The sequence below is a fragment of the Giraffa tippelskirchi genome, chromosome 13 (assembly GCF_054371585.1).
Source record: "Giraffa tippelskirchi isolate mGirTip1 chromosome 13, T2T-mGirTip1v1.2.pri, whole genome shotgun sequence".
NCBI lineage: Eukaryota > Metazoa > Chordata > Mammalia > Artiodactyla > Giraffidae > Giraffa > Giraffa tippelskirchi.
Window position 1 is genome coordinate 124,057,640 of NC_137287.1, and position 72,089 is coordinate 124,129,728.

Consider the following 72,089-nt stretch of genomic DNA (forward strand, 5'->3'; position numbering starts at 1 on the left):
AGCTTCCCTCTCATTCCCCTCTCTACATCTCCCAGAGGGCTCCTTTTCCACAACGCTTTGGTGAATAATTGAGAACCTTCCCCATGGTTTTCTAAAGCAGAGAGAGACGGTTAATGGTTCCTCCCTCCTTCGGCGCAGTGCCTCTTCAGGTGCTTTTCCCCGCCAGCAAGCGGCTCCACTCCCTCCCTGCACTGTGTGACCCCGAACAATTCCACTCGGTACCCACACGCGTCCCCTAGCCTTTATCAAAACCAAAGTCACCGACAGAAGCAAGGACCCAAAGGGAGTTTACGAGCCACGGCTGCCTGGAGTTTAATCCCCAGCGCTAATGGCTGATCAAAGTATTTCTTTCAAACATTCCAAGTTCTGTCACTGAGTGAGGTTCTGGTAAATTAAATGAAGTTATCAATTGGAAACTTCTAAGTTTTAATGTTCAAACTCAGCATCCCCAAAAAGTAAGGATGCCTTTGTTGCCCTGAGTCTCAGACCTGGTTAACCCTCAGGACCACTTTTTGTTTCGGGCTGTGCAGGGTCTTAGTTGCAGCAGGTGGGACTTAGTTCCCTCAACAGGTATCGAACCTGGGCACCCAGCAGTAGGGGTGTGGAGTCTTAGCCGCTGGACCACCAGGGAATTTCCTTGAGGACCACTTTTATTAGGCCAGTTACCACCATGAATTCATCAGAATTCTTTTCTGATGGTTCACCTTGAATGTTGAGTTTCCTAAAATCTGTTTCTATTATTTTTTCATGAATCAATTTTTTAATTTATTAATATCCTCCAATAATCCCCACCTACAGGTATTCTCTTGTGTAACCCCATTCATTGAGGACAGGCTGAATCTCTGGATCTGGTTCTTAATTAGTTGTTGTTCAGTCGCTAAGTCACACCTGACTCTTTTTCCACGCCCTGGACTGCAGACTGCCAGGCTTCTCTGTCAATGGGTTTTCCCAGGCTAGTATACCGGAGTGGGTTGCCATTTCCTTCTCCAGGGGATCTTCCCGACCCAGGGATGGCACTCGAGTCTCCTGCATTGGCAGGAGGATTCTTTAATAACACCGAGCCCCCAGGGAAGCCCTCTCACTAAGTAGGATGTGGCAAAAAAGATGGGCTGTCATTTCAGGCTGTAAAAGCCTGTGACTCTCATCCCGCCGGCCTGCGTCTCCACTGCCATCTCAGCAGCTTCGTGAAGCTGCCTTGTTGGCCAGGCCTTTCCCTCAAGGAAACGAATCCTTCCAACCACCACATAAGTGGGCTTCGAAGTGGGTTCTTCTCCAGTGGAGCCTTCACACGAGACATCGGACTCAGCTGACACCTCGACTGCCCCCTTGAGAGACTCTGGGCTGGAGACCCCAAGCTAGGCTGAGCAGATTCCTAATCTGCTCGTGTTGGGACTTTGGACTTCCCTGGGGGTCAACCGGTTGAGGTGTAGCCTTCCAAGGCAGGAGGTGCCGGGTGGATCCCTGACGGGGGAGATAAAGATCCCACCTGCCTCGCGGCCATGAGAACAAGACACAAAGCAGAAGCAGCATTGGAACAATATTGGAACAAACCTAATAAAGACTTTAAAAATGGTCCACGTGGAAAAAAAATCTTTAAAAAAATGTGTTATTTTAGCCACTAAGTTTGGGGCCATTTGTTATGTGCCAACAGGTGACTGAGACGACCAGAAGCTAAGATCCTTGTGAAGTGTTCATCACCTGTGTTGTTTGGTGTGTGGCCTAAGGGGAGGTGCTGAGCAATTCTGAACAGACACACGGACGCTGAACTGCACAAAATGAATCCCTGGTCACCACTCACCAGGCCTGCCATCTTACCGAAGTTTAAGAAAACTCCAGGAAACCAGGATCGATAGTCTCTGAATTACCCATGGGTGAAGATCTTACGTACAGCCTCACTTCTCTGGATTTTGTTTAAGCCCCTAGCCTTTCCTAGCTAACATGCTACGGCCACAATGCTGGCCCCTGCCTCTTCGGCCGGGGTAAGCCCCTGGGAGGGGGTATGGGTGTCTCATTCCCCGAGGGATCTGCCTGCCTGGATTTCTCTACTTATTACCATTAAATGGGAGCCTTCATCCCCCCAAAGTCTACACGACTGAGGAGTCGCATCTTGTGGGAAAATCCCACTTTGGAAATTGATTGATCCATGGCTCTAGTCACCAGCTCTGAGAAGCCACACAAAACTACGCACTAGATAGTTGGGTTTCTAATCACGGGAGCAGAGTTCTGCCCCAGCTCTCCCAACACCAACGTGGTAGACTCAGAAAGGCAGCACCCAGACCCCACCTCCCGAAAGCACGCGGCCGCACGGAGGCAGCGGCCCCAGACTCCAGATGCGGTGCCTCTGGGGTCCGCCCGCCTCGGAGCTGGGCACAGCGTGGTGGGTGTGCAGACGCCTGCTCACTGGGCCCAGTGCTGGACACCCGGTCAGTAACGTTAGCTCTTCACTGGGGTAAACCGAGCTCTGCTGACCTGCATCTCTGTCCTTTCCTTCTGCCCTTCCTGCTTCCTCTCCCTCCCTTCCCACATGCTGGTCTCTCATAAATACTTTACACCTCAGATCGTCCCAGCATCTGCTTCCTGGGGAGCCCAAGCTGTGATGTCGCCATTAAGGAGGCCCTACTTAAAATGTGACTCCTAGGACAGTGTGCAAAAATGCCTAAGACTGTGTTTACTTCCATTACTGTTTCCACGTATGTGGTTCTATCTCCAATCTTGTGGCTCTTCATCTCCTCAAGATGCTGGCATCCATCCGACCAGGGACTAGTCCTCTGTTTTGCTTTGGTTTTTTTTGTTTGTTTTCTTCTCCTTTTTTTTTGGTTGCACCACGTGGCTTTCAGGATCCTAGTTCCCCAAGCAGGGATTGAACCCGGGCCCTCTGCAGTGAAAGCAGAGTCCTAACCACTGGAGCACCAGGGAATTTCCTCCTCTGAACTGTTATACTCAGAGTGCAGTCCAAGAATCAGCAACATCAGAACCAGTTAGCGGACCGCAGTGGTGATGTGGAATCTTAGGTCCCGCCCTAGACTGACGGGGCAGGCATCTGAACCCTAACAAGACCGCCTCACAGTCGAGAAGCAGGGCCTTGCTGTTTGGCGTCTACCTTCAGCCTTCGTGCATGCCTGAGCCTGGGGAAAGGGCGAAGACCCAGCCTTGCTGACTGAGGCTGCATGTGACGCTGGAGGAAAGAGCAAAAGGAAGAGAACGGAGCCTACTGATTAGAAAACGGGAATTTTTCATCTCAGGGAAAAGGGTGATATTCAGAGACAGAACATAGCAGTGCTGCCAGCCTGCCCAGGGCACTGCCCAGGGCGGCCTCCCGTCCAGCCTCTGCTTTCCCGCCCCAGCCCGCTGAGCTTAGCTGCTCAGTCATGCCCGACTCTTTGCACCCCCATGGGCTGTAGCCCGCCAGGCTCCTCCGTCTGTGGGATTTTCCAGCAAGAACACTGGAGCAGGTTGCCACCCCTCTAATCAGACAGGCCTTGTCATGTCCATCTACCCCTCATAGGCCCTTTAAATGTCCAGCACATGAAAATCAAGTGCACTAAAGAACTCGGAGAAGATGAGATTCAAAATCAGTGAAAGTAGTGAAAGTGACATTCGCTCAGTCATGTCCAGCTCTTTGCAACCCCGTGGACTGTAACCCACCAGGCTCCCTGGGATTCTCCAGGCAACAATACTGGAGTGGGTTGCCATTCCTTTCTCCAGGGGATCTTCCCAACCCAGGGATCGAACCCAGGTCTCCAGCACTGCAGGCAGATTCTTTACCGCCTGAGTCACCAGAGGGCGGGCCAAAGAAGGCAACAGTATGAGATGCGACCAGCTCGCCTCTGGGCCAGGCCTCACGAAGGATGCTACAGGCATTTATCACTTAGACACAGACGGAGACACAGACATGCAAGGAGCCTCGGGTCAGCCTTCAAAGAGAGATTTTAATGAACTGGCCGTACTTCATCATTTTGATAATCACGGAAATTAGAGGAGGAAATGAGAGGCCTGGCAGGCTGTCCAGTTCATCAGTGGCCTGCACTGCACGGGTCTCTAGTGGGTATATTTTGTAGGGTTTCATGACATTCCTGGCTGAAATGATTCTTGTGCAGAAAATTGGGGGTCAGTTCCCACTTGCTCCTTTGCTTCTCTTGCATAAAAGGTCCTTGTCCAAATTCTGCTCTTTTCATCTGCAAGCTGCTTCTTGCAAACAGAAGTGAAGTGTTAGCACTAAGATGCCATAATCTATTTTATTCTATTTAAGCAATGTTTCATCAGGATAGTCTGGACAATGCAACAGCAACAACAAAATATAAATCTCGAAACTTATCAGATGTTTATTTTGTGTTCACGCTACATGCCCAGCACAAGTCAGTAGGGAGACTTGTTCATATGACTGAGATCTTATTACCAATGAAGACATTTCCGTCTGTTCTTCTACATTCACCACAGGAAGAGCCGAGAAGAAAGTAGGCTGCACGTGGGCCTTGAGAGCGTCTTCATGGAAGTGGCCCACAGCACCTCCGCTCTTGCTTTACTGGCACGTGGTTTAACCAGACTCCCCATAGGGCCCACGCACGTGCCTGGAAGGGAGGAGAGCCAGAAATATTTTGGGGGCAGCAAGAATGACTGCCACAGGAAGGAAGTCTACTACAAGTGCTAAATGGTCAACCTCAATCTCTATGGCCACTTGATGGGAAGAACGAGATTCTGTGGAGTTTGGCAAATGGCTTTCATGTACGTCAGTCATATTTATTGAGTCCCGAACTGCAGTGACAAGAGAAAGTCACTCAATGATAATAGTTACGTTTCAAAAAAGAAAGGCAAAAAAAAATGTAAGTCAGTAGATAAATAAACCATGCAATGAAAATGTTATGAAGCAACAACCTAAACGCCCATTAACAGAGGAATGGATAAAAAAGATGTGGCTTATACACACACACACACACACACACACACACAGGGAGTATTCCTCAGTCATAAGAAGGAACGAAACTGGGTCATTTGTAGTGATGTGGATGGACCCACAGTCTGTCATACAGAGTGAAGTCAGAAAGAAAAAAACAAACATTGTATATTAACACGCTCATTCACAGAATCTAGAAAGATGGCACTGCTGAACCTATTTGTGGGCACGAATAGACATTCAGACGTGTAGGATGGACATGTGGACACAGGGCAGGGAGGAAGGGTGGGGTGAATCAGGAGATTAGGATTGACATATATACACTATCACATGTAAAACAGATTAGCTAGTGGGAAGCTGCTGTGTACACAGGAGCTCAGCTCGCTGCTCTGTGATGACCTGCAGGGGTGGGGTGAGGGTATGGGACGGGGTGGAGGGGGCTCAAGAGAGAGCGTGTATATACACAGACACACACAGACACACACACACGTAGCTAACTCACTTCATTGTACAGTAGAAACCAACACAAGATTGTACAGCAATTATAGAAAAGAAACTGCCTAAATGCAGCAAAGATAGCTCCAAGATCTTGGCTCCTATGGACCGATATCCACAACAAGAAATGAGAGATTCAGAGAAAGGGCTGCTTCCTGTGCTGGGGAAGAAAAAGTACAAGACCCTGGAACATCTTTTTGTGTAAGAATGTGCTCGAAAAAAGATAGAAGCATGTTTTCAAAAAACTGAAACCGAACTGAGAGGGCTCCCTGAGGCCACACATGTGCATGCGAAGTCATGTCCAATCTTTGCAACCCCTTGGCCTGTAGCCCACCAGGCTGCCCTGTCCATGGGATTCTCCAGGAAAGAATACTGAGTGGGTGGCCGTTTACTACTCCCAGGGATCATCTCGACCCAGAGATTGAACCCGTGTCTCTTGGGTCTCCAGCACTACAGATGGATTCTTTACCAGCTGCAATACCACACCAAAGACAATTTGAGTATTTAAATAAATAATGACAGTAATGGATTATAATCCAATGAATAAAGTAGGAAACCAGGAGTCCATACAGACAGGCAGGCAGGCAAATAGTCCAGTGATAAATGGGATCTTTACACAGTCTCAAAACTCCTATGAAATGTGTCTTAATTCCAATGAGGGAAAGAGTAACTACAGAGGACAAGACTGGTAGACCCCACCATAATCTAGCAATCAGAGGGAACATCACCAGTGATGGGACAGAGTTAAATATCAAGGCAGCTTCACTTCTGGGATCTCCCTGGTGAAGACGGTCAACCTGGATCCGATCATGGGGAGACATCAGACAAACCCAAAGTGAGGGACATGGTACAAACTAAAACACTCACCTGTCATTCTCAGAAGTGTGCAGGCCACAGGAGTCGGTCACAGACTAAGGCCACATCCTGAACTAAAGGCGTCTGAAGGGACATGACCACAAAAAGCAACGTATGATCTTGACCTGGAAGCTTTCACTATAAAAGACATTGTTGGGCCAACTGGTGCGACTTGAATAGAATCTGAGAATTATAAACGGGCTTCCCAGGTGGCATAAGTGGTAAAGAACCTGCCTGCCAATGCAGGAGACATAAGAGACGCAGATTCGATCCCTGGGTTGGGAAGATCCCCTGGGGGAGGGAATGGCAACCCACTCTAGTATTCTTGCCTGGAGAATTCCAAAGACAGAGGAGCCTGCTGGGCTACAGGCCATGGGGTTGAAAATAGTTGAACATGACTAAAGCAACTTAGCACCAAACGTGGTTGTATGATGATTATGTAGAATTGCTTCCTTGTTTGTAAGAAATACATACCATAGTATCTGGAGGGGGTGAGCAGGCACACTTATCCTCAAATGGTTCCAGAAAAAAGACTTCAGTCCTGTATGTGTAAATGTTATAAGATTTTATTGTCTCAAAATGACCCCCAAAATGCAGAGTTACACTAAAAGGAATGAAAATATATTAATACACTAAGAACAAGAAAGTTACAGACATGAATGCTTCAACTCCAATTTTTTAAAGTTTATTTTTATTGAGTTTCTAACATTGATCGCTAACGTTATGTAAGTTTCACGTGTACATTATATTCTTACATCTGTGTATTCTGTAGCACGTCCACCACCAAAAACTTAGTTTCCATCACCATGGAGCGGATCTCCTTTATCCATCTTACATGCCTCCATTCCTCCGTGCCACTATTCTCTGTCCAGGTGGCACTAATGGTAAGGAATCTGCCTGTCAATGCAGGAGATATGGGTTGGATCCCTGGGCCAGGAAGATCCCCTGGAAAAGGAAATGGCACCCACTCCAGTATTCTTGTCTGGAAAATGCCATGGACAGAGGAACCAGATGGGCTACAGTCCATGGGATCGCAAAGAGTCGGACGCGACTGAGCGGCTGAGCATAAATATACACAATTCCTTCCTCTTTGGTAACCACCACTCTGTTCTCTTTACCTCCCCATCTTTTTTATTATTAATATTTACTTTTTAAAAATTTTTTGGCTGCATCCAGCCTCAGTTGGCAGCACACAGGCTCTTCTGCTGGGCTTGTAGACTTCTTTCTAGCTGGGATTCGAGGGCTTAGTTGCCCCGCAGCATGTGGGATCTTGCTTCCCAGGCAGAGGTTGAACTGGTGCCCCCGGCATTGGAAGGCAGATTCGCAATCACTGGATCACCAGGCAACTGCCTACCCACTTGTTTTTGAATGCTTTTGTATGTTCATTTGTTCATTCATTTTTTATATTCCATATATGAGCGAAGTCATACAGTATTTAGAAGATATTTGCAAATCACATATCTGATAAGGGGTTGGTTAATGTCCCAAATACATAAAGAACGTGTACAACTCAACAACAACAAGAAAAACAAACAACTCAATGAAAAACTGGGCAAAGGAGATGAAGATATTTTTCCCAAAGAAGACAATGACCAATTTTGTTTTTTTAAAAAAGGAATGAAGCGTAAATCAACTATTTGTTACTGTTCATTAAGTCATGTCCGACTCTTTGCAACCCCATGGACTGCAGCATACCAGACTTCCCTGTCCTACTATACTTTAATTTAAAATAAAATTTAAAAAAATGCAAGCACACACACAAGTCTATAATATTAATGGTGACCATCTGCAGGTGGGAAGATTGAGTCTTGAATTTTTGTTGCTATTGCTTCTTCAAATCATCTGAAATTCACTATCAGGAGAACATATTCCTTTTGTGCTGAGGAGGTGTTGAAAAAAAGAGTTGATTGGCTTGACCGTTCCCAGCGCTCTTTTGGGTTCTCCCAGTATCTTGATTCTTCAGCCCCAGCTTTGCAGCGCTCAAGGCTTCACACAGGCAGCAAAGTAGGACACAGCAACCAAGAGACAGCAGGACTCCACACGTCCAGAGGTTTGTCTAATTTGTCTGTTGCGTAGAACCTCTCTCCAGAATCTCACCAGGAGAAGCCCCTTTGAGGCTCATCTGCACAACCAGCGGTGCTGTACACCACCAGCGTTAATCACTGGTTTCCCAGGACAGCCCTCTTGGTGACTCTCAGAGCAATTTAAGACCTGTACATATTCAACACGGATCTCCAGTGCATAGGAAGTCAGGAGGGGTGCTCAGTCTGTTCCCCGGGGCTGAAGGCCAGGACTGTTAACAAGCTGCCCCTCTCTCCCATCACTCACACCCCGAGGGGCGCTGGGGAGAGAGGCGTCCGGCTGCTCCCCCAAAGCTGCAGAGTGAAGCTTCCCTCCCTGGTCCCCACACATCAGGAGCTCCATCAGCACCAAGCGGCCTCCACCGACAGCACTGTGACAAGATTTAATGAGTCCTATCGGATCTGGGGCAGATATTTTCATGAATTTTAAATAGAAAGATGGGTTAAAGTCAACTTCTTGTTTGGGACTGAATGATGAAAATATTTGAAAAGTCACTTCAGAGCATTTCTAATATCTAGCTGATTATTGCCGTCACCTGGGGAACCTGAAAAATGAAACAGATTTCTGGGCTCTAAAGCCCATCACATGGGCCCCAGTTAGTCAGAGCTGCTAGAGGAATTGGCAGGAGAGTGAAATGATCCTTCTTTTTTCACCATACACACGGCAGTATCCTTTGCAATTTTTTTAAGCAAACATGCATTCACTTGGTAATTCAGAAAACATAAGGAAGAAAAAATAAACCATCATGAAAATTATTCCAACAGATTTGACTTTTCAGGTGGGGAATTTAAAGAGCAATCTCACACTCTGAAACTCATCTATTTGGCTGCCTTGAAAAGACAGTGGACAATGCAAGGTTAGTAATTCCTAATTTTAGTACCAGGAACAATCTTCTTCACATGAGCAAGGCACTTTATTGTTGACAATGGCTCAAGTGGTAAAGAATCTGCCTGCAATGCAGGAGACACAGGAGATGTGAGTCCCATCCCTGGGTAGAGAAGATCCCCTGGAGGAGGAAATGGCAACCCACTGCAGTATTCTTGCCTGGGAAATCCCAGGGACAGAGGAGCCTGATGGGCTACAGTCCATGGGGTCACCAAGATTCAGACATGACTGAGCATGTGATGAATGGTGCATTTTTATTTAAATAATAATGCTCAACAGGTAGTACAGAAACAACTGGCATCAGAATTCCCAGTGACACCTATCAAAAATCCAGATTTCCTGGGCCCCACCTCCAGGCTTACGGAACCGGAAATTCTGGGGATGGGGGACAATGTTAGAACATTCCACACATGCATCCCAAGGGATTCTTGTGCAGAAGGAGATTCAAGAACAACTGGAGAGCATACTGACCCTTCACAGGCAAGGCAAATAGGACCGCTTACTTGCCCAAGGTCACACGGGGTGAACTGGGACATCCTTGACGTTACCCCACTTTTCAAGAACCTGCAAAACCGCAGGGTGGCACAACTGCCCATGAGTTTGCTGGAATCAGGTCCTGTAAAGTTTCCCTAGCTCACCAGAAGCTTCTGCCAAGTGACAGAGGCCAAGCATCTGATGAAGAAGACAAACAATAAGGAAACTCTTTCCCCCAACACAGCATGAACCAGATTTACACTCCCCTTGGACTATGAGGAAGTCTTTTCAGATGCACCATGGGGAATGTTTTCTGGAAGGTGGGTTCTCCAAGGTGACTTAACCCCTCATGAGGTCAGTTCTGGGAGTCCAGACGCAACAGGAAGAGGAGATGTGCGTGCCGTTGGCAGGAAGCCCGGTGGCAAGTCTCACAGCTTAGGAATGGGTCAGGACAGCAGGAACACAGGCGCCCAGTCACCTGAACCGCGGCCAGGACCGCCTGCACCAGGCACGCGTCTGCCCGGGTGGTCACGAGCCAGTGCAGCGGAAGAATATTTGGACAAACTAAAATGCTCCAGCTTCCCTCCCTCAATTACACTCCAATTAAAAATAAATAAAAAGAAGAAGAAAAGAAATCACCTGTCAACCTTGCAGGACCTCAGCCACCACCGACTCGAAGCTGTGACGGAGCGGCTCTCCCCACCCACAGTTTATCAGCCCTCAGAACTACTGTCCTGATGGGCGGAGGGAGACAGTTTCCAGCAGCCAGCCCGGTTTGGGGGTGGGGGTGGGGGTGGGGGTGGGGGTGGGGGTGGGGGTGGGGGTGGGGGTGGGGGTGGGGGTGGGGTCGGGGTCTTAGAGGCAGAGACACACTGGAGCTATAGAAGATTTTTGAGGAACAGTTTTCCTCGAAAACCGACATGTATAGATTCATGGCTAACCTGCTAAGCTTTTCAGGAAGCTGTGCGCTAGTTCACAAGAAGTGGGCTGACTCTCATGGCGAAAGTTTCCTCCCCCTTCCAACTCGAGAGTCACTGAGGACTTTTCACAAACTGGATCGGACCAGACACCTGCGCTCCGAACGGGTGAGTTCTGAAGGGCGCTGAATCATCTGACACTGACCCAGGGGTACACAGGCCTCAGGCCCCAACTCCCCATAACCAAAGACATTCTCTACTTTGGGGGGGCATTTATTTTAAAAACATATTTTATATTGGAGTATAACAGAATAACAATGTTGAGACAGTTTCAGGTACACAGCAGAGTGATATGCATGTATCCATCCGCCCCCAAACCCCCCAGCCAGGCGGCCATGTAACACTGAGCCGTTTCCTGTGCTATATGGTCGGTCCTTGTTGGCTATCCATTTAAAATACAGCAGTTAAATTCACATTTTGAGGAAAAATAGAGTTTGGAGGAACTGCTGCTACTGTAATAAATAATTACAATAATCAGTTTATCATTAAACCACTGAAATCTCTTTATAACAAGATATCTAAGCCTCAACAGATGACCTGCTTATATTTTAACCAAAATAAAGTTCCATAAGAAATACAAACCTTTTCTATGTCTTTCCTTAAAACAAACAATTTAAGATGTTTACTTTTGGGGCAAAAAGAAAGTTTAGGAATGGCTCCTCTTTGTGATGACTTTGTTGTTGTTCAGTCGTGTCCAACTCTTTGCCATCCTAAGGACTGCAGCATGCCAGGCTTCTGTCCTTTGCTATCTCCCAGAGTTTGCTCAAATTCTGTCCATTGAGTTGGTGATGCTATCTAGCCATCCCATCCTCTGCCACCCCTTCTTTTGCCTTCAATCTTTCCCAGCAATGAGACAAAACATTCTTTAGAAATAAGAAATGACAGAGAGGATTTAGGAAAGGAAGTCTCTCTCTTCTACCACTAACCTGTGAGGCACTTTTCCACAAAGTAGGCAAAGGAATTTTTTTATCTTGCTTCTTTTTTGTTGATATCTATTTTTATTCCCATTTTTTAAAAATCAAACAAAAATTTTAAATTGGACTATTGTTGACTTACAATGTTGTGTTAGGTTCAGGTATGCAGCAAAGTGATTCAGCTATACACATACATGAATCTTTTCTTTTTCAGATTCTTAACCCTAACAAGTTAACACAAAATACTGAATATAGTTCCTTGTGCTATACATTCGGCCCTTGTTGGTCTTCTGTTTTATACATAGCATTGTATATATGTTAATTTCAAGCTCCTAAATTATTTCTGCCCATATCTATTTTTAAAGGAAAGGGAATTTTTTTTTAACCAAAGATACTTCCATCAGAAGGTTGTCATAATATGCTTGTTAGAATATGACAGTTGACTGTCTTCTGCTAGAAAACTATGGAAATATAAAAGTAATCCTATGATGTCTATGACAGATGTGGCACACTCCTGGAACAGTGCAGTGTACAACCCTCACAACTGTACATGGGCAGCCCTGTATCATTCTTCATCATTTTAACAGCACTTGACCTCGAAAGAATACTATAGTGAAAGCAATGAGGAGGCCATGTACAGCAGGTTGCTGTTTCAAAGCTCTCCGATTGTTGGGCTCAGCAAACACTAACCCCACACTCTGCTTTTCAGACTGCAGGATTTCCACCTGGAAAGTGAAGCAGCATTCACAAAGAGGTCTGCAACTTGTAGCAATAATGAAGGGCATATTCAGCATTTATAGAATATGGGGCATGAAGCAGGTGCACAAGAAGGTGTGATTGTTTTTTCAGTAGAAAATGGATGTGCCCAACCCCCAAAAGATGGCTCCTACCTTATTTCCTAACAAACACGGCCTTTCTCAGAAAATCATGGGTGACTTTTGTGATTCTCGCCAACGTCAACACGGGGCATTGTGCCAACTTCTAGTAGTAAGGGAGGATCTGGTATTTTTCCATTTTTAAAAACCAGTTCAATCAAAGAAAAGTCAATTTTGCAAACTAGGACTTTTTAATGGCTCTTACAGATTCCATAACCTGAAGCTCCAATACTTTCGCCACCTGATGCGAAGAGTCAACTCACTGGAAAAGATCCTGGTGCTGGGAAAGACTGAGGGCAGGAGAAGGGGGCAACAGAGGATGAGATGGTTGGATGGCATCACCAACTCAATGGACATGAATTTGAGCAAGCTCCAGGAGATGGTGAAGGACAGGGAGGCCTGGCGTGCTGCAGTCCATGGGGTCACAAACGAGTCGGACACGGCAGAGCAACTGAACAGCAAATGGATCCCATAGTTCCCTTTATGGATGTTCATAAAATACTGTCTCATCTTCTCACAAGTGGGTAAAAGGACAAAGTCCCAGCTCCCCAGAGATGAGCCCCGGGTGCTTCTGAAGTTGCTCCTAAAGGCTGAAGCCCCCCAGGGCCTCCGGTTCTGAGGCTTAATCGTTGGGCAGAGGGAGCTGGACGTGGCTTCCTTCCAAGTCTGGACACAGCGCCCGTGAATCACTGAAATGCGGGCTTCTCCCTTCCCCGGAGAGAGGGCAGCAGACTATCCAGCAGCATCTCCCTCCCCATCAAGCTAACGGAGACGCAGGAGGGCAGAGCCCAGTGCACGCTCTGACGCCGCCCCTGGTTCAGAAAGTCACGCTGATGTAAAGGGGCTGGGATCTTCACAACAGAATCCTTTTACCTGCACAGAACTGGCCTCAACACCCAGAGAGGAGGAGGGAAAACACAACACTTGAACAGAAACCAGGATCATTTCCCTCCTTCCCACCTGATTGTCGTGTCAGACAGCAAAGAGATTCTACCATTTGCTTTTTCTCAGGTTTGGGTTGGATTTGCTTTTATCCTCGTGCATTACTTCTTTGACCAAATGCTTGTTATGCCTGGAGGTGCTGTTTTTTACCATGGCGGGGGGGGGCGTGAGAGAAAAAACATGATACCTTTTCACTGCGGTGTTAAAAAACGGTCACACTCAAAGTGAAAGCCAAGCTATTTTTAAATGAAACACTCATGACCGCATGTGTTTCTAAATAGCGAAGGAACTGAGAAGAAAAGAGTCGTACACAACTCACCAAGGAAGCTGGGTGCATTCGTGTAAACTCAGAACATGATCAAAGCCCCCTGACCCCAGCCCGAGAGCGGAATCACACAGACTGGCCACTGCTGTTGAAAACAGCATAACTGTCCAGTCAAACAGCGGGCTGCAGAGTACAAAATGAAGAAAACTTTGTTGTATCACTTGGCGTCTAAAGCTACCTCCTGACCTGAGGATTTAGTGGAGATGCAGTCCTTAAATTCCGTGGCCAAAGGTAACAGCCCTCTTTTCTGTGTGGTGACACCCTAGCCCAGATGATAAAGCCATATCCTTGCCAGGGGATGGCCATTTCCACACACACACACACACACCAGAATCCGTTTCCAGCTTCAGGAGCTGCAGCCTCACTGGACGCACAGGTCAGTGGACTCCCCTGACTTCCAGAAACGGGCAGCAGGCCTGCTCTTGCTTCACTCCCTTCCCTCTGGAAGGCTAGCAAAGAAACCCACTCAACAGATCATTTTAAGCCATGTTTTCCTCTTGTCCTGAAGGAAATGAAAGTAACGCAAAAATAGAGGCCGTCTGCATTCATCACCCTGCATTTTCTTCCCCTTATTGATTGTAGCGTGACATCCAAGCTGAAACACGACAACACAATAAATGAAAGCAGAAAAAGAAACTAACCAGAGAGACACAGCCCTCAGCTCTCAGGCACGACGGCTGCTTGTCAGAGCCCCTCATCCTCCCAGGGACCAGCAGACCGAAACCCTTGGAGGTTTCCTCAAAAACCCCAGCCCCTGGAAAGTCAGAGGGTCAAAATTTATGTTCTCAAGGTAACCCCGTGGGAAATAAAAGACTTCCTTAGCTCAGTGCCTATGATGATACATTTCCTCCATTAAGTAACTATCAACAATTGGACTAAAAATTTCTTGAGAAAGCCTCTGCCCTTGGATGAATTTTAAACGTACTTTCCAGCCTCCTGGAAATTGCTGGCATCTTTGATCCTTCTGAATATATTCCCCCATTCTCTCTCTCTCTCTCACACACACACACATACACACACACACACACACACACACACACACACACACACACACACACTTGATTAAGCTGAACACTGTCTTCTGAAGCCAAATGCCAAGTGCAGTTAGACACAGGCCCTATAATCGCTGGAGAAGGATCACTTCAGCCATAAAGAAAAGCAAGCTGTGACTATACCTTTATTTCAGGAGAAATGCTGATGAAATGGGGCCTGTCACCGAGGCTTTTCCTTCCCCACAAGGCGCGCGTTCGTGGTGACTCACCTCTGTCTCAGGCCGGGTCTCCCCCGGCTCCTCGAGGCGTGGTCTTCCCGCAGCCCTTCCACGGCCCGGCCCGCAGCGCTGCCCCGGCCTGCTCGGCGCGGAGCGGAGTCTCGGGCTGCCTGCGCGCAGGCCTCGTGCTCGCTGCCCCGGGCTCCCCGCGTTAGAACAGGGAGCATCATGAAAGCGCTTGGACGCAAGGGTCACTGCAGAGAAAACACCCGCCCCTGAGTGGGGTGAGGCTGAAAGGATCGCCTGGGGATCTGGTTCACCTGTCTGAAGCCCGGACGCTATCCTGGTGCAGGTGGTCTTTGGGTTTTCTTTGAAGATACAGCCTCGTAAACTTTACTGTGTCCGTGAACCATGGGGGTGGGAGGGGCAGAAGACCTTGTTAGAGATGCAGATGCTGATTCAGCAGGTCTGGGGGAGCCTAAACCCTCCCTGGGTTTCTAAGAAGCCTCTGTGATAAGGGCCATATTGGTCCATAGAAATACACTTTTATTTTAGCTTTTTATTTTGTATTGGGATATAGCTGATTAACAAACAATGTTGTGATAGTTTCAAGTGAACAGAGAAGGGACTCAACCACGCATATACATGTATCCCTTCTCCTCCAAACTCCTCTCCCTCCAGGCTGCCGCATAGCACTGAGGAGCGTTCCCTGCAGCCTGGAGACAGATGGTCTAAGCAGTAAGGGTGGACTGGTAAAGCCCAGGACCCTCAGTCAGAAGACGAAGTGGAACAACACTTTTAGACCTCTGTTGCTCCTTGTGAGGTTTCTAGCTGTGTTTACTGTCTAGGGAACTCTACAAAGAGCAGCTGTGACCACTTCTATAAACTCAGTACCTAGCAAAGCATGTAACACATATAAGGATAGTTTAAACAATGCTGGCTGAAGATATTTATTCCAAGAGGAAAAGCAGTAACTTGCTAAAGAAAAAGACACTCAGCTCTCCAGGTATCTAGAAACCAAAAAGAATGGGGAAAACAGCTGTAAATCCAAAAATGGGAAAAAAGAATTAAAACAAAATTTTAACAAGATAATCAGGCTCTAACAGAATCCAAGACCACAAGGAGCCCCCCAAAAGCATGTGGAATCAAGAAGATCCTATGCACAAGCTTCTTTCCTTCAGCTTCATTTTCTTGGGATTCTATCTTGGGAAAATGCTTGCTACAGAAAACTGCTTGCTTTTGCTGATCAATAGATCAAGGAACAGTCAGAGGAGATAAGGAACATCTAGGAAGGGAGTGCACTGGCATTAATGAAGGCAGACAGGCCAACGTGAGCACTGGGCTCAATTACCGTTTCTGTGGACCGAGCGATTTCTGAAAAGTATTTTCAAGTCATAGAACAGGTAAGGAGCGTCTGGCTTCATTTCTGGAAATACTCTGACACCACTGCCTCCTGATTTTCACCTGGCCCACTCAGACTCAATCCTCTTCCTTTTATCGTTCCAACCTTGATACCCTCCCTACTGCCCCGCTTGCCCTGTGTGCCTGCTTGCAAGCTAAATCACTTCAGCGTGTCTGACTCTTTGCGACCCCATGGACTGTAGCCCTCCAGGCTCCTCTGTCCATGGGATTCTCCAGGCAAGAATATTGGAGTGAGTTGCCATGCCCTCCTCCAAGGGATCTTCCCGACCCAGAGATCAAACCCGGGTCTCCTGCATTGCAGGTGGATTCTTAACCATCTGAGCCACCAGGGGGCCCTGAGGGATTAAAGTCAAGCCCTTTGCTAGTGTGCTGCTGCTGCTAAGTCGCTTCAGTCGTGTCCGACCCTGTGCGACCCCATAGACGGCAGCCCACCAGGCTCCTCCATCCATGGGATTTTCCAGGCAAGAGTACGGGAGTGGGGTGCCATTGCCTTCTCCGAGTGTTCTTCTATGTTCAGAAAAATAAGGGCAAGCCCCAAAGCTTGGCCACAAGTCTGCTTATAATAGATACTCTACATCAGTCTACTTTGATAAGCACCAAACTTTCTCTGTTTTATCATAGGTATCTCTTGGAAATTCCAATACTCTTAAGCCATTTTGCCGAAACAGTGACTAATAGCGTATTTATTCAAGCACAGTTCACTCTTTTGCAACGTAGAGACACAGACGCTGCACACAGAGCTGTGGCGAAGGTCCCGGGAGCCCAGGCACGTCCGCAGAGGGTGCAGTTTAGGTGAAAGCCCCGTGTGCGAGGCTGTTCCCACGGTACACGGTCACAGCGGAGGAAAGATTTTTGACTGAATGCCAGCTGGGGGTAACTTGCCATGCAAAACATTGCAGATCCACTGCCAATATCTCCAGATAATTCTTCTCGGGAAGAGACTCTCTTCCTGTGATGAACGAATATTTTGACGTGGTGATGAACCACGATTATACTGGGGGAGCTGCCGGCATGTTCCCTCCCACAGAATCCTACAAGAGCCTCCTCAGCGCCACAGACTACAAAAGGGGCACCCAAATTTGTTTTAATTGACAACCAACCAGGAAATTGAGCCAAATCTCCAGAGGAGACATCTGTCGTTATAGTTCCTCCTGAAAAGAAATGGGGCTTCTGCTTACCCATTAGTGCTGAATAGAACTCTTCCTCAAGTCTTTTGTTTGAAAATATTGATCTTTATTTGCATCACCACTCATTCATTCACTGAGCCCTTCACGATGCTTCAGTGGATCTTGTAAAACTTAACTTCCTAACAGTAAGCTATTCTGAAAGGAGATTTTACTAAGCTCATTGATCCTCTCTTGCCAAGCTCGCAACTCCTGAATCTGGACCAAGTAAACATGGTAAAGATTTCCTACGCCAGTTGAGGGACATTCTCTAGAAATCCAGAAAGCTTTTCTTCAGCTCCAAGACCAAGAAATGAGAAAGGAAGAAAGGACAGGGGTGAGGGAGGGAGGGAGAGAGGGTTGGCAAGAGAGAGGGAATAAATCATGTAAGATACATATTTCCAAAACTGAAAGGACCAAACAATTCAACTAACATATATTAATCTTTATTCTGTAACAGAGACATAAATAGTTTTATGAATTCATATGACCTGTACAAAAGACAAAATAAGATATTGCACTAAGTTCAGATATGGAATATTTGGATTTACTATTAGCTGAACAGATAAATCTAAACAATTTTAGGAGTTAAGGCAAAACCAGATGATACTTCAAACACAACAGAAGGTTTGAAAAATAGGTATAATTAAAAACAAGGGCATCCCATCTCCGGTTAATAAAGTAGTCATGTCTAAGGAAAAAAAAAAATCCCTTAGGTTTTTAATAAAGTGGTTATTATCAATCATGTTAATTAAAATGAGCAATAAAGTATAAGATTTCCCGTGGAGGAGAGCTGTTTTGAGCAGGATTGAGGATTGAGCACTGAAGAATTTGGATATGCAACTTTTTCTGTGTTAGATTTATGACCTATTCTTCCTATTAGAAAATATAATTTGGAAAATATGACTCTTTCACATATATAATTAAAATACAACTATGAAGCATTCTTTTTTTTTTAAGGGAAGTTGTGTGGATGATCTCATAGGGTAAATCTGTGGGCAAGCCATTACCCTATTTGTCGAGAAGACACAAAGTCAGAAATTACCTTAAGAGAATCAAACAAACTAATCCCAAAGGAATAAAAACAAGTGTAACCAGTATATGCACACAGCACACAATTCTTTGGCAGGATCACACGAATCATTGATTGAAGTCAGAACTTTATATATAGAGTTCTCTAATTCTCAGACCCGATTGCCGGTCTTTGAAAACTAAATAAATAAAATGCCACATCTGCAACAAATTCAGTGGTTCCAGGAAATTAAATTCAGAATAAACCTTGCAGACAGCTTTGAATTGTTACACTTAAGCATAGATGGGTATCAACTGTTCTGAGTCCCAATCCGCGTACACTGAAACACACCCAAAAATAATCTGTGGAGCTCGGTACTGGTTCAGACAGGCCTAGTATCCTTACAGAGAATCCATATTCGCCCATGAGAAACCAGTGAAGACATCAATCCGGTGAAGCGGAAGTGATCCTCAGGAAGTCAGGGTCGAGCTGCCCCTCCCTGGACGGGCATCACGGAGACCTCGGATCCTACAGGGGGAACACCAGGAAGCCAGAGAACGTGGAGTACTGCCAGCCTCCGACCAAGTTACCTTTCTCCAGTTTCAGGTAAACCTTATCCTCCTTATCCAAGTAGAGCAGGACCCCATTCGTGGCGGCCTCGCGTGTCACGTCTTTATCCCCGGCGAAGGCAGATATGACTGGTTTTCCGTTTAACATCAGGTTAACCTATAAGGAACAAAACAAAACACCGAAGAGCTCTCTCTAAAGTCAAATGAATGAATGAAACAAACAGATTCACGGTTATAGAACCAACCAGGGTTACCAGTGAGGGGAGGGAAAGGGGAAGGGAAGACAGGGGGCGGGGATTAGGAGGTAACACTGACTGTAGCACATGAATAGGCGCCAAGGATGTCCGTGTACAGCACAGGGAGACCCGGTCATTACGTTATAATCGCTTTAAATAGAGTGTGAGCTATAAAAGATTGAATCTCTATGTTGTTCACCTACAACTAACAATATTGCAAATCAACTATTCTGCAATAGAAAGAAAAGAAACAGGAAAAGAAAGGAGGGGGCGATGGGGGGAAGAAGGAAGCGTCATCTACAAGGGCCAAGGGTCAAGGGTCAAGGGTCGGGGAAATAATGTCTAAGATGATCAACCTGGAAAAGTATCTGATGTTCAGTAAATACATCCGTTTCCTTTCAAATTAGCAAACTGTGGTGGCAAGTCTTAGTATGATCTTACTGAGCTGATCTTTTTAACTTGAAAAAAAAAATTAATTTCTCCCACAAAAATTTCCTTAAATGCTCACAGAAGATCACCATCCATAGAGAAAAGTCTAGCCATGTGAAACCTGACTTCCCTTCAGGACATAAGTCAGGCCTACTACTTTATTTCTCTCTCATATTCAACAGCAAGTTTTCCGTAATGACACACGCCTGTGGCTTCCCAGTACATTAGTAAAAATGACCCCATGCCCTTTGCTCGGAGAAACTTGGGGACAGCAAGGTTCTACTAATATCTCTGCAGGTTTACTGTACAGCTGAGACATGCATGTGCTAAACATCAGCTGAAATGATAGAATATGAGTGTCCACTGTGATTTCTTCTTGTGTTTTCCCTGATAAGAAATGTGCATTAAAAATAATAATCACTACTACCGCTGAAGATTTTAATGATGGATAATTAGCAACAAATCAAATCAAATTTATTACCTTCCCTCCATAGTAAAATTTTGATTATACCGTGTCAAATATTACCTAAATTTCTAAATATTGGAGTTTGGGGAAAGCTTTTCCATGGGAGTAAATTTGTTTACTAGATATTCATTTCTTTCATGTCAAAAATTAATATTGAATAAATTAAGTATGAGGCTGATCAGTTTATTCTTTCAGTAAGATACGTAAAAGTGGTAGATGTGTAATCTAACATTCATCTGAGCACAGGGTGACTCAGTGGTAAAGAATCCGCCTGCAATGCAGGAGACCCGGGTTCTATCCCGGGGTCGGGAAGATCCCCTGGAGAAGGAAATGGCAACCCACTCCAGTATTCTTGCCTGGAGAACCCTATGGACAGAGGAGCCTGGCGGGCTACAGTCCATGGGGTCACAAGAGTTCATACATAACTTAGCAACTAAACCACCACCACTAATATACAATACAAACATTGAACAGATGATTTAAAAAGTATCCTAGAATTCCATAGACATGTACTGGTATTACTGAGTGTCCGCATATTTGAATGTTATAGGAATTGGCTCCATCATTGTCCTTGAGTGTGAGTTCAAGCCTGTTCCTTAGAACGCACAGCACAAAATATATTAACCGTGGAACTGCGATTGGTAAGAATTCACTAATTTTAGAGTTACTGAGGATAAACTACTTAGAAGATAAGCATAGCATATCCTTTCTTTAAAAGTATATTGAATAATTGTTCCTTCAGCAATTTATTCTTGCTCTTATTTGTTAACTGCAGTTCATAATTTTTAACAATGACAGCAAATTTGTTTTATTTATTTAGTAGGTACTTGTAAAACTCTGATAGTCTTACTATTTTTGTTGTTGTTAAAAATTCAGGTAATTTTTGCACATGCATTAAAAGCAACCAAGGTCTTATAAAGAGATTTGTGCCACTGAATTTTTGCTATTTCCTTCCTTCCTATTTTCTTTCTTAACAAAGAAAAGTAGCTTTAAAAACTATGCTTTTTAAGTGACTGGTTGTTATTAAGGTAATAAGTTCAATTGTGTATTTTTCTATATGCTTCTATGCTTCATAGAAGGCTTTACTGGAAATTACATGTTTTAAAAATAAACTACTATGAAGATGGCTATTTTTACAATGAAAACACATAAATACATAGCCCACTATAGATAAACACTATCATTTCAGGGTAGAGAGGGAACAGGTCAAAAGACATACCTGTATTGTTTGGCTCTGGTATACTTTAATTACGTGAAAACTGAAACTGTAAATTCCTTTTCTGGGTGCTACAAAGACAGACTCCAGGGTGAAAAAATTACCCACGTTTACTAGAATCTACAAATAAAAAGAATAAACACAGTCAACTATTACAGTACTCTCTGTAAGTAAAATCAGTGTTCTTCCTTCCCTTTTCTTTTCCTTCCTATTTTCTTTCTTAACAAAGAAAACTAGCTTTAAAAAACCACAGAAAATAAAACATGGAGTTCTATTCGTTTTTCTTTAGTGACTTGGAAAATGGATTTGTATGTTGGAAGGTTCTTCGTCTTTAATGTTAGAAGAAAAAAATAAAGTCAGAGCTTTGTATTCGTGCCCCGATTTCCAGGGGGGCCAGCTGGCTCTGAACATGTGGGGCTTATAAACTCTGGCTCTACCTTCAGAGTAAGAAGAAGGCATCAGGCCCACGTCTACACGCCCACCCTCTCAGCCTTCACACGTCCAGAGGTGGCGTTTCCGGGCCAGCCAATCGCGTCCGCGGCTCTCTGCAGGCCCTCCTGGACACGGCGCACAGAGGTCTGGACGCTCCCTCCACCGGGCGGCTGGATCCGTGACACTGAACAGTTGGTGCCCGAGTAAGGCGGATGCCTGGCCCTCCTCTGAGCCTCCGCCAAACCTCAGCTCAGATCCACAGCCACGCGTTCCCTTCCTATGCCACCCAGGTCTTAACTATAAATATTTTGGCCATGACTCAGCCTTTGCAGGCTGCCAAGAAGTAGAGACTGTGAAACAAGTGCCGTTCTCTGTCCCCCCCAGTGTTAGTCACTGTCCATCCCCTGATCAATCGCCTGCTCTTTGTTTAAAAGTTCAAGGGACAAAAAGGAAGAGTGAAATAAAGTGCTGGTTCCCAAGAAAACAACAGTGCATTCTGTATTCCGAGATGTTCAGCTTAGTTCTACTGATTATGAAATTAGCTCTGCATTTCAATAGATGACCTCTAAAACTAAATGCCACATATGACAAAGAGTGAGAGAATGTGTGTGTGTGTGCGTATTGGGGGTGGAGGTAGCAGGCAGGATATAACTAGGATTTCTTCCATTTCTCTCCAAGAAATAAATCTAGAAGTGGCATTCAAAAAAATCAGATGTCCTTACAAAAATACATTTCCCCCATATCAGTGGCAATCAGCTACTATTTCTTTTAAACACTACATTCACGCTAATAAGCCCTTTGCATAATTCCCTAGACATACTATTACCTGTGAGCAACACATCAGAATATAGTGACAGTCAGGTAGATGTACCAGGCTCAACCCCCAACTTAAAATGTGTATGTGTATATCATTTTATTCTGAGATTACTCCTTTTTCCAAGTAAGCATCAGATTTCTTTATCTGACCCTATGATCAATGGTCTTTCAGCAACAACTCACCAGCTATGCAATACTTCCCAACAGAGGTTTTACAAAGATTTGTTTAAGCACATTTAAAATAATTTGAGGTACTTAGCAGAGACTCCCTGAATCAGACACAAGTAGCATAATTCATTAGCAATAATGGAGCTAGCTGATTAGTGTTGACTACACATAAGGCTGAATGTTGACTGTACATTGTAATTAGAGCACCCAGGCATCTCGAGATTTATTACCAAATTTGTCTTATTGTCTCTTAAGACGCATGAGCACCCAGAACAGGAGAGGAAACCCTTCTCTTCTAAATGACAGAAAGGTCACTGAACACAATGCACTGTACAGAGGACAGCGGCGTCCACAGTGATTAATCCCTGAAACACAGACCAGGGGTCGTGCTAGACTGTATTTCCATCCAGACAAAAAATGCTGCACCAAAACCCAAAGGGACTGCTTAATTCTTTTAAAATGATGGCTCTTCGATAGGAAGTCCCAGAGAGGCATTCTCTGTCTTTGACCAGCTGGAGAGTACATTACTTAGTAACAATTAAGTAAGGAAGAGAAACGTCACCCCATTCCTCCCCGGGCACATCCTACAGCACCACTTAACCCGTGCTCGTGCCCATGTGGCATGCCACTGTGAACCACACACAAGACTTGGGAATTTAAAAGACTGCGGGTGCGGCAGAGGTTGAAATGATCAGCCTGGAGTCTGTTTTCAGTTTTAAGACTCGTTCCCCAGCCGATACCCTGGGGTTTCTCAGCAGCTAGACCCCAGAGCTCCGGTCGCTAAGATGGAGCTCCAGTGGCCATCAGCCGCTCCGTCCCCTGCCCTCAGCCCCCAGCCCTCTCGCCCCACTACTTCGCAGGCCCCTGAAAGGGCAGGAGCGGGGGACGGAGAAAGGCTTCCCAGCGCTTCCCTACAAGGGCTCAGCGCCGCTGCCCATTGCTTCTCTCCTCCTCTCAACTTTTCTCCAAGTAGCGGAGGAGGGCTTTCTGCGGCAGCCGCGCCTGGCACAAAACGGGGCGAGATCCGACCGGGGCCCCCGCTGCCGCCTCCACAGCCCCCTGCGGGGTCTGTGCAGTGTGTGGACCCCTGCCAGCCCACCCCGCCCAGGGCTCCCTCTAGGGAGAAGCTTCTCCCTCCGGGAGGAACACATTATCTGTTCGGCCCTGAAAAGTCCCCTGCCTGCCGGAGAACGGCCTCGGCGGCCCCCGCAGAGGAGTGGAGACCGGGCGCCAGGCTCGAGCCGAGAGATGGCGGGGCCCAAGGACCGGGACCCGCCAGCTCCGGCAGACCTGTTGCTGCTCAGCGTGTCCCGAGCTCTCCCTAAGGCTCTGCGCGGCCAGCGCCTCTCCCATCGCCTCAGCAGCTCTCCGGAGGCCGGGAGGGAGTGGGGGCGGGTGGGGGTGGGGGAGACCTTAGAAGTTTCAGATCCGGACGCGCGGAGACGCCAGTGCCGACCCGGCTCCCTGCATCGCAAGCAGAGCGGCTCGGCCCGAGCAGACGACACGGGGCTCAGCCGCCTGGACGCCGCCCCTCCCGCCGCCCGAGCCCTGGCTTCCCGCGCCCCCGGGGCTCTGACCTGGTCGAAGTAAATGATGCGCGTCTTGTTGCTCATCTCGGACGGCTCGTGGTTGGTGCTGCGCACCGCTGAGAAGGCGACCTTGGAGTTGGCCGCCCGCACCGAGATCCCCAGGGGCGAGGAAGAGGAGCCCTTGGAGTCTGTGGCCGGGTTCGAGTCGCACACCACGAGGCACTTGCCCTCCAGCACGATGGGCTCCGTGTCGTTCTGCGCCCAGACGCGCAGCCCCGGCAGGGCGAGGGCCAGGAGCAGGGCCGGCAGCGCTGCCGGCGCCCGGCGCCCGGGGCCCATGGCGAGCGAGGCTGGGGGGCGCCGCAGCCGGTCGGCGCTCCCGCGCGCCCGCGTGGCCTCCTCCCCGGGACCCCGGCGCTGGGGACGGTGCGGGCGGCTAGATGCACCACGCGGCGGCGCCGGCGGCGGCGCGCACACCTCCGGCAGCTCCGTGGTTTGAAGTCAGAGTCCCCCCTCGCTCTGTCTCGCTGGCTCTGCTACCTTCGTCCTTTAAGGAGCTCATGCAGAACGCCCTCCCCCGCCCTCCTCCGCCCGAGATCAGCCCTGCCTGAGACCCCCGCACCCACCCGTCTTCCTAGACATCTAAATCGCCGAACCCTCCTGTTCACCCCTCAAAGAGGAAAATGATCAGAAATCCTCACCCCAAACCTAAGCTCCCCCAGGTGAAGCGCGCAGCAGGAAAAACCAAGGGGGCTCGGAGAAGCCCCGGGGATGCTGGGGGCCGGCCGGGGCCAGGGTCGTCCCGGTTCGTCTCCGGCTGGCGGCGGGGACGGATTACAGAAGCCGAGGGTGTTTCCCGGAGCGGGAAGAACGCGCGGCTGTGTTCATGGCCAGGTCTCTAGCGACTCTCGATCGCGCTTGGTCAAAAAATTCCCCAGAGCTTGGCGTCTCTCGGAAGTCGCCAGGGCGGCAGCGGCCAGCCGGGTCCCCAGCACGGAGGCAAAAATCCGCGGGATCCGCTGCACGGCGCCGGGCGGCTGGCCCCGGAGCCCTTGCCCGCCGCCGCCGCGCGCCGCGAGCCCCCGCGCACAACTTTCCCTGTCCTCGCGCAGCCGGGGGGCGCGAGGCGGGCACACGCGCGCTATTTATAGGAGCGCACGCCGGCTGGGCTGGGCTCGCCGCTCAGCCCGCCGACCCCCCGGGAAGGGGAGGGCGGCCGGGGACCCTAGCTGAGCAGCTCCCGCCTGGCCTGGAACAGACCCCCGGCACGCGAGGCGCACGGCTCTGCTGGCCGCCGAGGTCTGAGGGCCCCCAGCCCCGGGGGGCGCGCGGCACCGAGACCTGTGCGAGGGACGGGCGCCCAGCGCCCCGCGTCCCGCGCCCGCCCGGCTTACGCGCCCGCTCGCCCCCTCCTCGTGCGGGCTGGCGGAGGGGGCCGAGGGGGCCCGGGGCTCCGCCGCCGAGAGGAGCGCGGCGCTACCAGCCCCGCCCGCGGAGCGAAGGGCGGCAGCGGCCTCGCGCGGCGCGCGGCTGGGGACCCAGGGGCCCGCGCCGCCGGCCCGACCGCGCCCAGCGCTGCGCCGGCCTCGCCAAGCCCGAGGGCCCGGAGACCTCCGGGAAGCCTTGGGGTGAGCCGGAGCCGCTGGGAGCAGGCGCCCGAGGCCTCCTGCTCTGGGAAGGGGGACCTCACACGCCTCTGGGTGCGCCTTCCCCCGACATCGCCAGTCCACCCCAGGCAAGGCCAGGAGAGAAAGGGAGTTAACTCAAAAAGACTCAGCCCTCCGGAGCCTTAGCCCTCCAACAGCCAACCCCTCCGGAGAACACTGCACCTCTCACCCCTCCGTGTGCTGCCCTCGCCCTGTGCCTGCCCAGTGCCTGCCCAGTGCCATCTTGGCCTCTGATTGGCACGATTTAGCAGCCTCCTCTGCAGCCCCCGCTGGGAAGGAAAGTCTTATCTGGTGACCCGATGCCTGAACTTGACCAAGCCACTCACCTTTCTGAGACGGAGGGGCTCAGCCAACCAAGGCCCCATGGGCCCTCCACTTCTCTGATGCTTTGGGGTCACCACTCCCCTCCCAAATTCCTTTCCGACTCCCAGCTGCCCAGCTGTCCCAGAGGACAGGCCCTACGTCTTTAATCAAACTGAAGGTGTTTATTGAGCAATGTCTCCCAGGTGGATGGCTTCCTACTCTTTCCCAAAAGAACAGCCTCTTGGGCCTGAATTCAAGCTGCTCCAGACAGAGGTCAGACCTGCGTTTCCAGGTTTGTCCCCTCACCAGGTCCTTCCAGAGTGCTGTGTGTTGAGCCACAAGCGTCACACTGCAGCTCCAGTTGTTGACATCAGAAATGCTTCTACCAGTTGGCATTTCCCCAGCCCCCACCTCCATATAATCTGGCGACTAAGGTTCCTGGAGCCAAAGGGGCCTGCGAGGTGTGCTCCCGTGAGGCCAGCGTCAGCTCTGACTGTGGGTCCCCCCGGGGCTGTGCTATTTGTAAAACTGTTGAGTCGCTGATCCCGCCCAAGCCTAGCAGAGCTTTTCACCTGAACCCTGGCTGCACTTTGAGAGGGCAGCTGCTGCTTCTCGTTTGATGCTGTCTTTTGAGGGCAGGAACTGGATCTAATTTGGTTCCCCTTTTCCTCCTGTAGGAGTGCTCTGCCTTTCTGGTCCAAAACAGCTCTTTAGTAACTGAGACCTGGGCTGTTCAATTTCAGGCTGGAAGAACTTGGAGAAAAAAAAGCTCTGTTGACCACAACAGTGGTAAATAGCCGATAAGTTGTCTCCCCTCCAACCCCAATATATTCTCCCAGCATCCTTCTCTTCTCTGGGTGTCTTTCTTCCTGCAAGAACTCAGGTTTAAAGAAACTTCTTTCCTCCCTCTTTTCCTCTCTACAAAGTACTCATTTTGTAGCCCCCAAATCCAGCGCAGTGACAATATTAGGGACTCAGAAATTGATTGTGAAATGACTGACTCCTCCAGAGAGAATGTCAGTATCAGTCATTCACCTTATAATATAAACTGGCTTAAATAAATCTCTCTCAGTAAAATTTAAATGCAATGCCTCCCAGGTAACTGGAGATGAAAGTCTTGGTTCCTTACTAACAGATGGTCCCCTATTTAGGGGGTTCTAAAGATGCGGAATACTGCATTTTCTTTTGACTCCTACTGGAGAAGCAATCTGATATCGTAAATCAGAGCCTTGTCTCCCGTTCCCACCGCAGGTGACTGAACAAGGGAAGGCCCTGGGTTCTAGGGCTGTCAATCCGTTCGGCACCAGAAGCCTATGCTTCTGTGTCCTGATCCCACCGATAAGGTAGGGCTGGTGCTTTTCTCTGGGATCTGAGCGGGACACAGATGGTCTGCAGTACACGCTGGGTCCTGCAGAGGAGAGGCCTGTTGTCTTCTGAACTGACCGTCCACAGGCCATATGCAAGTTTAAGCAGACGAGCATGCTGGAAGAAACAGGACTGACCACACTGGTGGACAGAGGCCAATTCTCCGCACTTCTGAGAAATGGAAGGAGTGAGGGAGTGAACCATCTCCAGTTTGTTAACTCCTATTCACAAGACGTCCAGCAACCTTGAGTTTTTGAGAGGCTCCTGCATCCTTGTAATAAAACTCATTTCACTTGAGCTGGTTGTAGTAACCTACTACTGTTCCTCGCCATTCAGGATCCTCAGTAGAACTACATCCCAGAAATCATACCACACAAGCCCATGCATCTCCTGCCAAAAGACATTACCAAATCCAATCCCCTGCCTATGGGACATGTTTTCCTAACATTTGGGGAACAGAAGCATCACCTGCTCCCCAAGCCTTCTCCAGCCCCAGCATCCCCAGGAGGAAGAAACAGGATCAAATCCAAGTTTCATTCCAGCCACAACACACATCTGCTTCTTCCTTCCTTCCTTCTTCCTTCCCTCTCTACCTACCTCATGTCGCTCTCTTGTTGCAGATGTACTATTAAAAATCCTAGTTGTGATTGTGATCCAAATGTGTCACTTTTCTGAGATTCCCAGGTTGCATTTGATGCTAGGAATTCTGTTGCTAGACCTTTAGCAATTTCACTTCTCTGCACCTGTGCACATCATAAAGTAAATTATTAGAAGTAAATTAAAACCTGAACTATTCTTGCATAGGAGAGTAATACTCCTGTGGTCAGTAACGTCCCATTATATTTATGTACCTCATTTTCTTTCTCCGTTCATCCATCCATTCATGGACATGCAGGTTGCTTCCAACGTCTTGGCTACTGTGAACAGTGCCACTATGAATACTGGCGAGCTTTCCAACACTGGTATCTTTCCAAACTAGAGTTTCCCACTTTCTGGATATATATCCAGGAGTAGGATTGCTGGGTCACATGGCAGCTCTACTTTTAGTTTTTTAAGGCGCCTCCACACTGTTCTCCATAGTGGCTACACCGCTTTACCTTCCCAGCAGCAGTGCAGGAGGGTTCCCTTTTTTCTCCACACCCTTTCCAGCATTTAGTGTTTGTAGACATTTTGATGATGGCCATTCTGACTGATGTGAGGTGATACCTCATTGTAGTTTGATTTGCATTTCTCTAATAGTTAGTGATAAATTATCAGGATCAAATCCACTCTAATAAAGTATCTGCCTGCAATCCGGGAGACCCTGGTTCGATCCTTGGGTCGGGAAGATCCCCTGGAGAAAGGCATGGCAACCCACTGCAGTATTCTTGCCTGGAGAATTCCATGGACAAAGGAGCCTGGCGGGCCACAGTCCACGGGGTCTCAAAGAGTTGGACACAACTGAGTGACTATCACTTTCTTTCTTTTAATAATTTGTGATGTTGAACATCTTTTCATGTGCCTATTGGCCATTTGCTTATCTTCTTTGGAAAAATGTCTATTTAAGTCTTCTGCCCATCTTTTGATTGGGTTGTTTGTTTTTTTAAGAAGGATCTTGAAAATTTTCATCCATGCTTATGTCCAAGAAAGGGAGGCAAAGGGGATTTATTGGAAGGACTCTATGTCACAAGTCTAAAGGCAAAACTGAACCTTGGGAATGTAGTGAAGCCTTGTGGATAACCCAGAATATTGCCTTTCCTCTGTCTTTCTATCATCTATCTATCATCTGTCTATCAATTTATCTATAGTCTACTATTAAATATCTAGATCTATCATCTATCTATTATCTATCTATATGTCCGTCTCTCTCTCTTTGGCACAACTTCACGATTTTTTGCTCACTGCAATCCAGCTTTCTCTGAAGCTTACATGATAGACAGTGGCAACTGACACTCCCAAATTTTACACATAACAGATCCATCCACCCAGAGGGTACTCCCAAATCTCAGGGAACGGACTCCCTGCCCCCCTGGGATCACATGTCCACCCCTTGTAGTGCACACACAATGATCCCCATAACTCGGTACATGGAAAACTGGAGCAGGGTCCAGAGGAGAGTACAATTCCTAAAAAACTGCTGCAAGTAATATGTAATGAAGTGACAAGGAGCCAGGGACAGATTAATCTGTAATGTGTGATTCCATGTTAACAGACTGTAAGTGTATATAGAGATGGATATTTTTGTTATTCAAAGGAAAAATATGAAAAGCTAGATGGCAAATTGTTAACAGAGAAACAAAATAAAAGGAAAATAAACTATTAATTTTACTTCATCAGCTTATGATTTGAATGGTCACAGCAATCATATATTACCTCGTGTTGCACATTTAATATGGTTTTTTTAAAAGAAAAAAGGTGCTGGAAAGACTGCCCAATAGAAATCTACTACATTGACTATTTTTATAATTTAAACTTAATTAAAGTTTGGAGAGAAAAGGAACTAACATTCTTTTTCATAAGCTGAGTTGGTTGAACTACAATTTCCTTTCTTTTGTCATATTGATCCAACTCTAAAAAATAATTCACTCAAAGTCTAGGAAGACGCCCAGACATATAAAGCCTCCCAGTCCACATTTAAGAAAAAAAATTACATTGCAACTGGTAAAGCTCATGAGTAGTATCAAAATAGCTGATTACATTTTAGATTCAGCCCAGCTCCTCGTAGAATGTATTAGCACCTGAGAACAACCATAGCCTATGCTGCATGTTCGTTTCTGTCGCAGACACAAGGAGGATCTGAGTGTAGCGTCCAAATCAGTAGCTTCTGCTCATAAGAATCTGCTGGGAGGCTTATCTTCAGTGCAGATCCTCTGGCCCAGTCTGAGATGGTGGTTCTCCTCACAAATTGGAAATTTGTTTCTTGACCAACACCTGGGTGAACCTGAAGCAGATGGCACTGTGCTTTGTAGATGCCACTGGTGGGTACATCCCCCAAGGGTCCTGAGGCAGCCAGGTTATTGTTCCCTTCGGTTGAAAACAGGGCACTCAGACCAGCTTCGTCTTCTACCGGCTTTATGACCACAGGGGAAGTTACAGACCTTCTTTCAGTCAGGAAAACTGCAATTATAAACATAATACTCAGTCCACAGTTCATGGTGGGGATTGAATAAGGAAACATAAGCAGGGTGCTTAGCTCAGTATCGGGAACACAGGAGGTGCTTAATTAGGGGGAGTGACTATTATCGTTAATTTCTGGAATCTATTCATGACTGAAGGCACGGGTGCACCACAGCGCCCTGGACCAAGGCTCATTGACTGTTGGCGAGAAGCGCCCACAATCGAACCTCATAGACGTTATAACAGGAGAGAACACAGCTTCCCCGAGTGGGGGAGAGACTCAAGTTCCAGATGCCCAGTGCAGACACAATAACCAAAGTCAATCTATGGGCAAGCTTTCGCCATCAGACGAATGCCTGAGTTTTAGAGCCATGAGGCTGACAACAGTTAAGCTGCAATAATTCTACCTGGCTAAAGCCCTTAAGAAGGCTGAGTGCTGAAGAACTGATGCTTTTGAACTGTGGTGTTGGAGAAGACTCTTGAGAGTCCCTTGGACTGAAAGGAGATCCAAGCAGTCCATCCTAGAGGAAATCAACCTTGAATATTCATTGGAAGGACTGACGTTGAAGCTGAAACTCCAATACTTTGGCCACCTGATGCGAAGAACTGACTCACTAGGAAAGACCCTGATGCTGGGAAGGATTGGGGGCAGGAGGAGAAGGGGATGATGACAGGGGATGAGATGGTCAGATAGTATCACCGATTCAATGGACATGAATTTGAGCAAACTCCAGGAGATAGTGAAGGACAGAGGAGGCTGGCACACCGTCATCCATAGGGTCACAGAGAGTCGGACACGACTTAGTGACTGAACAACCACCACACGGCTCTTAGGTAGAACTAAGGCACCAGGCAATTTGTGAGCTTCCTGCAAGAACGGTCAAAGAGTTTTGTTTTCTTTTTTATTTCTTCCTTCCCCATTCTCTTAATCATGGGGTCTCATCACTCAGAGTATCTGAGAAATGCATTTAGTGAAAGTGAAAGTCAAGCACGTGTGGTCGGAAACGGCCGTCACAGTCAGAGGAACTGGAAGACCACGTGGGGACGGGAGCCAGGCGGAGGTGGCCTGAGGAGCCAGTCATCCAGCTATTTATTTGGCAGCTGCAGGTCCTAGATGCTTTTCATTCCCCTGAGCTGCTCTGTCATTTAGAAGGAGAAGAGGGAGAAAGAGCTTCAGTCCCCAAGGTCGCCCTTGTCTCTACCGCCCTTCAGAGCACTCGCCTGGAGGGGGTGTGGGGTAGGAGGCCTGAACTGGCGGAGAAGCTGACTGTCCGCGTCCCCATTGCCTTTCTCAGATGGAGCTGACTGTCCACGTCCCCAATGCCTTTCTCAGATGAGCATCTCTGGTGGCTGCGCGTGAGCCTCGTGTTTAAAGAAGAGTATCTTCCTACAACATGGCCGCTAAAAGCAAGCCAACCCTTTTGTCTGGCTCCCAGCTGAAAAAACGGCAATCTGTTTTGACTCTGACAGAAACTGTACTGATGGTGGTCTCCCTGGGAGCTGCTGTGTCAGCCGCCACTGTCAGAATTCCAGGAGCACTTGACCTGAGCAGGGCTCCCCTCGGGGCTTCCCAGGTGGCACTAGTGGTGAAGAACTCGCCTGCCAGTGCAGGAGACCTGGGTTTGATCCCTGGGTCGGGAGGATCCCCTGAAGGAGGAAACGGCAACCCACTCCAGTATTCTTGCCTGGAGAATCCCATGGGCGGAGGAGCCTGGTGGGCAACAGTCCAGGGGGTCACAAAGAGTACACGACTGAAGCAACTTAGCACGCACGCACGTACAATGTCCTGCTTGTGTGCTAAGTTTAGAGTCTAACCCTGGAATACACTGCAGCTCCATTGGTTCCCCTCCATGTCTGGAGAAGCCTCAATTGCTGATAAATTCTCCCATTTAACTGAGATATAGATCTTCATCTATATCTTTATCTGAGATATCTTACCACCCCGATTTCACCGATGAAGAAAGAGAGGGTCTGAGATGCTGCTGCAGAAGGGGTGGACTCGATTGCAGGACACTTGTCTTCATGTCTTTCCCATAAGACCATACAAAAAACTTTGAAAAGAAAATGCAGCGGAGCTTTTGGTACGTTCAGAACTAATTTTTCGTCTATGCTGAACCAAATTCAGAAGAGAAACTGTATCCATAGGAGTATTAATATCAGTAGAGAACAAACGAGAATGAAACTTAAGGACTAAGAAGACAGAGCTCAAACCACAGAATTCTAATAAAAGCTACTGACCATAAGCCCAAGGTGGGGAGGTAGAGGTATAAGTGTGTATAAACATATATAATAAATTAAATAACAAAGATTTGATACACATCATTAGATGCATGGTTAGATCATCTGATGACCTCACAGCTTTGTGTGCTTTTCGTTTACAGTGATCTGCAATTTTACATTCGCTGTCTTTTCATGTGTCTCATACTGTCCTCCCCATCGTGCTGTAAGTTCCATGAGGGCAGAAGGGAACTGCTTTTTGCTCACTGTAATATAGCTGATTTCCCAGAACAGTTCCTGGCGCATAGTACACATATGTTAGATATTTGTTGAAGTTAAAGAACAAAGCAATGTGGCATAGATTCTAACTTTGGCTACCTTCTCTGAGTGTATTTCCAACACTAGTTTCAAAAATTCACTTACATTTTCTCTAATCCTCACGCATTCTTCGGGACCTGTAACAGCCCCCTCTCGGCACTTGGAAGGACGGGCTGCCCAGGAGCCCTCCCTCCGCTTGGACGCCCGTCTTCACGGCTGTGCCGTGCTTCCCCTTCCTTATGCTGGGTAGTGAGTGTCTCAGTTTCGGCCAAGCTACCGGCTCAGCCGCTTTCTTTTCTGCTCCTGGGGTTCTGATAATGCCTCCTCTTTGTTAGATTGTGGGCTCAATGAAGCAAAACCTGCCCTTTGCCTGCTAATTGGGTACCTGCAGGATTCTAGGAACAATTCCAAGGTGAGAGGCTACGGCTTCTGAATCCGTTGGCTTCTGGCTTCTGGCTATCTGGGCTGGCTGTGGGCATCCTGAACGACAAACAATATACCAACTAACTTGACACTCTTGGCCATCTGTCTGTTGGCTAAATAAACTACCTCTTGGATAGACCAACTCATCACTGAGGCAGCTGGTGTTTGAGAGATTGACTGAGCTGAACAGCTTCTGGTTTGGGTCCAATATTTCCTGACTACAAAAAAAAAAAAAAGAATTTCACAGGGCTTTGAATAAGCTTTGTGGAGTCTTTATAAAGCAAAAGAGATAAGAAAAGCAAAGTGAATGAGGAAATAGATGGGCTGTGCTTTAGAGCACGGCTTTGTGAAGCGTGAGTCACCACACTCCCCTGGTGGCTGTGTCTCATTTCTCTACCTTTTACCATCCACGCATCCTCCACTTTTCTGCTTTTCTAATTCTCTTCCTATATATATATTTTTTTCGCAAGTTCCCAGTCTTACACTCCACTCAGCCAATATGTAGTTAGGGCTTAGATAGGGTGTATAATTAGGGCGAGGGTGGCAAACTCCAGTGCCGTCAGGGCTGTGGCCAGCATCTGGGGCTCTTTCTGGTTACTCAAGGGTAGAAACCCCTTCTCACATCTGGGACCCTTCTCCTCATGGAGCAGAGCTGAAAGCACCAGATAGTCGTGCCCAGCCTCCCTTGCAGCTAGGGTACAAGCACGTGACCTAAACTCTACCAGTCAGACCCCCCCTCCCGTCATTGAATTAGAAGTCTGCACAGGGCAGCAGGGGGCTCACGGAACCCCTTCTGGGGAGAGAGGAAGCTGCTGCCCCCGTTCTGGGGCAGAACCAGCACTGTGGGCCTGGAGCACGTGACAGGTGCTCAGGAGGCCGTGTGCGGGGCCTGCATGTGGCAGCCACGGCTGGGGTCCCGTCTCAGCAGGACAAGCCATGTGCCCTCCTGACTGCATCAGCCCCAGCCCAGGGCTTCCGTCCTCTAAGAGCCTGTGGGCCACTGAATGTGCATGCTCAGCACTCGGTCCTGTCTGACTCTGCGACCCCATGGACTGCAGCCCACCAGGCTCCTCTGTTCATGGCATTTCCCAGACAGGAATACTGGACTGGGTTGCTATTTCCTCCTCCAGGGGATCTTCCTGACCCAGAAATCGAATTCATGTCTCCTGTCTCCTGTGTCTCCTATATTGGAAGGAGGATTCTTTACCATCGAGCCACCTGGGAAGTCTCAAACCACTGAATATACTCTAATAGGTTCCTTTTCTACTGAATCAGTCAGTCAGCTCTTGTTGCTTGCAAGTGTGAGTCCAGATGGACACTGGGGCTAATCAGGGCCGTAAATGGGTGACGTCAGAAGGAGGGAATCATGGAAAGGTAGATCATTTCCACCTCATCTCGAACAGGCAGCTGCTAGTAAACCTGGTTCAACTCCAGATGTTTGATTTTTCAAAAAAAAAAGATAAGTTCTGATTTTTTGGTGAAACTTTCACTTTTAGATGTTAGCAACTCATCCAAAAATGTTTGGGAGGCATGCTAACATGACCGTATGCCACAAATAGCTCCAGAACTGCCAGTCCACATTCTCTTTACTTTTTATTTTTGTCGTTTGTGTGTGGTGTTTTTGTTTTTGCTTTTAGTTTTGTTCTGTTTTTTATTTTTAAGAAACATTTCAGAATATCTGTGACAAAGAGGCTTCTTTGAAGTAACATTTCTTTTTTTGAAGTGCAGTGCTTTTTCTAAACCCCTGATTTTTGGCCTCACCAAGAGGCTTGCAGGATCTTAGTTCCCCAACCAAGGATCAGACTTGCACCCCCAGCAGTGAAAGTGCTGAATCCTAACCACCAGTCTGCCAGGGAAGTTCTGTGACGTTCTTATTTCCACTCAGACTCTACACTTTACAGGAGCTCAGCTAGCTCACAGATTTATGTATTGCCTGTGCTGGGTCTTCCTTGCTGATGGGCTTTTCTCTGGCTGCGCGAGCAGGGCTGCTGTCTGATGGCAGTGCCCAGGCCCCTCACTGCGCAGCTTCTCGTGGTGCGGACGGGCTCTAGGCATGCAGGCTTCAGTAGGTGTGCCTCAGGGAGTCTAGAGCACAGGATCAGTAGTTGTGGTGCACAGGCTTAGTTTCATGTGGGATCTTCCTGGACCAGGGATCCAACCCCTGTCTTCTGCATTGGCAGGTGCATTCGTGGCCAACAGAGAAGCCCTACCTCATAGACAGAAAATTGTTGGAGAGTAGGTTGCTCTGAATGTGAAATAACAAATGCTGATTCCAAACCATCACAACTGCCCAGGTGGCCCTGATCACACCCACCCAGCTGGTCAAATGTTTGAATTGCACGACCTCTCCAGCTCAGACATTACCTCTGACTCAGGGAAGCATCCGAACCACCTCCTATGTGCCTGCTCCAGCTAGGATGCCTGGCTTTCACCTAGCCACAGGCCTTGCCCTTTACTGTCCCAGCCTCACAGAGGAAGTCTCAGGATGGGGCACCTCCTCGGTGGGACCTACATCTAAAATGCAAGAGAGGCTGGACTATGCGTCCCCAGCATCTTTAGCCTTTAAAATGGAAGGTAATCCTTCCTCTTGGACTTCTGCTCCTGGGGACAGGCAACTGAGGCCACTTGTTCAGTGGAGCTTGTATGTCCTTCTGATACTCAGAGCAGATCAGGCTGAATGTCTGCCTCTGCCAACCAAGACCTCCCAAGTAACAGGGCTGTCTTTTGCTTTCAATAGAAAACAGTAAAAGGTGACAAGGGCAAATGAATTTCTGTACTTTGGTAACCAATGTGAAGTGCACATTTGCCTACTAACATTTCACGACTCTCAGCTCTACCCAAGAAGATGCTTCAATTAAGGATTAAGCACAAAGGGCTTCCCTGGTGGCTCAGTGGTAAAGAATCCACCTGCCAGTGCAGGAGATTTGAGTCTGATCCCTGGTCCAGGAAGATCCCACATGCTGTGGAGCAACCAAGCCCGTGTACCACAAATACTGAGCCTGTGCTCTAGGGTCCCATGTGCCACAACTACTAAGCCCAAGCACCCTGGAGCCTGTGCTCAGCAACAAGAGAAGCCACTGCAATGACAAGCCCTGCAATGGGGGAGTAGCCCCCTCACCGCTCCTAGAGAAAAGCTTGAGCAGCAGTGAAGACCTAGCGCAGCCAAAAATAAAATAAATAGATAAAATTATTTTTTTTAAGTTAAGCACAAGGAAAGTACTAACAGGGAACCAACGCGATGAGTGATGAGAAGGAGCTGTGTGTGTCCAAGGCCTTTGGAGGACGACTCGGTGAGGACTTCAGTCCAAATGAGCTGTGAGAAAACTGCTCTTAACAAAGGAAACTAAAATGATGAGACTGAATCAACAAGAAGCCCCGAAAGAACCCTTATTTACCAAATGTTTGACAGAAGAAGCCAATCCTTCTGCACAAACCCCAGTGGCTCTGAGGCTGGCAAGGGCAGCGGGGACAGAGAAGCTGAGCCTCAGACACTGAAGGAGGAAGAGCGCGTTTCCAGGTGCACGTGGGACACAGACACGAACCCAGCCTCCCACGAACTTCCCCCAACAAGTGGGTGCTGAAGAAGCCAGACTCATGTGCAGTTAGTGATTTTACATGGCGTGCCAGCGCCCCATCGAATAGCCTCTCGAAAACTCAAGTTCACATTGTTCACATTGCTATGGAAACACTCTCCCATCAAACAGAAAAAAACCCACAGGAGTGACTCTCAAGTTCTATGCAAACTGTTAAATCTGTACCTGCGTGACCATGTGTGAACATGCGTGCAGGCGCACACACATGCACACACACAGACACATGCCACATACATCCTGGGAGAAGCGTGCAGACACTCATCCTCTGGGCTGCAGATTGACGTGAAATAGCCTTTTCCAAAAGGCAATGGCTGACCACATCTCCATGAAGCGGATCTACATAAGTCATTTCTCATTTGATCGATGAGACTCGGAGGAGAAAAAGCACCAGGAAGTATCCTATGGTCTTTCAGGAAGGAACCCCTCCCAGCCCCCTTCGGGAGTTTCAGTACTCTCTCCCTTCCCTTGAACACCCCCTCCTTCTCAAGCACCTGAAGTCCCCTTTTTTTCTTTTCTTTATCAGAAAGTTCTGAAATTGTAACTTTCTTGGGACTAAATAAGGTGTCTGCATTATAGTTCCACAAGAGCATGTCTAATGCTCTGATGAAACGTGGGCAGAACTGGAACATTCGCCTTTTCTAGAAAGAAGTAGGAGCGGGCACTTCATTTCTAAGGGTCCCCCAGACCTTCTTCTTGAAGACAGGTCCTCACCTATGTTTTGTCTTCATCCCCATCATTCTGTTTAAGCCGCCAACATCTCCCACCTGGGTACTGAGAGGCTTTCTAACTGGTCCCCCTGAATCCAGGGTGGTCCCCCTCTGCCATTCTCCCACCGATGCCAAAACCAAAGTCTGACCTTTTCATTCCCCTGATGAAACTGTCTCACTTGCTTCCCACTGTTACTGTTTAGTCACTTTGCTTCGCACTGTTGTCCTTTAGTCACTTTGCTTCCCACTGTTGGTCTTTAGTTGCCATGTCATGTCCGACTCTTTGTGACCTCATGGAGTGTAGCCCACCAGGCCCCTCTTTCCATGGGATTTCCCAGGCAAGAATATTGCCATTTCCTTCTCCAGGGTACTTTCCTGAGGCAGGGATCATACCTGTGACTCCTGCATTGGCAGGTGGATTCTTTACCACTGAGCCACCAGGCAAGCCCCTTACCTCTGAGATAAAACCCAAAGTCCTCACCAGTCCACTCACCACCCCCGGAATGCCCTCACCTTCCAGACATACTCGGTTTGGTTTTCTTGTTGACTGTCACCATTATCACTCATCAGTGTATTTTACTTCCTGATAGTTTACCAACCCTGTAAGACCTAGGATCACATCTGTCTTGTTCAGAATGATAACTCCTATACCCTGCACAATGCCTAGCATGCAGTAGGAATTCAATAATTTTGTGTTGAGTAAATGAGTGAATTAACAAATAGGTTCTGGAAATTGACGGTCTAGCTGTAAACCCCTTAAAGGAAAGCTCCTTGGTGCTTCAGCCTGCTGTGTTGTTCGGTGTACAGTATAAATCTTCATGACAAAAACAGATCTCTGCTTATCCGAAATGTAAGTGTCTGTTAGGCCCTGGATTAATATTATCCAGCCCTCTGCCCTCAAGATGGGGGCAGGGGAAAGCAGGTACAGGGACTAAATGAGGAGGGAAAGATACCTTTGGAGAAGGACTTAAGAACTGAGACTGAAATGTTTTGACCACATCCTTTATTGTACTTAAAATGTAGGCAGCAGTGGCTGTTGAGCACCTGAAATGTGACTAATGCGACTGAGGAACTGAATTTTAAATTTCACTTCACTTTGATTAAAATTTAAATTTAAATAGCCACATGTGGCTATTGACTACCATACTGGATAGTGCAGCTCTAGTATTCAGCTAAGGGAAATGCAAGTGAAAATGTCTTTTATTACCATCTAAATCTAGGCAGACAGAGAAGTTCACCCTGTGCTTTTTCATCATGAAATTTACCACAGAGATGCCACGTGTTAGGGTTTCTGTGGTGGCTCAGTGGTATAGAATCTAATGCAATGCAGGAGACCATCGGCAGTGCAGGAGACACGGATTCGATCTCTGGGTTAGGAAGATCCCCTGGAGAAGGAAATGGCAACCCACTCCAGTATTCTTGCCTGGAGAATCCCATGGACAGAGAAGCTTGGCGGGCTACCATCAATGGGGCTGCAAAAGAGTCAGAGATGCAACTTAGTGACTAAACCACTAACCACATTAGTGTGCTTATGTCTTTATCTTCAATTTCCTCCAGTTGTTATCAATTTCCATGAAGTCAAAGGTGGGTCTGACTTCTTCCACATTGATCCCTAAGACCTAGTACAAGTGCCTGGCACAGAATAGACAGTAATATTTGTGAATCAATAAATTAATACAATTCTGTGACTATCTGACTACAAAAATTGGCTGCATACTTCTAACCTTTGATTTTGTCATCTACATAGTCTATGGGTTCCTTCAAGCTTAAGCACTTTGTAGGTCATGTCTAAACAGGAAATTACAGAAATGCACACTAGATGAAAAGTTCTACTTGTTACTTGAGGCGATTTTGTCTGCACAATGACTTTTCCTAGAGCATTTCAGAAAATGACAGTAATTTATAGTTCAAAGACCAAGTACATTCTGAAATATTATCAAAGCCCATTTCTGCCACTTCATTAAGGCACACAAAATGGATACAATCCACGTTTGACTATTGAAACAATTCATCGGGGTGACCATTTTATATTTTGCTGAGACTACAACACTTTTCAGACTGAAAGTTAAAATCGGGGACTTCAAAATATGAGAAACACTCCTGGTAATCACTCCACCTCTGATTCATGCATCTTTGCAACTAATAAAATACGGATCAGAGAGATTTAATACCAATTTATAATTATCTTTTACTTCTTATTACTTTTGGTAATAACTTTGGTAGCTTTCTCATCACACATGCTTCTTTCAGAACAAAGTAAACCATGCCAAACATAGAGAAGGTTTCATTTGGCCAAGCTGTAAAATAAATTGCGTAAAAAGTGGAATGATGGAGGGTTTACATGGAGGTTGAAAGCTTGTCATGAATTTAAACTTGGCCAAGGTCTTATGTATAGACTCAAGATGCAGAATATAGATACAGCATAGTCATCTTCTGGACCTAGCTCAAAATCGACCCTTCTTTCTGTATTGCCCTGGCCGGGCAAAGGCCAACCCCCCCTTTGTCTGGGGCAAAGGCTGAATAAATGGTCCTCAGTGATGAGCTCACAATGGTGACAACACACAGCACAGCACGTGGGTGCATGCGCGGGCGCTGGAGGAAGACTGCCTATGCTTTAGATGTGTCCTCAGTTTCCTCATATGTAAAATGGAAGTAATCATTGTACCTTCAGAGCTGGAGTGAGGATTAAACAAGATAATTATGTGAGAAGTGCTTGCCGCACTGTATATGTGTCCTAGAAAAACAGCTATCCTGGTATGACAGAGGGACAGAAGCAGACAAACAGATCTGTGTGCGAAGCCCCTTTACTCAGCAACTCTGTTAAAGTACACAATATTGCCAATAAGTTTAATGCGCCACCCTCTTTAGTGGTTTTTATGCTTAATAATTACCACTTATCAAGCACCCACTGAGCACCAAGGACACACAATCTTGAGACATCCTCCTGGAAGAGGACGTAATTGTTGCAACGGTTTAACAATAACAATAAAACAACAACAACAACAATAAAAATAATACCTAATCACGTCTGAGTACTTGTTGTGCTGGGCACTTTGCGGTAAGTGTGTTATGTTTATTACCACATTTAATCTCCTTTTTCATCCCATCCCTTCCCGCAATAATGAGAGAGTAAGGTTTGGGGCTTCCCAGGTGACTCAGTGGTAAAGAATCTGCCTGCCAACGCAGGAGATGTGGGTTTAATCCCTGGTGTGGGAAGATGCCCTGGAGAAGAAAATGCCAACCCACTCCAGTATCCTTGCCTAGGAAATCCCATGGACAGAGGAGCCTGGTGGGCTACAGTCCATGGGGTCACAAAAGAGTTGGACATGACCTAGTGACTAAACAACAACAACAACACAAACCTATGCTAGTAGAATGGTAATTGCTGTTGTTTTAGAGAAAATGAACTATGGTCTAGAGAGCTAAGTAACAAGTTCAAGATCTGACCATCTGTACAAGGAAAGACTCAAACTGGAACCCAGGGTGTCTGACTCCTAACAGCTGCTATGTCATACTCCCTCAAGCCTGCTGTCTTGGGAATTTAGAATTGGAAAACAGTATAAATCAGCTGCCAGTAAAAATATGAGCTGAGTAATAATGTGGAGGAGGGCTCGGGCTAGGATGAGGCAAATGAAGTGCCAGGGTGCCAAAGTCAAGGAGGAATGAACTCTAAGGAAGAACCCACAGTGGCTGGGAAAGGACTAGAAACTTGCTGTGTGGGTCGCGGGGAACGGTGGTAAGGGGCCTCTCATTCTCTACCTCTTGGCTCCAAAACCCGTGTCTTTGACCTGCTAGGAACACAGCATCATATAATGAACTTGACTTAGGGTGTCTGTTGAAACCTGGATGATGGCAACCCAGCCCCTCAGTGGGTCTCCAATCTCCATGGCATCTCCTATCAGGCAGCCTTGGGGGCTGCAGGGAACAATGGGGCCAGTGGCCCTGACCACGCCCTCCTCTACTGCAAAGGGCTCCAGCACCACCTTACGGGCTTCCCACGTGGCGAGCGGTAAAGAATCTGCCTGCCAATGCAGGAGCTGCAAGAGACACAAGTTTAATCCCTGGGTTGGGCAGATCCCCTGGAGGAGGAAATGGCAACCCATTCTGGTATTCTTACCTGGAGAATCCCAAGGACAGAGGAGCTGGTGGGCTATAGTCCATGGGGTCACAGAGAGTCAGACATGACTGAGCATGCAGGCACCGTGTTATATGAGATTCTGTATTTGTACATAGTATTCAAATACTGTAAAATCTTGGGACATGGTGTAGGCAGAGGCTCTGTGAGCAGGACAGGAAAGGCTGTACCTGGAGTAAGTATTGACACCAGCGACAAACAAATGCTGTGCCTTCTGCGTAGGAAGCGGACTGATGTAATCGACTGACCACCGAGTGGCTGGATGGACCCCTCACGACTGGCCTTTCATCAGGGGCTCATTCAGCATACACTCTGCTGCTGGCAGGTTGGACACCCAGCAGTGGTGGCTGCTGGGTCACCCCTGGTGACCCAAGCCCGCTGCGGGGCCCATATATATTTTTCATCCCTGCCACCGCATCTCTATCACTCACTTGTGGCAGTACTGGGTGTGTTGATGACAGATACAGCCTGGCACCAACCAGCAGAGTTATTCCATTTCCCTGATTGTTTGGTGCTTCTTCTCTGGCAGTTTCTGTCTAGTGGGTGGTAACATGTAATGAAGGAACTTCACGCTTTGCATCTACTCCCATGGTTCATCCACATTCCATTCTCCAAACCATGTTGATCCTGTTCTTCTTAGGTTTCTCCTTCCAGTCTCCTACCCAATCATCCAAGCCGTTACTCACGATCCAGGAGTCCATGCTCTGTCCTTAGGGCCCATCTCGTTCCGCACAGTGTATATGTGGGTTCACCGTCCAAAGCTCTGTCATCAGAGGATTTCTCTTCACCTCCATTCTCTGGGGTATTCCAAGTGTGCAACAGCTTACTCCCACAGGCTGAGCCAACTCAGTTCAGTTCAGTTCAGTCACTCAGTCGTGTCTGACTCTGCAACCCCATGGACTGCAGCACGCCAGACTTCCCTGTCCATCACCAACTCCTGGAGTTTACTCAGACTCTAATTGAGTCAGTGATGCCACCCAACCATCTAATCCTCTGTTGTCCCATCACCAACTCCTGGAGTTTACTCAAACTCAAGCCCACTGAGTTGGTGATGCCATCCAATCATCTCATCCTCGGTTGTCCCTTTCTCTTCCTGCCTTCAATCTTTCCCACCATCAGGGTCTTTTCAAATGAGTCAGTTCTTCAAATCAGGTGGCCAAAGTATTGGAGTTTCAGCTTCAGCATCAGTCCTTCCAATGAATATTCAGGACTGATTTCCTTTAGGATAGACTGGTTGGATCTCCTTGCTGTCCAAGGGACTCTCAAGGGTCTTCTCCAAAACTGCAGTTCAAAAGCATCAATTCTTTGGCACTCAGCTTTCTTTATAGTCCAACTCACTTCCATACATGACTACTGGAAAAACCACAGCTTTGACTAGACAGACCTTTGTTGACAAGTAATGTCTCTGCTTTTTAATACGCTGTCTAGGTTGGTCATAACTTTTCTTCCAAGGAGCAAGTGTCTTTTAATTTCATGACTGCAGTCACCATCTGCAGTGATTTTGGAGCCCTCCAAAATAAAGTCTGTCACTGCTTCCATTGTTTCCCCATCTATTTGCCATGAAGTGATGGGATCGAATGCCATGATTTTGGTTTTCTGAATGTTGAGTTTTAAGCCAACTTTTTCACTGTCCTCTTTCACTTTCATCAAGAGGCTCTTTAATTCTTCTTCACTTTCTGCCATAAGGGTAGTGTCATCCACATATCTGAGGTAATTGATATTTCACCTGGCAATCTTGATTCCAGCTTGTGCTTCATCCAGCCTGGCATTTCACATGATGTACTCTGCATAGAAGTTAAATAAGCAGGGTGACAATATACAGCCTTGGCATACTCCTTTCCAGATTTGGAACCAGTCTCTTGTTTTATGTCCACTTCTAACTGTTGTTTCCTGACCTGCATACAGATTTTTCAGGAGGCAGGTTAGGTGGTCTGGTATTCCCATCTCTTTCAGAATTTTCCACAGTTTGTTGTGATCCACACAGGCAAAGGCTTTGGCATAGTCAATAAAGCAGAAGTAGATGGCTTTTTTGGAACTCTCTTGCTTTTTTTATGATCCAACAGATGTTGGCAATTTGATCTCTGCTTCCTCTGCCTTTTCTAAATCCAGCTTGAACATCTGGAAGTTCACGGTTCACGTACTGTTGAAGCCTGACTTGGAGAATTTTGAGCATTACTTTGCTAGTGTGTGAGATGAATGCAATTGTGTGGTAATTTGAGCATTCTTTGGCATTGCCTTTCTTTGGGGTTGGAATGAAAACTGACCTTTTCCAGTTCTGTGGCAACTGCTGAGTTGTCCAAATTTGCTGGCATATTGAGTGCAGCACTTTCACAGCATCATCTTCTAGGATTTGAAGTAGCTCAACTGGAATTTCATCACCTCCACTAGCTTTGTTCCTAACGCCACTAGCTTCCTAAGGCCCACTTGACTTCACATTCCAGGATGTCTGGCTCTAGGTGAGTGATCACACCATCGTGATTATCTGGGTTGTGAAGATCTTTTTTGTATAGTTCTTCTGTGTATTCTTGCTTCCTCTTCTTAATATCTTCTGCTTCTTTTAGGTCCATACCATTCCTGTCCTTTATTGAGCCCATCTTTGCATGAAATTTTCCCTTGGTATCTCTAATTTTCTTGAAGAGATCTCTAGTCTTTCCCATTCCACTGTTTTCCTCTATTTCTTTGCATTGATCACTGAGGATGGCTTTCTTATCTCTCCTTGCTATTCTTTGGAACTCTGCATTCAGATGGGTATATCTTTCCTTTTCTCCTTTGCCTTAAGCTTCTCTTCTTTTCATAGCTATTTGTAAGACCTCCTCCGACAATCATTTTGCCTTTTTGCATTTCTTTTTCATGGGGATGGTCTTGATCACTGCCTCCTATACAATGTAATGAACTTCTGTCCATAGTTCTTCAGGCACTCTGTCTATCAGATCTAATCCCTTGAATCTATTTGTCACTTCCACCATATAATCGTAAGGGATTTGATTTAGGTCATACCTGAATGATCTAGCGGTTTTCCCTCCTTTTTCAATTTAAGTCTGAATTTGGCAATAAGGAGTTCATGATCTGAGCCACAGTCAGCTCCTGGTCTTGTTTTTGCTGACTGTATAGAGCTTCTCCACCTTTGGCTGCAAAGAATATAATCCATCTGATTTCGGTGTTGACCATCTGGTGATGTCCATGTATAGAGTCTTCTCTTGTGTTGTTGGAAGAGGGTGTTTGCTATGACCAGTGCGTTCTCTTGGCTGAACTGTGTTAGCCATTGCCCTGCTTCATTCTGTACTCCAAGGCCAACTTTGCCTGTTACTCCAGGTATCTCTTGACTGCCTACTTTTGCATTCCAGTCTCCTATAATGATAAGGACATCTTTTGGGGGTGTTAGTTCTAGAAGGTCTTTTAGGTCTTCATAGAACCGTTCATTTTCAGCTTCTTCAGCATTACTGGTCAGGGCATAGATTTGGATTACTGTGATATTGAATGGTTTGCCTTGGAAATGAACAGAGATCATTCTGTCATTTTTGAGATTGCATGCAAGTACTGCATTTCGGACTCCTTTGTTGACTATGATGGCTACTCCATTTCTTCTAAGGGATTCTTGCCCACAGTAGTAGATATAATGGTCACCTAAGTTAAATTCACCCATTCCAGTCCATTTTAGATCGCTGATTCCTAGAATGTCGATGTTCACTCTTGCCATCCCCTGTTTGACCACTTCCAATTTACCTTGATTCATGGACCTAACATTCCAGGTTCTTATGCAATATTATTCTCTACAGCATCAGACTTTATTTCCATCACCAGTCACATCCACAGGTGGGTGTTGTTCTGGTGGAGGTGGGGGCCGGTGGTGACCTGCTACAGGGTTGAGGGCACTGCGTGTAGCAGTGTGTGCTTGGGACCTTTTGAAGGATTTATCTTTATTACCTCCACCATAGTTTGGCCTCAGGTCAAATAACAGGGAGGGAACACAGCCCAGCCATCAACAGAAAACTGGATTAAAGATTTACTGGGCGAGCATGGCCCCACCCATCAGAAGAAGATCCAGTTTCCCCCTCAGTCTGTCTCTCCCATCAAGAAGCTTCCATAAGCCTCTTATCCTTCTCCATCAGAGGGCTGCTGATGCTAAGTCACTTCAGTCGTGTTTGACTCTGTGTGACCCCACAGACGGCAGCCAGAGACTGAAAACCACAATCACAGAAAACTAACCAATCTGATCACATGGGCCACGACCTTGTCTTAATGAAACTATAAGCCATGCCGTGTAGGGCCACCCAAGATGGACGGGTCACGGTGGAGAGTTCTGACAAAACGTGGTCCACTGGAGAAGGGAATGTCAAACCACTTCAGTATTCTTGCCTTGAGAACCCCATGGACAGTATGAAAAGGCAAAAATAGGACAATGAAAGATGAATTCCCCCAGTAAGTAGGAGCCAACTCATCCATGCAACAAATCCGATTTCTTTTGCTTTTTATCAGCTGGTCACAGGAGAACCTCTTGTGGCTCAGGTGTGAGCTGACAGAGAGCAGTGGTGCAAACCCTGTGAATGATGTGGGCACTGTGCCTCCTGCTCACGGAGTCTGTGCATCCTCAGTTGCTCAGTCGTGTTCGACTCTTTGCAACCTCCTCTGTCCATGGGGCAAGAATACTGGAGTGAGTTGCCATTTCCTCCTCCAGGGGATCTTCCTGACCCAGGGATGGAACCCACATCTCCTGCACTGGCAGGAGGATTCTTTACCACTGAGCCACCTAGTTTACCTGTGCCCTTTGGCCTTGCCCCTTCCTAAGCATCACTACTGGCCTGACAGACCCTAGATCTCCATGAACAGCCCTGGCCACAGGACCACCTGCTGTCCCACAGTCAGGGACTCCATCTCTACCAGGCTCAGCAGCATGGCAGGATTGACTTTAAAATTGTGTGTAATTCTCTGCTATAGGTAGCATGGCTGTGCTCCAGAAACCTAGGGCTCTGCATTATTATTTTGCTACTGAGGTTGCTACAAACTCCACTTGGCATCTTTGCTCACCACAGATGCTTCTAAAGTCATGTGGACTGTCAGGTCAAGTGGTCCAAGCAGCAGGACGACTGCATGCAGCCTGGACCCACAGTCTTTTCTGCTCGAGGCCCTACTCACTGCTGGGAGCTCTGAAGTTATGATCCCCATTCGGTTTCCCTCCTTGAGAAAAGGGAGCCAAGTCTTCACATCTCCTTGACAACAGGACAAACAAAACAACCACAATACAAAAACCAGGTGAAGAGGCTCTCTTTAGCTGAAGGAAGCACAGACAACAACTCATCTGAGATCCATCAACCACTGACACTTCCAGTTGCTGGAGAAGGAATGCCTCAGTCCTGAAGGCGGGGGTCTGGGCGATGCACCACCCCACTCACAGCAGGGTCTGTTTAAAATGCCTGAGGGAAGCTTGCAGAGATGGAAGAATTAAACAGATCACAGCAAAGGCATGTATCTCGGGAGAGAGAGAAGCCAAGGCAGAGACAGACATGAGCCTGTTTTGCCAGACCTTTCCTAAAACTGGTTTCTGTAAGCACCCTCTGTGTCTTTAGAATAACTTCTGTCTCCATAAACTTATCTGATTGGGCTTCTGTTCCGCACAACTGAACATTCTCTGAGAGTCTGTAGGATTTTCTACCTATTGGTTGTAAGTAATTTGGAAAAAAGTAGTAGGAATTCAAACTTCCACGGTTTGGGAATGTAGTTCAAAGGTGAAAAGTACATTCACTGTTCATTTAAACAGTCCTTTTAGCTTTACTTCAGCTTAACAAGAAGTAGAAACTAAAAAATGTGTATCAAATGTAATGGTCTGATTAAAATGAGGACAACTCTTAAAATTAAGCCAAGCAATTTAAGGGCTTTATTTTACCAAAAACATGGCTCTAATAGCATTCACACAATTTATTGCCTAAAAATCATGCAAGATTTTGGGGTGGGAAACATTCTAAGTACAATCAAGGATACGGTCATTATAGGGTCATCTACTTGTGATGATCTGTCAAATTATCTTGAGAAATAAGATCTGTTTTGCCTTTATTCCCCATTAATTAATAACATTATCTTAAGAAACTTGTCAAATCAGTTAGCTGCTGCTGTGTAACAAACCACCCCAAATCTCAGTGCCTTAAAATAAGCATTTATTATTGAACATGAACCTAAAGATCAACTGAGAAGTTTACTTGGTCTCTGTCTTCCCTGCTCACTCATACATCTGAAATCAGCTGGACTTTAGGGGGGCGGCACTGCCTGGCTGGGCTGCATCCTGTGTATCTGGTATGGGATGACCTTAACTGGCACCACTGCATTCTTCTCCATATGGATATTTATCTTCCAGCCATGGGCTTGTTCTCAGGGCAGAGGCAGGGGTTCAAGAGCCTGGATTGGAATTATTAATTTCTCTTGCAGCCAAAGCTTAAACTGGCATTTAGTCAGATCCATCACATTCTATTAGCCAAGGCAAGTCACAGAGCGAACCCTGATGCAGAGGTTAGGGAGATGCTTCCATGACGGATGGAGCTTCAGAGTCACAATGCCAGAAGGGGACTGCCTAGAGTCATTTTTGTAACTGATCACAGCTATGAAGACTGATAATCATTCTGTTAAACAACTGACCAGCTGCGTGACCATGAGTAATTTAATCACCCTGTCTGGTCTTCATTTTCTCAATTTATGAAATAGACAGTAATGTAAAAACCTACACCAATACTGTTCTAAGTATTAAACGAGGTAACATACGGCGTATGTCACAATGCCTAAAACATACTCAACAAATACAATTATTTCTTACTGATATTGTTTATAACCTTCTCATGTGTATATGGAACTTCTTCTATAGATATGTGAGTGGGGGTGGACTTGGAGAAATGGGAGATGACAGTGTATTCAGATGTGAGAAATGAACACCTTTACATTACATTTCACCAAATCCAATTCTCTCTGGCCTAAGCCATCTCTTGACGAGTAGATACTTTCATAAGTTATTTTATGTCAAAATGAGAACTTCATAAGTGGTTACCCAAGAAGGAAAAGAGTTCAAAGTGCAACTGCAAAGATGTCAAAAGCAAAAACCAGAAGATTTGAAAGTAAAAGCCCTCCTTTTACTTTGGCTTATTTGCAATTTTCATCAGTGTTCTGTGTCAGTACAGAACAGGAGCTAATCTACTCTAAACTGACAGTTCGTAGAGCAACTAAGTTATTAACAGGACGCTTTCTCTGTGGCCTTTTCTTTCAAAAATATTCTAAATGAAGAGGAATTCCTCCATCTTAACTGAGACGAACAAATTCAGAGAAGATTATGGGCAAAAGCTGACTAATTTTCAAATATGATGTTTTATATTAATAGTATTTTCATTTGTCAAACTCACACCTCTTTGGATTCTCAATATCTTTGCTGAGTAATTCCTTCATCCTCTATTACTGTATCAGCATCATATTCTTTTTCAAGATGACTAGTTGAAGTAAAGTAAAAATTCAAAAAAACCAAAAAGGCATGCATATAGACTAGAAAGAACACTGAACATGAGCCTAAAATTAAGTGTAATCAAAATATGATTTCCTATTATGAACAACTAGTTGCCCACAAATTTGATAATTTAGATAAAACAGACCAAATCCTTGAAATGTACAAGTGACCAAAACTCACACAAGAAGAAATGAATAAACTGAATAAGCCTACATTTACTAGTTGAATAAAAGACCAGTAACATTCTAAGATGAAGAAGGAAATGGCAACCCACTCCAGTATTCTTGCCCGGAGAATCCTAGGGACAGAGGAACCTGGTGGGCTGCCATCTATGGGGTCGCACAGAGTCGGACACGATTGAAGAGATTCAGCAGCAGCAGCAGCAGCAGAAGCAACATTCTAAAAAAGGAAGCACCAGACTCAGATGGTTTCACCGGCAAATTCTACCAAACATTAGAGGAAGGAATGACACTAAGTCCCTACAAACTATCCTAGAAAATATAAGCAGATTGAACATTTTCTACCTCATTCTATGAGAACAGAATTTCCTAATATAAAAGCTAGATGAATAAATTTTGAGAAAGGAAAACTATAGACCAGTATCTCTCATGCACACAGATGCAAAATCCTCAAGTATTAGCAAATCATGTTCAATAATGTTTAAGGGGAATCACACAACTAAGTAAGATTTATTACAGATACATAAGGCTGGCTTCACATCTGAAAATCAGTCAGTATAATGTGCCACACCACCAGGCTGAAAAAGAAAACTCACACAGTCATATATAGTATATTGATGTAGTCAAAGCACTTGAGAAAATCCAACATCCACTCATGATAAAAGTCCTCAGCAAATTAGGGATGGTGAAGAGATATCTCAATTTCCCAATTCAAATTAAAGAACAGTTACAAAGCATCTGTTGCAAAGATCATACTTTTGGTGAAAAGTTGGGCCTATCCGCCTAAAATTGAGAACACAGCAAAATTGGCCTCTCTTGTCACTTTTATTCAATGTCATACAACAAGTCCTAGCTAGTACAATAAGACAAGGAAGAGAAATAAAAGTTATACATGCTGAAAATAAGTAAATAAAATTATCTTTATTCATAAATTACATGTCTGTCTATGTAGAAAATCTGTAAGGATTGATGCACACACACAAAATAAATTTCCTGGAACTAATGGATAAGTGTGGAATCAGAAGGCTTCATGTTACAAGGTTAATACACAAAGGTCCATTTCTTTTTCATATATCCACAATAAACAACTGAAATTTACAATTATAAAAACAATACCATTTATAATGGCACACAAAATAAATGAAATACTAGGGATACATGTAACCAAATATAAATAGGATGTATATGTAAAGCATTACAAAATTCTGATGAAAGAAATCAAAGAGAAACTAAACAAATGAAGGCGCATGCCAAGCTCAGGGACTGGAAGAGTCAATATTGCTAAAATGTTTTGCTACAACCTGATCTATAGACTCAATGTCATTTCAATCAAAATCCCAGCCAGTTATTTTATAAATAACGAAAAAACTGATTATAAAGTTTATACAGAAAGACAGAAGTTTAACCAACACAATACTGTAAGTGAAAAACAAACTTGGAAGAATCATTCTACCCGATTTCAAGACTTACTACAAAGCTACGGTAATCAAGGGTAATCAAGATGGTGTCTCATTGGTGAAAGAACAGACACATGGAGTGAAACACAGTGAAACAGAACAGAGTGCCCAGAAACAGACTCACACAATCAGCCGATGTTCGATGAAGAAACAAAGGCAACCCTCAAAAGACTAAGAATGTACCAGTGAAAGGTAGGTTGGATTGTCAGCCTTAGTACAGAAGTCATGGTGTATACTTAGCGCAGCCCAGAGCCTTAAACGCAATCTTCAGCCATGACCCTCAGCAACACAAAAACAAAGACAAGACTCTCGAGAGAAGCTCTTTAGGTGCTAATTGAACTGACATTCCTTACAAGCCAGACTATTAGGTTGAGGCTTCCTTGACTATGAGACCTGCTGCAGTTGAACAAAAATAATAAATTCATTCTCTTTTGATAAGGGAACTCTAGCAACGGTCGTTCCACAATAAAAAGGGATCTTTTGTTGTCTTTTTTTCTCGTTGCCTTTTGAGTTTCTTCATTCAGATAGCCAAATGAGAAATCAAGCTGAATTCAAATCATGATGCCATCACTAAGAATCTAATCTCAAAATGCTTCAGAACCCATGAATTCCTTGGACCAATGGCATGAACAGAGATGTGGCCACTTGGAGAACCTTAAGTCAAGATGACCCTTGTTCTCTGACAAAGTTTACGAAGTATAACTGGATATACCTGATTTATTAATAGTTTTAACCTTTTGTACTTTTTTGGGAAGCAGTGACACAACCTGCTTATGCCTCCATCACCATCAGCATCAATGGTGTGCGCGTCACTCCAAGAGCAGGAAAAAAGAAAGTCTGAAAGAAACAGAAGAATCACGGAATGTAATGAGAAAATTGTATGTTGAAGAGGAAGGAGGCAATTCTTGACAATACTATAAGACATTCTTAAAATAGCAGCCATTTTTCTTGTTAACAGCATTGGAGGTAAGAGAGCAGCAGTATTTTGGGGAGCATGATATTTTTGCGTTAGTAATAAGTTGCCAAAAAGATAACTGGGAAATTGCAGACTTTAGAAATTAGGTTCATTGGCCACATGTTCTCTCCTCCCTAGGGAGAAAGATTTGTCTGAACTTTTCAAAATTTAAAGGAGCCAACATAAACCAAGCTTATTATTTCTTCAGATTTTCTAACTGAATGGATGTAAATTTCTTTATTTAGTGAAGTGTTTATGGGGAACTGCAGGTCAAATTCTGGCTCCATCTCCTCCTAGCTCTGTGACCAGGTCTTCAAATGACATAAGTCCCACCAGCCTCCTCTATAAAATGGTGAAGATGATACTGCTCATTCCCCAGGGTCAATGGAACGATTAGATAAAGCACCTAACACAGGGCCACCATACTAGCATTCAAAAACACGGCATATTATTCTTATTGCAAGATCCATTCATCCTGCCCCACAAACACTTTGCTATTCCATCACACATGCCCTGTCTCAGGTTTCCTGTTTTACATCCCTTTCAGAACTCTTCAGGTAATGAGATGTGGAACTGACTTTTCAACACACATCAAAACCTGCCTACCTGCCAGCACGTGTGCTGGATTACTTTTTTCTTCCATGCAGTCGCACATGAAGGCTGCACACTTCCTCTGAATTGAGGGTGGTGAAGGTGGTATAGTTGCTAAGTCATGTCTGACCCTTGAGTTTCTCCAGTGGGATCATCAGTCAAATCATTCTTGACATCTCTCCCAGTTCATTTCAACTCTTCACCCAGGAAAACCTCTCATTTTTTGTCGGCATCCCTTTGTTTTTACCAATATGGCCACACTCAGCTTATTAAATCCCTTCTTTAGTCAGCTCATATCCAACTGAACGATTACTATGTGTGAGGGGCTTCCCTGGTGGCTCATATGGGCAAGAACCTGCCTGCAATGCAGGAGGCCCAGGTTCCATTTCTGGATCAGGAAGATCTCCTGGAGAAGGGAATGGCAACCCACTCCAGGATTCTTGCCTGGAGATTTTCATGGACAGAGGAGCCTGGTGTATCTATGGGGTTGCAAAGAGTCAGACACGACTGAGTGACTAGCACTTTCACTTTTTCACTTTTACCTATGAAGAGCTATGCTCAACTGAGTATGTGTTCAAATAGAACAGTATGGCCCCTGACATTTTGACACTTACAAAATAATAGAGAGACAAACAATAAACAAGTAATCAAGCAAAAAAAATAGATAAGTATATAATTATACATTGTGACAAATGCTACAAAAAAAAAAAATGAACCTGACACAGTATTGTTGAGAGTAAGTTCTGGGAACGCACCTACTTAGACTGCAGGGAAGGGTGACCTCTTAACACACAGGGAGATGACTACAGGTTTACGCTAGAGAGGGACCAAGCCGGATCCATGTTTTCCAGCTGGCACTAGGCTGCTCTGCAGAGAAATAAAGCACAGCCATGCATGAAGAGACCAGTGAGGAGCCTGGATCATCGTTTGGGCGAAAAGAACCCTACTAGTAACTGCAGAGAGAAATGCATGCTTTGGGGGATATTTGTGAAACAGAAATGGCAGAATTGGATGTTCAAGGTGGGGAGTGGAAGAGAGAGTATTCAGAGTCATAGCCAAGCAGAGATGAAATCGAACTGTCGTGAAGCCATGGAGATGAAGTCTCAGCCCTGTCCTTACAGAGAGACATGCAAGAGTGTGGGGAGGGGGGAGGAGAGGGTTTTAGCAATAAGTCCATGTGATCATTTTGTTGCAACAGTTTCCAAAAGTAAGGCATGTGTGCATACTTTTTAAAATGGAGTATCTTCAGATTACACACACCTCAACCCCCCAAAACTCTGTATACCTGCTTCCAACTTTGAGCCTTAACCACCAGGTGGATGAGGCTCCCCCTTTATGGAGATGGGGAACACGTGAAGCTGGGAGGGTCAGGGTGCCATTGGACGTGGGAGTTTGGGATGCCTGCCTGGCATTTAGCTCTTCATACAAGATCTTAAATGGCTTCTGTATCTTTCCCAACACCAAATCCATGTTCAAAGAAAAAAATTACACCATTGACAATACTTAGCTAGTGGTTCTTGAAATTTAAAAATTATCCTTGATAACTGAGAAAACTTACACCCTTTTCCTCTCAGAAAATGCACTTCAGAGTGACAGTTGACTTCACCCTGAGCGGAGAGCCCATCTCTTCTCCAAATGCCGTCACCACACTACGCGAGAGGCCAAGGATAAGTGTTCCATCTTCCCAAAGATTATCCTGGCAGGCACAGCAGCTTGCTTTCACGCATGAATGTCAAGATGTTTGTTTAAAATGAGCTATATTGGGCCTCCCTGGGGGCTCAGTGGTGAGGAATCCCCCAGCCAATGCAGGAGATATGGATTCAATCCCTGGTCTGGGAAGATCCTACGAGCAACTAAGCCTGTGCACCATGACTCTTGAACCTGTGCCCAGAAGCCACAACTGTTGAGCCACATGCAGCATCTCCTGAAGTTTCTCACCTGAGAGCCCGTGCTTGGCAAGAGAAGCCACTGCACTCAGAAGCCCACACATGGCAGCTAGAGAGAGAACCCCACTCACCGCAACTAGAGAAAAGCCTGAGCATCTACAAAGACCCAGCACAGCCAGAAATAAATAAATAAGTTAATAAATAAGCTATTTAAAAAAATAAAATCAGCCATGTCGCTCTGTAGTCTCAACTTATCCCCACAATGGCGATACGTTGGAGAACCATGTCATGTTCTATGGCTTCTATGCTGACATCTTCTGAGAATGTTTATTTTCAAAGCACATTTTCAGGCTTTGTGTGTTCCCAGGCAATACTATTTGAAAGAACTAAATGTATTTCTTAGCCTCAATAATATGTGCTTTTTTTTTTTTTTTTAAGAGCATCGGCCGATCGCTGGAGAAATTCTTGAATACTAAACATTGCTGCACAGACTGCCTTTTGCCTGCTCGCTTCTCTGTTGTCTCTCATATGTCCTTTGGTTTATTCACTGCTTCATGTTACAATGTCTCTGACTTTTCTGCCTAATTTCATCACAAACCTAGGAAAAGGCAGTATTGGGAGATACTCCTGACCCACACTGCTTATAGGAAAATAAAAAGGTTGCTTATCAAATCATCAAACCATCAATGCAAATTGTATGAAGACCTGAATTCAGTTCCTATGACAACAGTAACTTCGGCAAGATTGTCCAGAAATTAAAGGGATGCCATGAAAAAAAGAGGAGCCTCTGTGAGTCTGCAGTCCTCACGTGGACCCCAAACTTGACCGTGCTCGGCAAGCCACCATCCACCTGTCACCTCCACTAGAGAGAGAGCTTCCTGAGGACAAAGATTGCCGTGAACCTACCTGTGTGACTGTATACTTTGCACAGAGTAAATACGAAATACGCACAAAGGAACTGAATGGTGAGACTGGTTTGCCTACTTGACTTGCTGAACCTGAGGCTTTTGCAGTTTGTTTTGTTTTCCTGTTATAATTTTGGGGCTGCCCACTGTCTTGCAGGAACTGTATCAGGCATGCTCTACAGTCTCTTTGATCGCTCAGAGAATCATGCTGGTGATATTGTCCCCATTTTACTGATGAAAAAGCAGAAGCTTTGAGGAATTCAGTCACTTGTCCAGCTTCCAAGAAAACCTGCTGGACGGCTCATGCTTTTCCCGCTCCATCACTCACTCTGCTGCTGAGAACCTGGCCTGTGGGATGTTCACCAGACGCTGAAGCATTAGTCTACCACAGGACCTTTGCACTTGCTTTCCCTTGGTCCTAGAACGCTGTCTTCCCAGCTATTTATATACTCACGTCTTTCTAAAAAAATTTGTTTATTTGGCTGTACTGGGTCTTCGCTGAAGCGCACAGGATCTTCCTTGCGTCGTGCGGGATTTCCTGTTGCGGCACACGGGCTCTCTAGCAGTGGCACGAGGGCTCCAGAGCAGTTGGTTCACAGGCCCGGGGTTGCAGCACTTGGGCTTAGTTGCTCCGCAGCACGTGGGATCTTAGCGCTGCAGCATGTGGGGTCTTAGTTCCTGCCCAAGGATTGAACCTGTGTCCTGCATCACAAGATGATTCTTAACCACTGGACCACGTGGGAAGTCCCTCCTCACTTCTTGTCTTCTACCTTTCAATATCATTTCTTCAGAGAGGCTATTCGTGAGCACTCGATCCCAAACTCCTTCTTTCCTGGCCACCTTTTATGTTCTGTCACAGCATGTACTGCTGCCTGTCAGTATGTTACGTTATGCAATGCATCTTGAGTTCAACTATTTCCTAAAATTTTAGAATTCAAGACATCTGTTGACTGGCTTCAGATGACTTAATTTTGTAGCTACTGGGCTTCTTTCCCTCATTTGTTTCGTGTTTGTATGTGACATTTTTCCATTTACCAGTTGATACGGTTTAGGCAGATAATAGAAGATGCCAATTTGAAGGCGTTGTAAGCAGCATTACCACCCCTGTGGAACGTTCCATCGCGTCCTTTATTTTCTCTTGCATTCCTCTTGATTGGTGGACCTTTATTATTTTCTGTTTCTTCTTTTATTGCTATCAGCACCATGTTCCACCCCAAAGTTAACTAAAAATTAATCCACAAAAATATTAAAATGTGATATGTTCCCTAAGCCTTGCTTTTCATTTATCATCTTTACATCCTTGTCAGTAAATTTTTTTGGCATTTCTTTTAACTTTGTATTCAATGTGAATTGATGGAGTGTGGGAGCAGGAGTCTGGCTATGATCAAAATTTCACAAAGGGATATAATAATAACAAAAACAGCAATAAGGATGATAGCCAGCGTTTAATGAATAGACGCTGCTTGCAGCACAATGCTCCATGCGCTTTACCTGTGTTTCTGGGTAGTCCTTGCAGTAACCCTGGGAAGAGTGCAAGCACAGCAACTGGAAAGCTTGTTGATAAGCGGTGGAAACAGGTTTGAACCCAGGCAGTCTTGACTCAAATTGCTCTTAACTGCCCTATAATGTTGCTGGTATGTTTGGGAGCTACTGCCAGTTTTCTACCCCTGAGATTCAGTACAGACACAGCACAGGAAGGCATCTCTGCAGGTCGAGTTCCGCGGACTGACGCCAGAGGCTCCTGCAGTGAGTCAGCGAGATGTGCCTGAGGCTGAGTACTTAGTGCCTCTCTAAGGGCTCACACATTTCACAACACTTTTGATCTCACAACTCTAAGAGGCAGGTGGTATTATCAGACTCATTTTACGTTTAGGGAGACAGAGGCAAGACCAGGAGACGTCATCCATCCAATTTTGCCCAGCTGGTAAGAAGCAGGAGACCTAGGAGTCTTACCCTTGATACAAAACTCACCCCCTTACCAATATGGCTTTGTCCTCAACAGACGGAAGCTTCTTGTTAAGATGCAACACTTCACAATGACTCTTTATTTATCTTTTTTACTTATTTCATCTAAAAACCTCGAGGGACAGACTATGCAGTGTAAGGAGCCTCGAAGCCACAAATACTCTTTAAAACCTTCAACAGTAAAAAATAATAGGAGAGTAGGAAAGAGAAACGGTTCCCATAAATCAAGGGTTTCCCTCCACCTTCATCTGAGCATTTCCAATTGGCATGGAGTTTTCCAGAGAACAAATTTTTATATTTGTGGGGGATTTAGAGTCAATCAATAGCGTCAAATTTCACATTATTAAAGTAACTCTGAACCTGTCAAGAATTCTGACCCATAGACCACGTTTCTGTGTTGGAACCAGATCAGCCACAGAATGGGTCAAAAATCTCATTTTTCAATATTTTTCAACCCACTTCATCAACCAGACGGTAACTGACAAGCACCCCCAGAGTAACATTTAAGAAAACAATTAGAAGAGAAGCTTCTGGGGGATCAAGAAGTGTCGCCACAGGGAACGAACCATTAAATCTATGTCTCTAAACACATTTTTAAGCACAGTCCTGCTGCCATTTGAAAATACTGGGAAACAGTCAAGAAACTCCCGAGTCATGGTGAAAAGCAATGCTGACAATCCCTACGTTTTGTTGGTACTTTGGCACAGAGTTGAAAGGTCAGGCAGCAAAGTGCTTCACAGTGCTGTGCACAGGAATCCCCTGTGGAGGAAAGGGGAGATTTGTTTAAATGCAAACTCTAGTTGAGTGCAGGAGAAGACTCTTGAGAGTCTTTTGGACTGCAAGGGGGTCAAGCCAGTCCATCCTAAGGGAAATCAATCCTGAATATTCATTGGAAGAACTGACGCTGAAGCAGAAGCTACAATACGTTGGCCACCTGATGCAAAGAACTGACTCACTGATGCTAAGAACTGACTCATATGAAAAGATCCTGATGCTAGGAAAGATTGAAGGCAGGAGCAGAAGGGGACGACAGAGGATGAGATGGTTGGATGGCGTCACGGACTCGATGGACACGAATCTGAGCAAACTCTGGGTGGTCCTGGAGGACAGAGGAGCCTGGTGTGCTACAATCTCTGAGGTCACGAAGAGTCAGACCTCACAGTGACTAAACAACAACAAATTCAAGAGGTCTGGGTTGGAGCCTAAAATTTTACATTCCTAACACTCTCCCAGGTAATGGGTTATATTTTGAGTATAAAGCTTACATCATGGAAAAGTCACTGGCTTTCAAATCAGAGAGACGCAGGACTGACGCCCACCTCCGCCGCTGCATGGCTGCATGACCTCAAGGAATCTTTAGCTTCTCTGAGACTCTGTTTCCTCATTTGTCAAGTCTGCCTGGTAAGACAGAACCCGTATGACTGCCCTGCAGTGTCTGGGAAAGAGGAGGAATTCAATTAAGAGAAGCTATCCCGATAAAAATGCATATTATTGTTATTATTGTCTCAAAAGGTGGAGACAAAATGCAAAAGATGCCAGACGTGAAGTCAAAGATGTGGATGGGATCCCAAAAGCCATCAAAGGGGGTTTTCCTGTTCGTTTATTAAGCATCCTCCGTGCAAGACTCAGCTGGAGAACTTGATGTGCGTCCCTCCTGTGACTGAGAGAGTAAATCGTCTTGGGACTTTCCTGGCAGTCCAGCGGTCCCAGTGTGGGGTCAGCGTTTGATCCCTGGTCAGGGAGCTAAGATTACACATGCATCATGGCCAAAGAACAAAAACATAAAATAGAAACAATATTGCAACAAATTCAATAAAGACTTTAAAAATGGTACACATCAAAAAAAAAAAAGATCTTAAAAAAAGGAGTAAATCATCTTATTTAATCCTTATCATCAACCATGACTTCATGGCAAATAGAAGGGGGCAAAGAGGAAGCGGTGATAGACTTTATATTTTCTTGGGCTCCAAAATCACTGCAGACGATGACTGCCACCATGAAAAGAAAAGATTCTTGCTCCTTGGAAGGAAAGCTATGACAAACTTAGACAGTATATAAGAAGCAGAGGCATCACTTTGCCATCAAAGATCCATATAGTCAAAGCTATGGTTTTTCCAGTAGTCATGTGCAGATATGAGAATTGGACCATAGAGAAGGCTGGGCACCAAAGAATTGATGCTTTTGAGCTGTGGTGTTGGAGAAGACTCTTGAGAGTCCCTTGGACTGCAAGGAGATCCAGCCAGTCAATCCTAAAGGAAATCAGTCCTGAATATTCATTGGAAGGACTGATGCTGAAGCTGAAGCTCCAATACTTTGGTCACCTGATGCGAAGAATTGACTCATTTGAAAAGACCCTGATGCTGGGAAAGACTGAAGGTGGGAGGAGAAGGGGCCGACAGAGGATGAGATGATTGGATGGCATCACTGACTTTTTGGACATGAGTTTGAGCAAACTCTGGGAGATAGTGGAGGACAGGGAGGCCTGATGTGCTGCAGTTCATGGGGTTGCAAAGGGTCAGACACGACTGAGAGACTGAACAGCAGCAGAAATGAAGATGGTACTAATACCACCTGCATGTCACTGAGAAGGAAACTGAAGCTCCAATTTATTAACGTATCCAAGACTGCATGGCCCACATGTGACCAAGGAGGGAACTGAACTCAGCTCTTACATGAACATTACTAGCTCTCAAGCTTTCACTCCTCATCATTAGTAAACAGCCTTGAGTACACAGCTGGCAGGCAAAGTTGAGTGAGGTGTTGTCCCTACCTTAGAGGAGCTCCCAGCCCCTTGGGGGAGTCTGTTTGAGGACAATTAGAGAGGTAACTCCAATAGAAAAAAAATCACTCTAACTACTTATGAAAGAACTGAAAAGCCCCATCAATGAGGCATTCACTTCCATAGGTTTGCAATGGAGATCTGAGTGTAGGGTGTCTTTGGGAGGACTCTGTGCGCGCTAAGGTCCACAGTTATTCTTAGAATCCCAGTTGCTCTAGAAGCAAGTGATTCAAAGCACTTTGCCTGAATCCCCTTAGCTATTAAATGGAGCCACCTTCATGGAATGATTCCACTCATGTTGTGTTAAATTGCTTTTCACATTTCCTCTGGTTCCTGCTATGTAATCCTGAGTATTTCATTTGCTGACTTCTTGATGCCGGACACAGGTGAGAGACCCTAGCAAATAAAGCTCGGTTCTCTGATTGTTTATATAACTCAGGGCTCTTTTTGCCACAAGTGACAGAAATCCAATTCAGACCAGTTTAAAGGGAAAAACAATGTTATTTATTGACTCACCGACCTGAGAAATCTAGGGTGATGATCTGACTTCAGGAACAGCTAGACCCAGGGGTCCGAAAAACTCCCGCAGGACCTAAGCTCTCTGTCTCTCGGTTTGGCTTCCCTTTGCATTGGCTCAGTTCTCCTGTGTCTCCTGCTGGCGGCAAGCCAGCCCCCAGGGGCTCTGCGTATATACTGCTCTGTCCATGTGTGTGCTCAGTTATGTCCGACTCGTCACGACCCTTTGGACTGTAGCTTGCCAAGTTTCTCTGTCCATGAGATTTTTCAGGCAAGAACACTGGAATGGGTTGCCATTTTCTTCTCCAGGGGATCTTTGCCACCCAGGGGTCAAAACAGTGCCTCCTGTGTCTCCTGCATTGCAGGCAGATTCTTTACTTGCTAAGCCATCAGGGAAGCCCACTGATATTGCTGTCGAAATGTAAATTTCCTTCCCAATGATTTTGAGAGATGTGCCGGATTTATTACAATGGACTGATTTGGGACTTGTATCTATGCTTAAAACAATCACCATGACCAAGGGGATAAAATGTGCTGATTGGTCAGGAGCTGATCATGTGACCACCCCTAGGGTGTCCTCCAGGGACCATGTGGAAGGCATGTGGGAAGAGTTGTCTACTAAAATGCTGCCCAAACGAGTATCAGGCTGATGAAAACATTAGACAGTGCAGATGGACAAGGTCTCACAAGATACCAAGAGATGACAAGAGGACTGCAGAGAGCTGTGGAGTTAGGAGCTTGAGAGGCACTGTAAGAGAGTTCATCCTATCTTTCCTTACCACCATCTCCAACTACCTAATACAAAGACTTAACACGGAGGAGGAGCACAGCTTCTGTTGGGACCTGGTGGACTTCCCAGGTGGCACAGTGCTAAAGAACCCGCCTGCCAGTACAGGAGACACAGCTTCCATCCCTGGGTTGGGAAGATCCCCTGGAGAAGGAAATGGCAATCCACTCCAGTGTTCTTGCCTGCAGAATCCCAAGATGTAGCCACTGAACAACAATAACAAAGCTGGGACAAGGTATTTCTTATGATCACTGTAACTCCTGGCCTAAAATGGTACTGCTTTGGAGGCAGGCATAAGGCATAGTCCTCCCCACCATCCCTGTGGCTCTATAGGTACAGGAACACGGTACAATTTCCCAAGTGAGTACAAAAGCAATTCATCTTTATCATCTATCTCTTGGGCTTTTCCAAGACCTCAAACAGCAATGACTTCTCTAAATGAGGCACCCTCCTGGGCAACCTAGTGGAATAGCAGTGCTGACTCTGGTGCTGACAACTGTAGCGAAACACTTTCTGATTGCCACCAAGCCAGCCTGAGAAGGAAAAGGGGGAAACGAGGTATTTGCGCATCAGCATGCGCAGGCACACATGGGTTTACAGAAATCACTCAGCTCAGTGCAGGAGACCACCCGGTGCCACAGGGTGAACCCAAAAGGAGAAGCAGAAAAATTACTGGGGCACAAATTCTGTTCGAGGTCTCAGGGATCTGGATACCATGGAAATAGCGATTGTATTCAAGGCTATTTTACATGATCCACATATCAATGAAGAAGTTTCATATTGGGGGAATTTAATGATCCAGAGAAAACTGCCAGAAAGTTAAAAAACTATATTGTGCTGATTACTGTATTGGATTTCCACATCCTTTTCAGTTTGATCCCTTGACAAGGGACACCACAGGACCGATGACCTTAACACAAATAGCCGGGAAACTCAGTAGAGAGTGCAGGTCTAAGGTGAAGAGGACTTATTTTCTAGGATTATGACTTTTACAGAGCTGTCCATCTTTACTTAGAGAATTTAGCATTGCTATTCATTGTAAGTGACAGAAATCCCAGCCCCAACTGTATTAATCAGGAAACACAACTTATTAGGGACCTGAAGAAGCCCACGGAGGCTGCAGGTCCGGCCGTGTCAAGGACCCCAGGGGCGTCACCAGGATTCAGCTCCTCTCTCCCTTCCAGCTCTGCCTTCCACGGCACTGGTTTCAGCCTCAAGTTCATTCTGTGGCTCCCAGTTGCCCCAGAACTTCAACCATCCCAAGTTAAAGATGACAGGAAACAGACTCTCCTGTGCGTCTCCATCCCAAGCCCTGCGACACTCCCTGAACAGGCCGACGCGGGTCCCGCGCCTCCCCTGGTGGCCCGTCCCGCGCGGGAGGAGTGTTCTCACCCCTACCTGTCCGGTCCTGGCCCACTGCCTCCGCCCAGGGAACAAGGAACAGAGCTCCTCTTAGCGGAGGGGGGGCTGCTTCCTCAGAGGAAACGCAGGAGACTGTTACAGGAGAGAAAAAAAAGCCTTCTTCATAGACAGAGAAAATATTTATTAGAAAGGATCTGGGGGCAAGGGAAAAGCAAATATTGTATATTAACACATATGTGTGGAATCTAGGAAAATAGTACAGATGAACCTATTTGCGCAGCAGACAGAGAGACACAGACGTAGAGAAAAAATGTATGGAGACCAAGTGGGAGAACAAGGGGTGCGATGAATTGGGAGGTTGGGGTTGACACAGACACACTGCTCTGCATAAAGCAAGGAACTGATGGGAACCTGCCTTCAGCACAGGGGACACACTCAGTGCTCTGTGCTGCCCTGAGGGGGAAGGAAATCAAGAACAGGGGGATGTGTGTGCACCGCTGACACGTTCTGCTCTGCAGCAGAAAGTAACACAACACCGTAAAGCAACTAGACTCCAATAAAAATTTTTAAAAACACATATGCTTATATTCTATTATTTTAAAATGTTTTATAGGAAAAAAAATCATGCATTCAAAAATATACAATATTATAAATAAATAAATACTAAATATTAAAAACAAACCAAACAAAAAAGGGTTTGGGGGCAACTGAAGCTTCCATCAAGGCCAAGAGCTAATGGCTGTTCACAGGTGGACAAAGCAACTTTCTTAGTTTTCCTGACTCCCCCCCTTTTGGTGCCATTTTTCTGCTTGTAACCTAATTCACTTCCAGCTCATCTGAAAATCAAACCACAGACTCTGCAATCCAGAGCACACTGCCAGACACACTTCGTTTCTTCAGAAGAAAAAAAAAGATTCTGAATTTTTTATTGTAAATGATTTTTACTCTCTGTCCTAGGCAACTAAACCAGTCCCTTTGAGACTATATCCATTAACTAGAAATTATGTGGGTATTCAATGTCATGTCAAATAAGCCTTCTACAGGGCCTAGTGAAGAAAATATGAATGGAGAATCTCCAGTCACACAGAGCTTCAGGTTCATGGGGAGTAGGAAAGGGGCGTTGAACAGATACGGTAAAATCCCGAGAAACAACAGTTGCTGTCCTTTTGATGCCCAGAATAAGAAGCTTGTTTTTCTTCAGTAGGACACACGCTTTTATATTTTTGTCAACAGACATTCCCTTTTCTTAATTAAATATTAGTGAGTAAATTTACCGTTAGTCAAACTCACAGTAAAACTTCAAAGAGCTTTCATTTCTTTTAGAAATCGTTGCCCTTAAAGTACTGATCTAAAGTTTTCCAGCTTCTCCTATCACTCTTGCTGCTAAAAATAAATTACATAAAGAATATACAGTAGAATATATTTCTAAATGAATAAGAAGTATATTGAGGAAGTTCCTGTCTGAGAGATACATCCTTCTCTAAAAAAGGGTCATTTCGTACTGTGAATACCTGCATGCTTAGTCCCTGAGGCATGTCCAACTCTTTGCGGCCCCACGGACTGCAGCCTGCCAGGCTCCTCTGTCCATGGGGTTTCTCAGGCAGGAACACTGGAATGGGTTGCCATTTCCTCCTCCAGGGGATCTCCTCCACCCAGGAATCAAACCCTCCTCTCCTGTCTCCTGTGTCTCCTGCATTTGCAGGCAGATTCTTTCCCTGCTGAGCCATTAAGGAGGCCCTTTTAATGTGAATAACCATTCCCAAATTCAGGGATAAAGAGTAGATACATGCCAACTCTTCTTGATTCAGTGACCACCTAGAGTAAGGGCCAGCAAATTTGTCCTGTGAAAGGCTAGATAATAAATATTTTCAGCTTTGTAAGTAAGCAACAGTCTCTGTCACAACTATTCAACTCTGCCTTTGCAGTACAAAAGCAGCCACAGACAATATGTAAACTAATGAATGGGAAACTTCTCTGGTGGCCCAGTGGTTAAGACTCCACACTTCCAGTGCAGAGGGAAAAGGTTCAATCCCTGGTCAGGGAACTAAGAGTCCCACATACTGCGCAGTACAGCCAAAAAGTTTAAAAAATAAAAAAATAAATTAAAAAATAAATAAATAAATAAATAAATGAATGGGGCTGCGTTTTAACAAAACTTTATTTATAAAAACATGCAGTGGGCCAGATTCAGCCCCACAGGCCCTAACTTGCTGATCCCCAGTCTAGATCACTGTGTTGAGAAGAATTCTGAGGTTCGCTCTGAGCTCAGTAAAAAAAAAGACAGTCCAGTCAATTAGAGAGGTTTGCCAAAGGCTGGGGAACAAAAGGTCACAGCACGTAAGCTACACATCTGCTATTTCTGCAAGTTGACCAATTTGTTATTTCAGCCACATGTCCCCTTGCATCCCCTGTGTCAGGAATTGTGACCTCACTGCCTGGGGCGGAAGGTGTGGCCTCAGTTTTCTTTTGAGATTAACTAACTGCCCTAGATAGGGATCAAGCTCATGACCTTGGCCTCATTAGCACCAGCCTGAACCTTGTAGCTGAGATGTCATGCTACAGGTCAGGCTGCTGGAAAAGCAGAAAAAAATAAGGCCTTTGTTCTTTGAAAATGGTAGCAGCTCACACTGGGAAAATGATCATTAGGAGAAGGAAGAGTGAGTATGTGTCCCAGTTTAACCTCTTTTCACTAGATTTCCTTAACTCCCCTCTTTAGGGCTTGGGGATTAATGAAATTTACAGTGATCATGCATCCCCTTGAATATACACTGGCAAATGTTATCTCCTTTACAAGGCTGACAACATACTATTTAGTGAGAAAAACCGGGAATCATTTCCAAACTTTGTAATATGGGAAAATGACAGGAAAGCACAGGTTGATATCACTTACATGTGGAATCTAGAAATAATGGTATAAATAATTTCATGCCAGTCAGAATGGCTGCAATCCAAAAGTCTACAAGCAATAAATGCTGGAGAGGGTGTGGAGAAAAGGGAACCCTCTTACACTGTTGGTGGGAATGCAAACTAGTACAGCCACTATGGAGAACAGTGTGGAGATTCCTTAAAAAACTGGGAATAGAACTGCCATATGACCCAGCAATCCCACCGCTGGGCATACACACTGAGGAAACCAGAATTGAAAGAGACACGTGTACCCCAATGTTCATTGCAGCACTGTTTATAATAGCCAGGACATGGAAGCAACCTAGATGTCCATCATCAGATAAATGGATAAGGAAACTTTGGTAAATATACACAATGGAATATTACTCAGCCATTAAAAAGAATACATTTGAATCAGTTCTATTGAGATGGATGAAACTGGAGCCCATTATACAGAGTGAAGTAAGCCAGAAAGAAAAACACCAATACAGTATACTAATGCATATATATGGAATTTGAAAGATGGTAACAATAACCCTATATGTGAGACAGAATAAGAGACACAGATGCATAGAACAGTCTTATGGACTCTGAGGGAGAAGGTGAGGGTGGGACGTTCTGGGAGAATAGCATTGAAACATGTATATTATCATATGTGAAACAGAACACCATTCCAGGTTTGATGCATGAGACAAATGCTCAGGGCTGGGGCAATGAGATGACCCAGAGGGATGGGATGGGGAGGGAGGTGGGAGGGGGGTCCAGGAAGGGGAATACATGTAAACCCATGGCTGATTCATGTCAATGTATGGCAAAAACGACTACAATATTGTAAAGTAATTAGCCCCCAACTAAAATAAATGAATAAATAAAAATAATGGTACAAATAAACTCATCTACTAGAGTAGGAGGGAGGCTCAAGCAAGAGGGAGGGGGTATATAGATATATTTACCTATATATATATATATATATATATATATATATATATATAGTTATGACTGATTCACATTGTTGTATGGCAGAAACCAACGCAATCTGTTAAGCATTATCCTCCAACTAAATAAATAAAAGATCAATGGCAATAAAACACAACTCAAAAAAAAATTATCTACAAAACAGAAACAGAGACACAGATGTAGAAAACCATCTAATGGTCACTGGGGGAAAGGCAAGGGAGAGAGACTGGGAGACGGGGACCGACACGCACACACACTGCTGTATGTAAAGTGGGGGGCCTCCCCGGTGGCACAGTGGTACAGAATCCACCTGCCAAGGCAGGGCACACACGTTTGATACCGGGTCGGGGAAGATCTCATGTGCTGTGGAGCAACTAAGTCCATGTGCCACAACGGCTGAGTCTGCCTGCAGCAGCTACTGAAGCCTGTGTCCCTCGAGTCCGCGGTCCACAAGGAAGAGTGGACTTTGCAACCAGAGAAAGCCCGCACGCAGCCACGAAGACCCAGCAGAGCCAAAAGTTAGTTAATTAAAAACAGATGACTGACAAGGCCCTGCACACGAAACTGCACAGCACATGAAACTCTGCTCAATACTGGGTAATGATCTACATGGGAAAAGAATCTAAAAGAAGTATTGATACATGTACATGTACAACAGATTCACTTTGCTGTAAAGCAGAAACTAACATGACATTGTAAATCAACTATACTTCAAAAGATTTTTTTTAATTTAAAAGCAAGCACAGGAATTCATAACATTGTGATTTCCCCCCCTCCAACCATTTCATCACCACAGATAAAAACAAAGTATTATTTTTCAGAAGAGATCTCCTAAAATGAAAGCAGAAACCCAGGCATTTCAAAGGTTTTAATTAGTTGTTTGGGGGTCTCTACACTGATTATGAAGGTGTTCAGCAAACATCTGTCAAGGGGATGATCCAGTGAATGAAACTCCTTAATGTAAAAGCAGAGCTGGCTTCCCTGGCATGTGACCCATACTGTACCTCTGAGATCTGCACATAGTCATGCTTGACTGTTAATACTTCTGCAAAGTCACAGAAATGACCTTTCCATCCTGCCCAGTAATTAAACTCTAGAGAATTTTTTCTAAGAAAAATTAACAAAAGAATAAAACTCTAGGCACAAAGATAATCCTTCCAGGATCATCTGCATTTGTGTTATTTTTTTAAATAAATGAATTAAAGATGCTTGTTATCTGTAATAGAATTAAAGATGCTTGTTATCTGTAACTGGAGACAACCTAATTGTTCAACAGCAATGTAATATTGAAGGTAATGATGGTACATCAATATGATAGACTATTTTGAGGACATTAAAAATGATAATGATGAAAACAGCACAGTTACATGGAAATGGTTTTTTGTATAATATTATGCAAGAGAAACAGTACAAAATGTCATGCTTGCTCCATAATAACTGGGGTTAGACTGGCTTCATTCACCGTGATCCAGCTGACACCTAGTAGAGAGTGCGCACCAGGTGAGTATGTACTGAACAGACTCTAAAACCACAGGACTCAGACCTGGAAAGTTGGGGGCAAACAATTTTCTTAAATACTGATGGTATTAAAAGTTTGGTTTTCCATTGTTTCTGCAGTTAGAAAGGAAGGAGTAAAGAAGAAAGGCAGGGAGGAAGCAAAGAGAGGAGAAGGAGAAAGAAGGGAGGGAGGGTCGGACTCAAGGCTCTTGTGTTTGTAAACCTGAAAGCCCCCATGAAATAATGCTGAGCGACGACGCTGAGATCACAGAGCAACCTAGAGGGGTGGGAGGGGGAGGGGATATGGGTATGTGCTCAGTCGCTCAGTCGTGTCCGACTCTCTGCAGCCCCAAGGACTGTAGCCCACCAGGCTCCTCTGTTCACGGGATTTTCCTGGCAAGAATACTGGAGCAGGTTGCCATTTCCTCCTCCAGGAGATCTTCCCAAACCAGGGATCAAACCCGCGTCTCACATCTCCTGCATTAGCAGGCGGGTTCTTCACCACTAGCATCACTGAAAGAACCTGCCTGCCTATGCAGGAGGCATAAGAGATGACACCGGCTAGATCCCTGGGTGGGAAGATTCCCTGGAGGAGGACGAGGCAACTTACTGTAGTCCCGTAGGGCCGCAGAGAGTCGGCCAGGGTGGAAGCAGCTTAGCAGGCATGCACGCCCCGAGAAGCCCTACGGCTGATGCGTGTCGTTGTACATCAGAAACCAACACAACACTGTAAAGCAATTATCCTCCAATTAAAACTTGTTTAAAAAAACATAAATAAATAAAACGAAAGCACTTTCTTAACAAGAACAACAAAAATCTCCTGAGCCTCTAACAGATAGCAGAGAAAACAAATAAAGATAAAAACTCTCCGGCCTGATCCCTGGAAAGGAGCCACACGATCCCCTCAGGCAGACAGGTGCTGACCACCTGTCCGGAGCCGCCTGGTGGCTCAGCTCTTCCGGTTTAAAGGGAGTTGCCTGTCACAGCCTCACCAAACCAAAGCATGTTCTCATTGAACTGTTTCCTGCATGGACCAACTGCCATGGCTCCATCCACAGAAATAATTAACATGCCCCTGGCAGCCTTTATTGATATTCGGTTTATAAAGTGGTGACCTAGAGAGGGGGAATCTCTGGCAGATTAATGGCTCACAAGGGTCATTACTGGTGTGAAGGCGCTTCCAGGGGCTACTGATTCCCTTTGACTAGTTGTTAGCCCACAGTTTCAACTGCCAAGTGTGAGGGGCACACAAGGGTCTCCGTTAGCAGTTGGTATGTGCATGCAATAACAAGCTTTGCCTTCAGACGCCCCACTTTGCATTTTTCAAAGTGAGGAGAGAGGGACTTAGCGCTGGAATCAAATATTTATTTATGCTGGCAATCTTCACACAAAACAACCCTGCTCTGCTGAAACCCAGGACAATGCCTGCATTGCCACAGTTGGGAGGGCTTGCTGCCTGGCACACGTCCGTTCCCTTTTCTTCTTTGGAGCAGAACACCAATTATATTCTGAGCACAACCGAGCTCAGCCAAGTGGTCACATCTCGCAGCTCTCCTTGTAGCAGGGTAGCTACTGATATATAAGCAGAAGTCGCTTTGTAGAGATTCTGAGAAAGCTCCGGTGCCCTCTCCCAGCTACCTACCTTTGCAGCAGAAGGCACCTTGCGGCCTGAGGAGCTTGTGGAAGATGCTGGAGCCAAACGCTAAAGGTGCACGGTGCTTGCCAGCTTTCTGCAGCTGCGACACCAGCCTTGGGTGCCTACCTCCAGCCCTCTTCTGCACGTGAGCGGGGAAAGCTGCCAAGAACTGGGAAGGGACCGTGTTTCACCCTCCTCACAAGACAGCAAGTTAGCCGGCCACAGCTTCAAGGATTCTGAGAGAAGGACGAAGACTCTCCTACTCCCAGCAGAGTCCGCAGCCCAAGCCTCACAGACCGTCAGTCTCCTCTGTCCCCCCGGCCCCCGGCGCCTGGTGCCCTAGAGGTACCAAGGGGCGGCCCGAATGGATTCTGTGCATGCAGTAGCTTGGCATCACAGCTGAGGAACCCTGAACTTAGGATACCCGACTTTTTTATAACTGGCTGTGAGCAAACCTGTCGGAACATCACCCTATAAAGAGATGTTATCTTTATTAATCGCACAGCAAACACATCTTCCCTCTGCCCCAGGGGGAAACACTATCTCTAGCTTCCAAAGCTGTTTGCAACAAATATCCTGCAGGAGATCCTCCGGAACAAAAACTGCTCACAAACTATGCTGAAACGAGGAAGACCTATGCAAAACTACCACCTAACAGTAACCATCTGTTTTGTTTAAGCCACTGCTATCTGCAGTTTGTTACCTGCCACTGAGTGAAATTCTCCTCTAGCTCTTTTTTGTATGTGTATACAATTGTATTTTTTTTATTTTTGGCTGTGCTGGGTCTTCGTTGCTGCCTGGGCTTTTCTCTCGTCATGGACCACGGGCTCCCGAGCAAGCAGCCCAGTAGCTGTGGCACACGGGCTTCGTTGCGCCAAGGCACATGGAATCTTCCCAGACCAGGGATCGAACCCATGTCCCTTACACTTGCAGGCAGATTCTCCACCACTGAGCCGCCGGGGACACCCTCCCTGCCAGTTCCTCCAGTGGCTGCATCGCCGTGTCATTTTCCTTCAGACAGACTGGAGCGCGGGTCACGTGACTCTCTCCTGGCTCTGGTCAGGTCAGGTAGAAGACAGCCCATGGACTAACTCTGGAAACACACTGCTCGGTTCTGATCCCGATCCCACCGCTCATTAGCTGTGTGACGTAAGCAAGTTACTCAGCCTCTCTGTGCTTGGTTTTCTTATCTAAAAGGTAGGAATGATAAGAGCAGCAACCTCACAGTTGGGGTGAGAACTACAGTGTTGATATACACAAAGCAATAGGTTAGTGAAATGTGAGCTGGGTGCAAAGAACAGCCAAGTACAGGAAAGCAAATCTGAGACTGGTCCCAGGTCCTCCACTGAGAGCAGAGCTCACGTGGAGCCAGCACCTCAACCTCTCCAGATGTCTTCATCTGCAAAATAGCATGGCGAAGAAAAGGGACAAGGCGTGCAAAACGTGCAGCGCACTGCCTGGCACCAGAGCAAGCCCCTCACAAAACCACTGCTATTATTGCTGTTGTTGCTCATTTGGTGTTGGACTTAAAATTTGTTCTCTAATCATTTAGAGACATTGGAAGACCTTTACTCCTTGCTTTATCTCTTGAATCCTTTTAGTCAAACATTATTAAATATCTCTGATTGCAGACCCCTTTAATCTTCTGGTTTCGTTCTGACAGAGGTCACCTGGGGTCATCCCAACCTCATCAAATTCTCAGTCAATTCAATTGCATCACAGAAAGACAGAGGCCCTCAGAGCTCACCATTTCTATGCTTCTGAATCTGTGAAAAAGATTTGGTCTTTCTTCTTTTAAAAGGTCTCTGAACTCCATTTGTTCTAAATAATACTTTCTAAGAAGGATCCAAGTGCTAATTGAAAGCGTTTCATTCCCTACATATTAAATAAAATGAGATCTGGAATTCTTCCTCTACATTAAAATTCTCCTATGCTATTCACATCTTTAATGTGAATCTAACATATTGAAACAATGTCAGAAATTCTTAAGTTGAAAGATTTTATAGATTTTCTTAAAGATTGATTTGAATTATTTTTTAAATACAACATT

General features: G+C 45.8%; 1 protein-coding gene and 2 long non-coding RNA genes across 4 annotated transcripts; 1 reads left to right on the forward strand and 2 right to left on the reverse strand.

The window, feature by feature from the left end:
• Window positions 1-17,934: 17,934 nt before the first annotated feature.
• On the reverse strand, window positions 17,935-25,753 carry CBLN4 (cerebellin 4 precursor). The gene is made up of 3 exons (XM_081552259.1): window positions 24,432-25,753; window positions 21,442-21,558; window positions 17,935-19,248 (listed from the first exon to the last, which is right to left on the reverse strand). Exons 1-3 carry the CDS (start codon window positions 24,720-24,722, stop codon window positions 19,051-19,053), a joined length of 606 nt encoding a protein of 201 aa, XP_081408385.1. The 5' UTR covers window positions 24,723-25,753; the 3' UTR covers window positions 17,935-19,050.
• LOC145530900 (uncharacterized) lies at window positions 18,977-22,354 on the forward strand. Of its 2 annotated transcripts, XR_014072085.1 has the most exons (4): window positions 18,977-19,128; window positions 20,773-20,863; window positions 21,518-21,604; window positions 21,882-22,354. It is a non-coding gene; the product is annotated as an uncharacterized LOC145530900 (long non-coding RNA). The 2 variants fall into 2 exon arrangements; XR_014072086.1 differs by lacking the exon at window positions 21,518-21,604.
• Window positions 25,754-29,871: 4,118 nt separating the features above from the next.
• On the reverse strand, window positions 29,872-38,292 carry LOC145530901 (uncharacterized). The gene is made up of 2 exons (XR_014072087.1): window positions 38,222-38,292; window positions 29,872-30,814 (listed from the first exon to the last, which is right to left on the reverse strand). It is a non-coding gene; the product is annotated as an uncharacterized LOC145530901 (long non-coding RNA).
• Between the last annotated feature and the right edge of the window lie 33,797 nt (window positions 38,293-72,089).

What these genes read in the sequence shown, in the direction of transcription:
- CBLN4 (XM_081552259.1), bottom strand. Translation starts at nt 24,722, where the DNA reads ATGGGCCCCGGGCGCCGGGCGCCGGCAGCGCTGCCGGCCCTGCTCCTG. An exon ending in GCATCATTTACTTCGACCAG is followed by an intron (nt 21,559 to 24,431) that starts GTCAGAGCCCCG and finishes TTTTATTTGTAG; the next exon opens with ATTCTAGTAAACGTGGGTAA. An exon ending in ACCAGAGCCAAACAATACAG is followed by an intron (nt 19,249 to 21,441) that starts GTATGTCTTTTG and finishes TGTTCCTTATAG; the next exon opens with GTTAACCTGATGTTAAACGG.